Here is a 69,580-nt window from a genome sequence, read left to right on the forward strand (position 1 = left end):
CACCATTTTAGTTGGCATTTGAAGTTAGCCTATATATAGGCTGAATTTGTGTAGCCTACCTGCGCGCCAACTGCTTGCCAAGCGGCTGGCTGCGCTTTTTTGCATTAAATTGTCTGTATTTACAGGCAATTGGATACATTGATAACTGAGATATTGTTAAAAAAAAAACCCAAAAAAACACAAAGAGATTCTGTGGAAAATCTGCGCTCTTACCTCTGTGTCGGAGCCGAGTGTTTACCGATCCATCTCACCAACATGTGTGCGGAGAGGACGCGTCCCTCTGCTCTGGATCAGGAGACCACATGCTCAGCAGCAGCTCCGCTAGGGGCCACTGAGGAGACTCAGCAGGCAGCAGGCAGCAGGCAGGCAGGTAGGGGTCTCATGTCGGGTAAACAGAGGCATCCTCCTGCCGGGAGAACTGTAAGTGACTCAGGGAGGGAGGTGCCACATTTTACTATGAAGGTCATTTAGATGACACCACAATTAAAGCTCCAAACATCCGTTTTTTATGCTCTTTGTTTGTCTTTGACATAACACGGGGGCCAGCAGTATCCTATACAAAAAGGCCTTTAAATGAACACAGCATACAAACCTAATTTTAACCTAATTATAAACCATAGCAGACACATAACAGCCCTCAAACTTCAAGGTCAACCAAGAGGACACAAGTGCATGGTTTAATGTTTTTACTAGTTGGGACATCTGCACACTGACTGTGATGGGAAAAAAAAACATTAAACCACTCCAACCAACCACCCAACCCTGTTTAGCAGTCTGGCTATATAGACTGGCAGAGCTGACATATACAAAACCATCCAAGTGAAGACAATTGTATGGTTTGAATTCAGCACGCTTGAAAAGTCCCATTAGGGAATAGCACACTGAGTCACATCAAATGTAGATTAAGGCATGGGGAGCGTCTGTATGCAACATGTCATTTACTGTGACAATCTCATCTCAGAGCAATGCAAACACATAAATGGGACATGAGGAGAAGTGTTCACTTTTATGCTGATATTTGTGTGTGCACAGTGGGGGTGCGGATGATGGAGTTTATGCATGCAAGAGGGGTGATGTAGCTTAATTGATGCAATGCAAATAGAAAACAATGGGAAAAGCTTTGGATGTTCCCTTGATAGTGTGTAGCAGATCATAATCAGCTCATGATGAGTTCATTACCTCATTCCATTAAAATAACATCCATATCCCTCAATGAATTATAAAACAATAAATTGGGTGATTGGGTGCATATTCCATGAAAATGTGGATTGAATCTGAAATTTCTGGCAGTGTTTTTTTCTGCTCCTAATATTGTAGACAGAAAAACAAGACCAGAGACTGAACAGTAGACTGGAAGAACTGGACTACAGTCACTTTCTGATCCTCAACCTCCTGAATCTACACCCCCGCCCTCCCCCCAAAAAGAAAATCTCAAGAGACACTCAGCTTCTTCTCTATATATAGGACATAACAGCCAATTTGGCTAAAATCTCGCATAACACCTTTTTCGCTGCCACTTTCCTAGACAAGATGGCCAAAGTGGAACTAGTGCCGCCAGCCGAAGCCATCAGCGCCTCTCTTCTCTCGGTGTAATGGCTTGCTTCCGTCCCCGTCACTTCACCCCCTCCAGCTGTTGGCCCTTCCCTGTTCCCTCATTTTCCCTCTCTGGTCTTCTGAGGCAGAGGCAGGCTGCAGCTGACAGGACAGCGCAGGCCAGGGGACAATTAGGGAAGCGTGGGAGAGACAGCTGGACCTGGTGCCAATTACCCTGACCAGGAACCATACACACACACACACACACACACACACACAAGCCACCCTAATGGGCTCAAACTGTACAGCCATTCCCTTGGATGCTCTTAGATGTGTGCTTGTATGGTCAACTAAAAAGACTTACTGGACTTTCAGAGAAGGGAAAATAAAAGGTGATAATTCCATTTATTTATTTATTCATCTCTATGAAAAAAAAGCTAAGTGCATTACATAACATCACAACAACAGCAGCTACAGCGAAAGTGCATTCTGAGGAAAAACTTCTGTGGTGCTGGCTTCTATACATGGGAGGGGGTGTGTGTGTGTAACAGAGCAAGCATGTGACCACGAGAAGAGATCGTTACAGTGTCTCTCATGTCTCCGAACTGTACAGGAAGGGGTGACATGAACAGGTATGAATCACCTGTTCCAGTAACTGTGTGACATCAGCCTTGTGTCATTTGGCTGGTTCTGTCCCTACAACCCGACTACCGCCTTTATCTCAGAGCGGACAGCGTGTCGGAGTGTTTTTTCGTGTTTGCTCCAGTCCGGCGTCACTGGGAGGCCTTGCCCAGCAGAATGCTCTGCAGCTGCCTGATCCTGCTCTCCTGAGGCAGCGCCAGGCTCTTCTCCGCTCGCTCCTCCTCCTCCTCGTCCAGCAGCTGCTCGATGTAGCAGGAGGAGCCCAGGAGGATGTGGCCCGTGGCCTGCATGGAGAAGATGGTCCACCGCAGAGCCTCCCTGGAGACACACGACAGAGAGAGAGACAGAGAGATGGGTCACAGCAGATTCCTGTCTGTGGAGATGTGACTGGAGACGGCAGGATAAAGAGACACACAGCATACATACTGTATGAGTAAGCCACACATTACACATCATTTTATGAGTAACTGTCGTAGAGAAAACAAAATAGACAAGCATGAAAGATCATGCCAGCTAAGAACAAAATAATGACTGACGGGAAATATTCACAACGTCAGTCTTCTTCAACTTCGGTCATTTCTCATATCAACAGCATCTCATAAAACTGTTAAGATACGCCCCCATAAACCTCTTGCTCACGAGCTTCTACAGTGCAATGTGAGCAAAAACTGGAGCACGGGAACCGCACATTTGACCAGTCTGCAAAATGTAATCCCCTCTGACACACAAGCTCCGTGCTCAAGCTGAAAACCAGCAGATCTCAGCAGCAATGACATAACTCCTCCCAAAGTTTAGGAGTAAAAATCAACCTTTTGTTCTTCCATGGTCTGACCATTTCACCTCTGCCCACACAGACAGAAATAAGTATGCACGGTAAAACTTTAGTTTATACATTGTGTGCAAACAAAATGCTGCGTTAGGGGTTGCACACTGGATAATTGGCATCTATACATTATAAAGGTGGTTTGCATAGGCAACATGAACCGTCTCACAATCAACACAGAGACATTAATGGTTGCTGGGTGGTTGCCTTGCAAACGGAGATCTAATTGGTCGTTTATGGGTAGCAACCTCAACTAAAGTCTCTGTCGTCATAGAGAGATGCTTTGACATGGAGAAAAACAATAGATACATCAGCCTGTACGGCTCAACACGAGGGCAGAAAAGCACTGCAGGTTCTCACGTGCCATCCACTATGCTAAAATGTGGATTACACAGAGTTTTCAAATTTAGCTTTGCATATATATATATATATATATATATATATATATATATATATATATATATATATATATATATATATATATATATATATATATATATATATATATATATATATACACACACACACACACATGTGCACACATACACATGCGCAGGCAGGTTCTTTCACTCACTTTAGCATATTTTTGGCAGCGTAGCAGCGCAGGTCATAGGACATGGTGTAAGCACCATACAGGGTGGCTTTCACACTCAGGCAGCCAATGAAATCCTTGGGGTTGTTCTTGTAGAGGTCAAAAGTCAGCTTGGCCACGTCTTTCCTGTGCTGCGGCCTGCAGTCACTGAGCTGCACTGTGGAGGGGCTGCTCTGTAGGTGGGAGGAAGAGAAATACATAACTCAAGTCCAGTGGGATAGATACATGCAGTTTAACTGATCGTAGCCATCAAACTAAGCCAGATGGTGGCTAGACAGCTGCATCCACCTGCTGAGGGTTAAGTCATCCACCAACAGACACTTGCAATACAGACTAACTGACTGCCACTCCAGGGAATGACAAGGGGAGAGGAAAATGACAGTGAGGCAAGCTCGGTGTGAGGTTACCAGAGTAAACATTCAGGGTGGAAGCAAATCATTACACACATCAAATTGTTATGGAAATTAACTGCATTTGGATGAACGCCATTAAAATTTGAGCTTTGGGTCACATTAAAATTCAACCTCAGACTTTCCTTTTCTCTGAAATAATGAGGGAGAAACTAATCTATGGTGTTAGCACTGTGTTTTGCTTTTGCACAATAAGTCGGACACATTACCTTCCCATTCAGTTTGAATATTTGATGATTGAATTTCACTGAATAGCCATTGTATTATTATTCTTCCCAGACACCCAGCTAGCATCCATATTCATAGCTGCTGAATCACAGACGGCAAACACATTTTCCTGTCTCCACAGCAGAGAATCACTGGCTTGACAGATGAGAAACAAAGCCAGAGCCTTTCAACACAGCAATCACCACACTGCCATTCACTGCCACGCTGCAGATGCTGATGAACAGTGCCACCTAGTGGATTGAGGCACAAAGGGTCAAAGGCTATTTGGGTACAGCCTAGGAGGTTGCGTCCTACCGGAGATGGGGTCCACTTCTGTCCCTTCTCCAGGACCATGAGGACGGTGTTGTCAGGCAGCGTCTGGAAGAACTCCTCTGTGTCCACCCCCGTGCCGTCTTCGTCCAGCACCAGGGCGCTGACACAGGGCACATTAAAGGAGTCCATGACCTGCCAGAGCAGGGACGGAAAGGAGAGGAACATGAAGTGCGAATCTGTTCTCAGGTCAAGGGGACAGATGCACATTCCCCCTGAAGCAACCATTTTGCCATGTTCCTCTATATGCGTACCATAAGAGCATTGAGAGCAGTTTTTCAATGCTCAGCTATGAGAGACAAGAGCGTACACCGCCGTGTTATGAACTTTTATCAGGATGAGCTTGAAAAGCGCAAGAGCGTCACAGATGGTGCAGTAATAACTACTGAGTCACAGGTCAGTTTGTCCATGGTAATTTATTCCTCCATGCACACCAGGTTGTCTCCCTGCTTCCCTGAGCACTGCTGTGAGTCACTCTGCCTTTTGTGTTACCATTCTTTCATCCGTCTGAGTCACCTTCTATTTTTTTTTTGTGTTTTTCAAAATTACCAACGTCATAACTAACAAAGTTTAGATGCCATTTTAACAAAAGTTAGACCTGCAGGTGTTAACACCATTATCCACCTCTATACTAAGAATACGTTTGTCACTCAGGACAGGAAATGATGAAGATAATTAAGTCATTTTTCTCAGCTTCACTCCCGTCTTGCTCTTCTGCAGTTACTGCCCTTTAGTTTTGTCGTATTCTCGATCTTCTGTTGTTTATTCAAAAATCTTCCCCCCATCTCACCCTCAACCTTCCCACAATATATCCAACCTTCTCTTTCAACACTTATCCCATGCTTTCCTTCTCTCCTCCTCACCTTGTTAATCAGGTCTTGTAGCCTGTCGGCCATGATGCCCTTCTTCACGCTGCGGTCAGCACTTGTGACCCGGAAGGGCTTCGGCCGAGGAGTGCGACCCGACAGGAGCTGCTGGGTCATCGAAGCACTGGCTGACACGCTGGCTGACACACACCTGGGGAAAAAAAGAAAAGATAGACATTAGCGCATAGGTACACTTAACATCTTTCCAATCAACTTTTAAATGGTGCAAACATGCAATCTGATGGTATTCCCCTAATTGTGCATGCGATTTACAAACAAAATTCACAAAACAACATGATGTCTGGTCTGTCATGATCTCCCACCAACTCAGGGACCAGTGCTCTTACTTGGAGAGGGAAGTTGGAGTCAGGAGACTGAGGGACTTCATGGCATAATCCATCATGTGGCGAGTGTTCAGATCTGGGATTGAAAGTAGCAGCAGTTTACCAATTAAGTTTTTTACCACTGTACATCAGATCAGTGCTGTCACTTTACTAATGGGCTCACAGATGGAGCATGTCGTTTTGACTGAATATTTCTAGGCTAAGGCCAATAACTTTTACATGTAAAAAGTTATAACAATAAATGGAGGCAAATGATCTAAAGTACACGCTAGATTGTGACATTTACAAGCCATTTACAAGTATACATTTATCAAGGCAAACCACTTAAATACTAAAAGCCTCGTAACTAACTCATCAGATAGACAGATAATTCAACTTTTCTTCAATAAACTGCACACAACTCATGTCATGATAGACAGAAAGACACAAAAATCAACAAAACATTTTAAACTAACAGAAACCTGATACTTTACCAGATGTTGTCCTGACAGTGTTTAGATATAATCCTTATCGTGGTTGTCTTGTCCGCGGAGCACCGCTCCTAATTTTGTTTTGCTCACTATATCACAACGATAATGTGTTGTCTCTTCTCTAGACTACTTGTTCCCTCTGTTTCTTGCGCCACTTGGTAATTGACCTTTATGCTGCTGACTGTTGCACTAGTTGCAAGCAGTCAGCTTTATTGAGTAATTCTCTATGTACACTCCCACTGACCCTCCCCTGTGAAAGCCCTGGATTCTGATTGATTATATGTAGAAACATGAGCTACAATAACTGAGGATCATAAAATGAGAGACAGAGGTTTGTATTGATAAAGATGTCAAGATATGAAACATGAAGCTGGATTCATGGATCTACAGGAGAGCATAGTCATCAGATCAGAAATGGTCAGCTGAGTGTGTGTACGCACTAAAAACTCAACAAATAAGCAAGTCTGACCTCAAATACAGTAAACAGAGTAAACACAGACACACTGTGTACAGGTGATAATGGCCCAATTGTGGTTAACTTTCACCCCTTATAATGTGGACATGGCCACAAAGTTCAAGAAGAAGATGACAGTAGTATGATCACTGGGTGAAGTCTTGAAAATTTCCAGAATTAGGTCATAGTTCAAAGTCTCACACTCCTACACGTCATTCTATAGGATTCATCAGACAAGGAGTGGCCTGCTAACGTTATCACACCATGTTACACAACTAAAACTACGGTAGACCAAGATAGTGTGTGTACACTAGTCCATTAAAAGACCATGCAACATTAAAACCCAAGGAATCAAGTTTAGGTCCATTAGCCAAATGTCTGCTAAACTATAAAAGACAATAGAGATGAAATATAAAGTGTCCCTATTACTGAGTGGAACAATAAGGGCAGTCATCTAAACCTGCTATAATAAATAATAAGAGCATACAGGAAAGTACTGTGTAGAGTGCTTTTAACACTCCTACTTTCAAATTAAGCTTTCAATAACTTAATGCATTCAACTGCATGTGTAAACACCTCAGGTGTCTGTAGAAGTTGGAAATGTTTTTCTACGGATGAGCTACAGCTAAACATTTAATGCATTTTTTCTTGCTAGAATAAGTATAGACCATCTTCTTTCTGAGAAGATGGTCTATACTTATTCTAGGTCTATTTGGCCTCTATCTCACTCTAAACCTGATGGTAGACTACCTGGTGTGCACATACTTATCTGACCAAGACAATGCTGACTTTTGAAAAGTTAAGAACAATTAGGCCTAATATTGGCTGAAATTAAGACTTATTAGCCATGTTACAATGCTTGCAGATGTATCTTGCAGCTCTACTATATTCACTGATAAAGAACAAAGTAATATTCCCCAAGAAATCACAGGAAGGGCCGAAAGAATTTACAATGCGTCTCCTTGTTTTCGTTGAAAATGAAACTCTCTATTGCTGATTAAACTGTATGGCTGTCATAGACACTCATGTTCTCAAAATAGTTAATACAGAAAAGATGGCTGTATGTTTGTCCCACTACAAAAACAGGTCTTTTCTGTCTGTGCTATAACTATTATTGTTATGTACCTTGGGGATCCGGAGAGGCATGATGTGTCCTCATATCCACACACACACACACACCACTGCTCTGAGCCATACACTTTAACATTAGGAGACAGGCTAATACTGCCTCACTTTATAAGGACCTTTAATTTTAAAGGCCAGAGAATATGAACTGTAGTCACACTGTCCTCCTATCCCCTGGAGGTCCTCAGGCTCGGTGTGAGAGGTGGACTTGTTACTCTTACACAAGTCACAAATCACTGCCAATTATTTCGCCCAGTCTGTGATCCTGAAAGCTAATGCACAGCCCAGCAGTGCATCACTCACATTCAATAGCCTCCTGCAGAACAGTAACATTAGGCATGGAAATCAATAAAAAAAAAGAAATAATTGAATCTTGACACAAGGGGAAAACACACACACACACACTCTTTCTCGGTAGGCTATATTGTGAGTTTAGCTGTCCAGTAAAAGATAGAGGGCAAATGCAAAATTGGCAAACAAAAGCTTTCAATAAAGTCTAATTTCAGCCATAAACAGTAAAGCTGCATTTAAATCCAAACCACAGGGCTAAGGGAAACAAAGCAATCACATGGTTGTGTAAAATATGGAGACTTACTTTCCCCCTCTGTATTTCCCTGCTGTAGCTGCTGCCACCAGCGGACTGACCGCCCGCTGGACTCGGCGCTAATCAGCAGCACCTGGATTACACTGCACCCAATTAGCGCCTAGCCTGCGGTCTGAGCCATTTTGAAGACCAAAATGTGTTTTGTTTTCTTGGTTTATAGCTTTAAGTTCTCGTTTTCTTCTGATATGAACGCATAGGAGAGATATTGAGTCGATGGGTGTGTATTTTATCAAACTAGCTACTAGCTACAATAAGACTTCGGGCCAAAATGTTCAAGATAAAACCTTTATCGACACAATTTAACACATGGTAATGTTTTTTGAGTAGTAAAGTGGGCATAAAGAAGAGTCAAGGAGGAGTCATGTAATGAAAATATATTAAGGTGAAAAAATAAGGACATCGTGTGGACAAACAACGAACTGCTTCAGTTGGCAGCAGGCAGGCAGGCACGGCTCACTTCTTCTGTCGCTTGGAGTCTTAAATTAAAGTAGGCCTAGTCATTAATTGAGAACAAGAACAAATTAAGAATAGCCTGTTTCACAAAGTTGACTTGACACTTAGGACAAACTAGTCATAGTCAGGGTAGTGGAGGGTGAGGTAACCCACCTAACTCTGTTAAACCACTTTTTTTTTATTTGCGTTTGAGTTTCATGTTATCTTTTCTAGGGCTGACCTAAATAGGGCTATTAATTAGGAAAATGTCGCACGAGGCCTACATCTTATAGGCAGCAGCCTATCAAACGACTGTAAGTTATAGTCTTATAATAGAAAAAAACAACATACAATTGGTTTTAAGTAAGCTACTAGGCTATAGTTTGTTTCTTTGCCTTATGATGATCACCGACTGGAGGTCACAGTTTATCTGTCTGTTTATTTACCACTACATCATACGGCTCTACACTTTGTCCTGTTCACCCAGCTGCTCCACCACGGATGGGCGGGGGCGCAGCTCTGTCAAAAGTAGTCTTTGAAAATAAACCCATTGCCCTCAGGCCGAAGTGACTAATCTTTAGTCCATTTTTAGAAATAGCCGAAAAGCTACTTTCCCTGTTGGTGGTCCATAGCCCGTGATAACAGACCAGAGAAAAGCATCAGAGGCCTCTCTAACGAAAATTTAGTAGCTTATAATATTTCTATAGGGACTTGAAGTGTGTCTGTGGTGCTCAATAGTGACTTTGACCTTTTCATACTCAATGAGATTTTCATCTTCAGTGGTATTAACTTGCTATGCTACAGGATTTTCTGTTATGTAATTTTTTTTAACCTATAGCCTAGTTTTGCTGTGATGTTTGTCCTTCTAAAATGTAGGTTATCGTAGGATTCCAGTAGTTATTCTTTGTAAGGACTGCTGTAGCCTTGAATGGTTTAAACAAAGACGTCAAGGTAATGACAAATGCAAAATATAGAAACTCTCAGATGAGCAGTTTATTTCACTCTGTTGCTCCACATTTCACGCTCACTGCAGGAGCACAGATGAATCATAGACATTAGTCGAATCTACAGTAGGCTAATTCATATAATGTATCAGACTTAAAATAGCTATGACTTGTTTATCACATTGATCAAGTATTAAACAAAGGTCTGTGGAAAGGGGCTGTTCTCCTTTCAGAGGTCAATTTCCTCCCCGTGCCTTTGTGGTGTTATCACAGATAGATGCAGCTTGATTTGGCTTAGGCCCATTCATTTGTGCTTTATTGGTTGGTGATGCTTGTAATTAATAAAAGTGCCTGACGTCAATGCAGAATGAAATGAATCAGACTCAAGAGAACAAAAATGATTACCATATTGGATTTAATTAAATAACCTTCCTTTCAATTCAAGATAACACATACAAACACAACAAATAGATTTCAAATCTTGATCATGATTTTCATGTTTTCTGACCCATGGGTGCATCATTTTTGCTCACTGTTGCAGAGACAAAAGACCAGCTTCATCTGACATTGTTTTCAGTGACATTTTGTTGGCACAGTTTATGTTATATCCTTTCCAGTTCATTGTATTTCAAGAGACAGTCCATGGAGTGTTTTTGGTGGAGAATGAGGAAAGAAGTCATTTAATAGAAATATGAAAGTAAAACAACTAAACTCTACAGGACAGATACTGACTGTATTTTCCTGAACTAACATTGTTTCTAACCAGGTGTCAGTGCCACAATGTGTTAACTCCGCTGTGAGGTGAGACTTTCTCCACCGAGTCCCTGACGGTTCCCAGTGGCCCCGGTTCTTATTTCCTCTTGCCGATGCGTGCCATCAGTTCTGCATTGGCTGCTGCCTTGGTCCTCATGTCCTGGTTCTTGGCCAGGTCTATGAGGACGCTGAGGATGCTGGTGGGAACGTCGAGGGACAGGGCAAAGCGTGACCCCTGCTGGGCTCTCTTTGGGACCTGGGAGGCTGGGCGCGGGGCTCGTGCTTGTCGGAGCGTAGAGCGACGCTCAGGCCGAAACAATGAGTCCAACACACCGCTGCGGTTTAGGATGTCGATGGCCAGCATGTCCCGCTGCATGTCTTCGTCCAGTTTGGCAATGGCGAGGCTGCTCCTCTGGCCCTGGATACACCAAGGCAGCAGCAGGGCCAGGCATAAACACACACGCACACCTCTCATGGTCAGAACGCTGTCTGGAGGGAGAGAATAAGAAGACATCGGTCAACTGCTCAAAATCGAAAGCTTATGACACTGCAAGGCTTCTTTCAAGCCTTCAGTCATGGTATCCCACTAGGATTTTCTTCCTTGGAATATAAACATAGAAGACAAAACATTAGACCTGCTCTCTCCATGAAATAGGCTGAAGCTGTCATCCCTTACTGATTTCACATCTTAAATTCACTTCAGTCACAAAGGGGAGATGATAATGAAGGTGAGGAGAAGGGTTAAAGAGGGTGTTTAGTCCTCTTGACAATCGAGGAATGGATTGTGCAGAATTGTGCACAATAGAATGCAACTTAACAGTAGGAAGGAATTCCTAATTTCTTTTCCATAACTAATAAATCCTACAATTTCAGTGGTTCTAACATGCATTCTGAGATGGTCCATTCACTGGGCAGTACTGGTAGTTTTGAAATACTGCTTTTGATATCGAAGACAGAAAAGCATGTTGAAACACTAACAGATCAGTTAACATATCTTACAGCCCAGTTGATCCTGTTGCTATTGGACAATTTATGTCTCTCTGTAGGGGACCTAAAACATGAGCAAATCATGTTTTAGGTCCCCTACAGAGAAACATAAATTGTCCAATATTTTCTGAGGTGCAGAAAACCCTGGGTAAGCATGATGAAGTTTCATAATCATTGCCCAAGACTTACTCAATGCCACAACTGTGGACCGTTGGTAACTTGACAAAAAGGCACTTTTCCCCCCGTGTCCTGAAGCAGGGCGATGGCACTGATTTGTCGTCTGTGGCTCTCTGATATCCTCTGATGTCTTCTGTCCCCCAGCTTTTTTCTTCAGCTACTGGAAGAGCGACCAGTGTGGCACACAGTCGGATGTTCAACTGGACTTCTGTCTGCTCGTCCACGACTCCTCTTCATCCACATCCTTCTTCGCCGTCACGCTACCCCTTCCCTTCCCATCCACTCCCCTCTCTGTTTATCTTCTACATCTCTACATCCCTCATCCTCCCCTTGTTTCATCTAATTTCCTCTCCGCTCATTGCTATCTGTTTCTTTGTCTAAAAATAACGTGATGATAATTATAATAGTTTGTTATGAATCAGATGCCTCAGGCTGCATTCCCGCCACAACTGAAACCCTACCACCACCAGTAAAAATATAAATACGTTTCATGTTAGATAAAGATTGAGGATATATTTAGTAGCAAATACTCACTTTCTCATCATGCTATTGTGAGTTCATGTGCTGTCAATCACCAGTACAGACTGAGTGACCATAGTCTCGCCTTACCCTGAGCAACTTACAGTGAGTGAGCACTTGGGGATTGTCTTGCTCCAGGACACTTACACAGGACTTGTAATCAGGCTCTTGATGGACTCATTGGATGTTAAGAGAATTGCACCTGAGACCTGGTTACTCAACTGTTTCTCTAACCACCAGGCAACCCTGCTGTCCCAGGATCATCCACAAGCTTGCAAAGAAACCCTAGAACAACATCGAGGGATCTGCAGGCATCTCTCTCCTCAGCTGCTGTCACTGCTCATGACTGCATCAACAAAAAGACAAGGAAAAATGTGATGTTTCATGGCAGAGTAACAAGGTAGAAACCACTGCTCACTACGAGAAACATGAATGCGTGTCTAAAATTTGCCAAAAAGCACCAGGATGATTGTCAGGATTTCTGGAACAATGTTCTATAGACAGAGGAATCAAGAGCTGAACCTTTGGCCAACGTGGGCCACGTTATGTCTGGTGAAAAACCAAAAACCAAGCAGTCCACAGTAACAACCTCACACCACCAGGCTTCACTGCATCAAGACCTTGATGATTTACAGGAGAATATCAGGCCATGGGAGATGCAACAAGACGATTTGAAACACACATGCATGTAATACATCTTGCACCCAGTTTCTCCTAATCATGTAAGTTTCACTTAATCAGAATGGTTTAATGAAATTTAAAGTTTTAGTCAAATTCCAGACCCAACCCCATTGAGCTGTTGTGGCAGGACTGAAACAAGCAGCTCATGGTCGAAAGCCCCCAAATTTTACGGAGTTGAAGCAGTTCTGCATGGAAGAGCAGCCTGAAACTCCTCCACAGCGCCGTGAGAGAATGATCAAATACTACAGGAAGCATTTAGTTAAATGGAGTTATTGCTGCTAAATGTGGTTATTGAGCTAAAGGGGGTGATTACATTTATTTACACAGGGGCACTGGGTGATTCATAACTTTTCTTAAATTAAATTAAATTTGTTCTCTTGGGTTCGCATTTATCTAATGATAGATTTTGGTTGAAGATCTGATAATATTACTAAGCAGCTATGCAACAATGCAGACAATAAGCTAGGGGGAAATATTTTTTCACAGCACTGTACAGTGATGACGTTTCCCATTGTCAGTGACTAAAATTGGGAAACAAAGGCTGAATATCAAATTCAAATCAGCTTTATTGGCATGACAGGAAAGAGTCCTATGTTATCAAAGCAATACAGTGCTTCAATTGTAATAACATTGCAATATTAGAATACCAGTGGTGGCTACAGATTCCCAGGACAACTTTGTTAGATGCTGACTGGTAAAAAAAAAATTACTTTTTAGTATTCATAAAGTGGAATATGGCTTTAAAACAAGTCTGGGTACAGCCTCTCTTCATGATCTCCTGATTTCCATGATCAGGTTTCCAAAAGATGAATCCAACTATATACCATGATAACCAGCTTAGACAATATAGTGCATAAATAACACTCTTCAGATCTGCCTGTGAGGGATGTTGTGTGTCAGCTGGCAGCACTTTGTCACAACACCTTATGTGTCTCATATCCTCTCTGGCACCTTGAGCTGCTTGCAGGATTTCTCCATGACTGTATGGAAAAGTCAATTAAGATGTGTTAGTGAACTTTGAACTTTGAAAAGAACATATTGCATGAGTACACAAGTTTTTCTAAATACAGAATCCAGAAATGGAGGGGTAGGGGTGTTTGGAGGTTAGAGAGAGGAATGAGAGAGAGAAAGCCCTCTGGAGAAGAACAAAGAGGAAGAGACTGTCAACCCCAGGAGGAAGAGAGAACAGGACAAGGCCTACCTCGTTTCTTGAGTTCCCTCCAGTCCAGCCCATCAAGGAATAATCCTCATCTGACTAATGATAACCATATTACTTGTACGGCCTGAATCAGATAGCTGGGCCCTCAGGGCTCTGAGGATCGGGACGGTCTCAGTGACCCTCAGATAAACACACAACTGCAGGTCACACCAACGTCATCAGGCCTTGTTAGATCAGCACCCTCCATATGAACTGGGACAGCGGTAGATACTCACTACTGACTCTCAGTCTGAGCTAGAGCGTCAGCCTGAAACAGAACTGTCCCGGCCCGACCAGCAGCATCACTGCCACAGATACAGCAAGACGCAGGACGACACAGGAGTGATGATGTCACACGACTCATGATTCAACTTGTATATACTACAGCAGGTCCTGGTTTACAGCTGAGGTTGTGACGTCAGTTCTGGATATACACTTCCCTCATATATAACATACGCTAAATAAAATGTTTCAGAGAGCAGTGATCTCATCCTTTCTATAGATACTCTACTCAGTGAGTATTGACTTCATACCAATCATTCTACAGTTTAAATACACGTAGAAAACATATCAAAGAGTAATTGGTAGTAGTAAGGCAGTATAGGCTATAATAGAATCGGAAATTCAGGAATAAGATATTAGCACAGTGGTAAGATACAAATACCTGCAATTTATCAAAAAACAAATATTGTACCTCTAACATGAAAGTGAAATAAAACTGAAGACTGAACAGAGAAAAAGCAGAGTCCTTCTAGGAGAGAACGTAAAATGTGGGGACAACAGCTGTGCTCATGAATGTGAGGTCTGGACTTCAGTAGAGTCCATATTTGCCAGAAAGCGTACTGGTCATTGAACAACACTGAAATTCACTGCTGTGTGGAATTTTTAGCCCTGGCAAAAACAGTAGGTGGAATAATCTTTATTTTTATGTGGAGGAGGTGTGGTGTGAGGTGTGAGGTCGGTGTCTTTAGAAATACAGCAGCCTACAAAGTACAGGAACAGTATTTCCAGGCACAGTTCTTCTTCTCTTGGGGTTTTACTTATTTTCCAAATCCACAAGTATGTTTTGTTTTATTATTATTATATTGTTTTTTGTTTAGTGTGACTGCTTATGCATCAGCCTCAACGCCAGCAAAGTGTAGACAAACACTGGACTTACAGGATGAGGCTCAACAGCAATTGTATATTTCATTCTGTGTAATAGAGCAATTTTACTTAACTGGTTGTTGCTCTTTCGCATGTGCCTCAAAGTTAAGATTTTGAATCCTTTCCCAAAATGGATCAATAAGCAATATAAGCCACATGGTAGCTGGAAATTAAATTGCAAAACAGTGTTAAAAAACCCCAAAGTGACCTCACCATATGGATGTTACAGGGACTTTGAAATATCTTGTATACTTACAACGCAAACCTACTCACATCAGTAAATATGTCCCACACATTTTATACTGCACATATTCAAACAATAATGTAATACAACAGCTTCAATTTGCAATACACTACAGATCCACGGGAAACAAATGTTTTAGAGTATTTTATTTTTGTCGGAATGAGAGCTCCTATTATGTACAATAGAGGACAGAAACAACATGTTACAGCAATTTATAAATATACTTCTGCTCCACACTACTGGTTGTACCGGTCGTACAGTGTCCTGATTTAACGGCAGATGGATCATTTAATATTCAAAAGTCCCCCCCCCCCTCTCCAAGTCAGTACCAGGTAATGACATGGACCTGTCTAATACAATCAAGAGGTAATTATTGATAATTAATCACTGATAATTACAGTGAAACTCAACAACGTGCAGACAGGCTGCCCCCCTCCCCCTCATAACTAACTAACAGTGATTAGCGGGCGGGATAAGAGTGGGAGGCACGGAGGCGGGAGAGAAGAGGGGAGTAGAATGGATGGCTGCCTGCGCTGTTGAGCCGAGGTGTAGGCAATCCTCCGATCTTCACTCTTGTGGTGATGGAAGGAACGAGGGAGGGGAGGGGGGCGAGGAGGAAGATGAGGAGCAAATGTGGGACACACACACGGAGCAGCACAATGATGGATATCTTAGAACCTCAGCCAGTACATGGCACTGCGCATTCTGTTGTAGTCGGGCAGCTGCTCGACGGGGCCTGGTGGAGAGAGGCAGGAGGGAAAGGTTAGAGAGCAACACGGCCGTACAACGCCGACTCTCTGAGTCAAACCTTGTTTACGACAGGGCGAGAACCGCGGCAGAACTCACCGACGCCGGCCACAGCGGGACACTTGTCATAGATGTATTTGGAGCAGACGTCGCGCACCATCCTGGGGGTCACAGCCTGAATGGAGAGATGGGGAGGAGGGGATAGGTATGAATGCTAGAACCAAGAGGTGTGTGTGTGCATAAGTATATGCTGGCGACAGGTGAGAAGACTTCAAATACTGATTTTGAAAGGGCATTGCATCGCACACATAATGGATTTCACAGATATTTTTTTCCTCTCAGTTTAAATATGCTCACACTAGACATTTAGGCAAGGATGAGGTATCAGAGACTGTACACTATGACTCCCGAAATGTTACTGACGTCAGGACCGCTAATCTCGCAGGAACTTGCAGAATTTCAACGAGACACCAATCAAAACAAGAAGGCAGGTGGACAGCTCACTCCGCCTCACCTCACTGTAAACTCGGCTCTCATTGGTTATTAGCTGTCACCGCTCTTAGAATGAATCTATGATCCTCACACACCAGGCCTTGCTCAGGAGCCATGCAGATGTCGGGTTGTAAATATCAAACATGTTTGATGTTATTGGGGTGACTCAGATTGGTCTGCAAGTCCATTGGTGCAGTTAATATTTAATCTTTAAACCCCTCACACTACCACAGAATCTGTGCTAACCATCGGTCCCAACCAAGCCTCCAATCAGGATTTCCTCTCTGATTGACGGGATGAATCTGATAATCATCTGGTGTGTAGCTAGCCTGACTCAGAGGGGCAGAGCTTCAGACTGTCAACTCACATCGATCCGGGCGTCCCACTCTGCCAGAGGAATACGACGGCCATAGTTCAGGATGTGTCTGCCGATGTCGTCGCAAATCGGCGTTGTTCCTAAAACACAAAGAAACAGCTGTGTTGACTTGTGACTCACAGGTGTGTGTGTGTGTGTGTGAGAGAGAGAGAGAGTGAGTGAAAGAGTGAGTGAGTGAGAGAGAGAGTGAATACATGACAGATCCATTAAGTACCATTAAGCTGTCCCACCAGGCTGGCCTTCAGAGCATTCTTGCCTCTGGCTACATCACTCTCTGTCACTGTGGTGCACAGGTTCATCCTGCAGGTAGTACAAAGTGGAAGAAAGGACGTTAGGCTCATTTTATAATCAAAATATGGAACACCACATATGGATTAAAAACAAACAAACAAACTGGTGTATCAATGTCAAGTGTATGCGTCTCTCTCCTGCGGTCCCCACTGACCAGGCATTCTGAGACCAGTGCATCATGTCGTCGATGTGGAGCGCGTCAGTCACAAAGTAAATGCCCAGCAGACCGGTGTCGCTGTAGGAGGAGTGGAAGGCCTGGAAGCTGTGGCACAGGTTCTCCTCCACCGCCAGGCGGGCCAGACGACTGCTCAGATGCTGCACGCGTGCCACACACACAAAGACAGGAAAATAAGTGATATTCTTTCAATTGTTTGAGACAACATTTCCTGTGGTAAACCAGAAAATATGAAGAAACACTGTTCTACCCAGGGATGGTTTACATATTCAGCTGTTGGAGATGGAGGATTTACAAAGCACCAAGACTAAACTGTTCAAAAAGATGTTTCGGTAGCTGCATGTGCATCTCAGCTTTTGTTCCTCCCGACAGGTCCAGAGGCAGGGGTGAGGCCCCTGACCCAGGTTTTCAGAGAGGAGCATTATCTGCCCCTCGATAATGGCCACTCAAGGCATGTGCAGCCTCGAGTGGGCAAAGCTTAAAGGGGGTACAATGATGAGTCAATATGATGGATTCATTTTTGGAGGTATCCCATGGTATCCCAATTATAGTTCATCATAGTGTGTCAACTAAAAAACAGACAATGCTAGTGGAAACACGTTATTCCACTTTCCTGACCTTTCCACCACCGTAGGTGATGTCAAAGCTGCCGACAATGGAGTTGGCCACCATGAGAGGCACGATGTCTGGGCTGGCAGCGTTGGCACCCTCCACAGCGATGGCAACGTGCGCCAGAGGCAAATCATCGTCACGCATAGTAATCTGTGGAGAGGCAGGATAGGAACAGAGCAACAAGATGTGTTAATGATCTGATTACAGTGGCAGTGAAAATAATATCCTTACCTACACTGCATGCTCAATCTCAGGCCAGAATCACACTGTGTTGTATGTATTACTCTCCAGTGGAATTTCATTCATTTCAAATGAGAGTCTGTTACTGCTGCAAAACTCTGTTACAGATGCATTGCACTGCAACGTCAGGTTGCATGTGCTGGATTTCTTCTAATTATGCCTAGATAATGCATGTGTAAAATAATACCAATGTTGGTTGAAATCAATTCATCAGTGAATTAGAATTTTGTAGTACTATAATTGATAACTATATCTAATTTCTAGTTTCTATATCTAAAATGTAGTTTCATTTTAATATGTTTGTGCCATAGCCAACATTCAATATCTTTGAATTTGACCACTTTCATGCCATAAAATTACAAGTATTCAGTGTCTGGGAAAGCCTCCGAGACAGCATTCAGACTATGGGACACTAAAACTCTCCATTGAAAGCCACAAAAACAATACTACCACTACTAACAATAACAACATACTCCTGCAAACACCCCCAACACATCTCACCTCACTGCCTGTAAAACGGCAGGGAGACAACACAGGGACGGCATCACCCTCATACTCAAAAGACACTCCGCTGAAGTGAGTCTTGGCCAAACTGACCAGCTCCTCATGGTTCACACCTGTAGAGGAGGCAGATCAGACACTCATTACAGACACAGCAGACATCCACAGGCTACCACACTAAAGGCAATTCCTGACAGTGCTTGTTAGGAGGAACAGGACCTACCTCCAGCAGCAGCCAGCACCATGCGAGGAGCCTTGTAGTGGCTGTTGATGTAATCCACGAGGTCCTGACGGGTAAGAATCCTGGGAGAAAAGACATAAATATTACCATCACTCGCACGGGAAATGTTGAAGGATTTAAAATGTAAATGTGCTTATGTTAATGTGTTACAAATGTAAAATGGCCCACACACTGATAAACAGCAAGAGACGCAAAATGAGATGCGATTTATTTAAATGGTGAAATGTATAAACAACAGTGTGCTTTTGAAGAAAGCAATTCAGAGTTGTTCTGAATGTTTGCATGTATCTGAATTTCCTCCAACCTGGCATTGGTGGAGGGTCCAAGGACACTGTGCCCCAGAGGGGTGCCCTGGAAGGCTGTGGCATGCAGCAGGTCCAGGCAAACTTCCTGCAGGTTTCCCTCGACTTCCTCTAGCTCGCGCAGCACCACACCCCTCTGTTGCTCGATATCTGCCTCGCTCAGCGAGTTGCTCTGCACCACCTCTGACAGCAGCTCCACAGCTGGGGAAACGCAGAGGGAGATAGACTATTCACAACCAAGAAGGAGTGTACACACTCTGTGTGATTCTACAGCATCACAAATGAAACACTAATTTGCTAAAACAGACAACTTACAATACTTTCCAAAGAAGGTACACAGTATCATGAAGTAGCTGAAATGTCTTGCAACATTGCACGCTTGCTCGTAGCACTGTCCTCCATTATTGAGCAGTTGAAAATGTGTGGAGAAAGAAACGCGTTTTTGTTCCAAAACAGAGTACAGGCTGGACAGTGAGTCTTGAAAACCAGAAATCTTAGTACCTGGCAAAGTAATCCTTGACTCATTAGTATTCATCAACTACCCCATCAACCCCCCAGCAGATAAATTACGGTCATTTTGTGCTATGGGCCATTAAAAATCTTACTTATTGGCCCTTTAAGAAACATACTGATACTGGATAGATTTCCATGCTGGCTACAGTGGGTAACTAGTCATCTCACCTTTAGGCAGGTCTTTAGCCAGGGTCTTCATGTAGTATGCAGTGTGCTCCCGGGAGGTGTAGGCGCTCAGGTGAGCACCCATGGACTCCACCTGCTGCTCCAGGGCTGTCTGAGGGTGCTTCTTGGTCCCCTGGGGAGGGAGAGGAGAGGTGGAAATAGAGACAGAGAGCTGTGTAATGGAACTGTTTAGCCAAACAGGTAACAGAAGATTTGAAGAGTTGCTCTAGCAGATTTGAGGTCAAGATGCCTGATGCCGGGACATGATGCGTACCTTGAAAGCCATATGCTCCAGGAAGAAGCCCGCTCCGTTGTTCTTCTCACTCTCATAGCGGCTGCCAGCACCAATCCACAGTCCAACCTGAGACAGGGAAGACAGGAGGTATATGGGATTAGTTGATTTGCAACAGCCATCCATCACAACATTCAGTCAAGGTGAAAGGGTGAGTCTAGACTGGATGAAAGCGTAGCATTTTTGAATTCATAGGGCCCTACAGAGTCGAGAATCTTGTGTGAATATACTGTTTTAAAGGAATCCCCTAATTCTATGTTCTTACAGTGCATGTGGCGTGTCCGGTGTCCTCGGAGGCGATCCTCAAGCCGTTGTCCATGGCAGTGAGGCGTGTTTCAGGGGCTCCCACCAGGCTCTGGGCATAGCTCACTGAGGACTGTCCACGCCTCAGAGACAGCAGGATGGGCTAGAGGGGGCAGAGACCAGTTATTTCAAAACAACCCTAGAATCAGAACCACTTGCACATTTTCTTTTGCAAGCTAAGTATTTTCTATCTTCTCCTTTCAGAAGGCATTTAAATTAGTTCAAATGACTTTATGTGTGTCCCTAAAGGTTGTTGCATGCTTTTGAAGATTATTATTCTTGTGCAAAACCCACCTCACATGCAATGTTACCACCATATGCTTTCTCAAAGTCAGGGGGAAAAACTTAATAACCATAACAGATCGCCCAGCTACAACTGGCATACTCAGGAGGACACTTGAGACTGGAATGTCAGTATTTAACCATCAAGCTACCAGGCTTGGCACATCAACAGCCTCTAAACTAAGACTGGCAAAGGATATTGACACCACCACCGCCATCTTGATCAGTACACCTACAAGGGCTGACTAAGAACATAAAAATATACAGGTTAAATGTGACTTTGAGGGTTAAAAGGTGGCAGACGTTTTAGCTATGAAATTAAATAGCAATCATGACTCAGAATAATCCTGTTCACCTACAATACAAAGTTAGGGTAGCTGCCATGTGGAGCTTCCTTGTTCATTATCTCCGCCAAGGAGCTCGTTTTAGCCCCTAGTTAGTTCGTCTGTCTGTCAGCAGGATATCTCAAAAACGTATGAACGGATTTCTATTAAAAGTGGTGGATAGTTAGGCCTTGGGCCAAGAAACAACTCATTACATGTCAGTAGTGATGCGGATCTTTCCGCCCTTGATTATTATCGTTTTGTAACCATTACTATGAAACTAACCGAGATAGTTAGCTTCATAGTAATGGTTACAAACTAACCATCTCCGTTAGTTACTATGTGTTACTTAGTTACTTCCTTACTATGAAACTAACGGAGATATTAACCTGATTCAAATCTAAAGGTTATGTTTGCAGGGTCAAGAAGTCAATTAAAATGTGTGATGTCTTTTAGTTATAACAGCAAGTTGGAGAAATCAGCGTTTGCGGAGGTTTGCGTTATATTGTAAGTTTGAGTGTGCTAACGTCCAGTTTTATAACTGTATAACTAAGTTACTCGGCTACAACTTGACGTGGCAGTTCAAATGTCGTATAAAATAGCTGTGTCGCTATATGCAACTGTCATACTATGATTTGAGATGACAAGAAGTGAAAGAGATTCAAAACTTAAGTAACAAACCCACTGGACTGTCAGTGTCTGCATCTGTCTGGACACAAAGTCACCAAGCTAACGTTGCGTTAGCTAGGTAGCTTAGCTAGCTACGTGAAGAGGGTAAATGAGGACAACTGACAGACGCTATCGTGAATGACCTTGCAAATGACAAAGGCGATTAAAACAGCGAGAAATTGATCTGGATATTATGCGTAGAAGATGGATGTTACATATCAGGTGTTTGTGAGAAGACACAACGTCTTCCTTGCAGTTGACCTTGTATTCGCTACTAGCGTTAGCTAGCTAATGCTAACCGGTTAACAAACCACTTCCCGTTGCTGACAGTGGACAGGTTAGCCAGCTAGTGGCTAAAGTTAACGAATTAGCAAGCGGTCCATCTTCTTCGATGGACGCTTGTTTGCTACATCACGAGTAGTGCTGTTATCAACCGGGACATTTTATGTTACAAAAGGCTGAAATCTTTACGATAACTTACACTGCGGGATTTGGCGAGGGCTCGACCCACGGTACTCCCGACTCGGCACACAGACGCCGCCATTTTTTACAGGTTACTGTGACTCGCACGGCTTCTTCTGCTTCTTCTTCTTTTTCTGAGTTTCCGGCAGACTGGATGCCTTACAGCACATTGCTGCCTCCCACAGGTCGGGATTAGATTGCAGTTCGTAGTGATTCTATTTCCATAGGTGTAATCCTGTCGCGGCGATGAATTCAAGGACTGCTTTCACAATCCTTGACTGATTCTCGGTAGGATTCAGCAGGCTTTCCATTGAAACCGTCTTTGTACCCAGATGTGATACTGCATCATATAGCCTTTCTCTTTCTTCCATGTAACATTTGCATTCCATGAGTAAGTGTTTCACAGTTTGTTGTTTTCTGCAAGTTCCACACAGTCCATCTTCATGTTTGCCCATCTTTGCCAAGTCCCATGCCAGCCGACAGTGTCCCAGTCTCAGTCTAGTCATAAAAAGTGTGTGCCTTCTCTCACTCCCTAAATAACAATGTTCTTTCTTTACACTATTTTGTATAGCGAAGTAATGACGCCCCTTCTTTTCATTTTCCCACTCTTTCTGCAACACAGCTGTTATATTTCTCTTGATAATGGATCTGTACTCATATGTCCCAATGGGTACTCTCACATCTATGTCTCTCTTCAGTGCCTTTTTGGCTGCCATATCAGCTGCCTCATTCCCTTCTACCCCCACATGAGCTGGCACCCAAAGAAACCCCCCCGAATCTCCTGCCTGCTCAATCCTATATAACATAATCAACAGCTCCACCACAAGGTCTGACCGGACTCCCAGCTTGCATTCCCTAAGTGTCATCAGAACTGAAGCCGAATCTGAACATATGACTGCTCGCCTCTGCTTCACCTCCTCAATCCACTGCAATGCCTATATTATAGGCATTAATTCTGTTGTAAAGACTGAAACCCCCTCGGACAGTCGCTTGTATTTTATAATTTCCAAATCTGGAATGCAAAAGGCAAATCCTGATTTTCCAGTTTTGGGGTCTTGGGCCCCATCTGTATAAATTTGGAGATAATGTTCCCAGTTGTTCTTTAGCCTTTCCCACACTATGTCACCATAAGCAGTATTATCATGTTTTCTTATTGTTTCTAAGACGCTGAAGTCTATTTCTGGCGTGGGTAAAATCCACGGTGGTACAACTGGCCAGTGAATTATAGGAGCCACCCCTACCTCTCCCAACTCCAGCCGTTCCATCTCTTTATTCACTCGCGCGGCTGTTCTCGCGTGATGCTGATTTCAAGTGCTGTCGGAATTATCTTAGCTGCGAGATAAGCACACATGAACGCCCCCCTCCAACAAAGCCTGCAACAAAGTAGTAGATACCATGATGATACCCTAATTGCCAAAATAGAAAAAAAAAAAAAAAGTGTAAAAGTGATGTATACAACAACTATCCGCGAATATATTAATACATCCCGTCCCTGTTGGGGTTGTTTCTCCTCTTCATTCTGCCACTGCAGTACAAAGTTGTTCTGTGCCGCTTGATTTCTAACATAAAACAACATTCACCAAAAAGCCACATTTGTTTCATGATATGTTTGTTATTATTTACAACCAAAGCACTTGAATGTGTGACAAGTATTAGTGGTGGTACCTCAAAGGAAGGAATTTACTAGGTGCACATGAAACCAGTATGAGTGAGCAAAGATGACACAAGGTTATGCTTGCATCACAGCTGACCACTAAGTTACTAAACATTTCTTCAAGTTAGTTCTGACTGAAGGAGCATATGAATGGTTTGGCCAATCCCCCTTCTCTTGTTGCGTGTTTTGGTTTGCACTGCCATGGGTGTTGATACGTCTTTGATGAAAGCCCTGGTGTTGGGAGATGTTTCTGAACCTGTACCGTGGGTGTAGGACTGCTAGAGGGCTTCAGGGCTGTAACCACCAAGGGCAAAGATGGACCTTGGTGCCTCTCGGGGGAACAGGGTTGGACTTTCTCTGAGCAGAGCTTCAATACCTGGGGTCTCCTCCTCCAGAAAAACATGGAGTGGGACTGGGCATTAATGGGCATTTGGAAGGAGTTGATTACACCCGTAGGCAGCCTGAAAGTTTCAGTTGGGAGGGGCATGGGCTGCTCAGGAGGAAGAGAAGCAGGGAGCTGAATCCCACTGTTGGGGTAGTTGAGCTGACACACTACAGTCTTGAACGTCTTTGCAGGTGGAGGCTTTGTTTTTTCTGCTAAAGGCTCCTTGTCCTTGATGGGGGCACAGCGTCTCGGTGCTGGGGGGACAGGCCGAGCCTCAGGGGGGTTGGAGAGCCTTGGAGGAGGAGGTGGGCGCGGGCGTTTGATCCGGGAGCCCTCAACAAGTAGGTTGACTCCCACATACTGTGGCACTTCTACTGCTGCCTTGAAACCAGAGAAATAGAGAGCATAAATTAATGAATGTGTAAACGAAAGAATAGGAACAAGAAAAAAATGTGCGCTCTACAGTATAACACCCTGACAATAGGCCACTATAATATGCACTATAACCTGAACAGGAGAACAATCTCTTTTCTTCACCTGCTTATATATGAGCTGAAAGCCTCCTGTGTTTGCGGTCCGGTCTACTCTCCAGTCCAGGACAACCCGTAATGTGTCCTCCTGCACAGCGGTACAGAGGTGGGCTGTCACAACCGTAGAGGGGGCCATGGTGGGACTGGCATTAATCTCTATCAGCCATGGACGCAGATCATGGCCTAAAAATGTAATGACAAAATAGCTAACTAGTGATAAATATCCTTTTTTCATAGAAAATGTACATGGAAGAATACTATCTTTGCTGTCAATTTTAATTCAGTTGCTATATATGATTTGGTAGCACTTGAAAAAGCAGTTTTAAAATATTAGATACGTCCTACCTAACATGAAGTCAGCACCATAGAGCTCAAAGGTGTTTTTGCGTGATTCCATCAGATCCTGTGCAGTCTGCAGTGCGTGGATCACAGCCATTTTCATCCCCGGGACCACCACAGTCCCCCACTGAGCTGCCCGGCCCTGGCTGGACAGGAAGGCCCTGAACTGGTCACACGACCACATGTTGTCTGCTGGGACGCCTCGGTGGCGTAGCTGGGAGGGCCGCAGGTGCTTCTGGATGGAGTTATTACACAGGTGGACAGAGCTGGTAGGATGGGGCGAAGGGAAGCACAGGTTAGAAAGATAAATGAGTTGTTCCTAATAAAATCAGTTTAATTGCAAGTCAAGTGGACAGTGTGCGGGAGCTTTTTCCTGTCATGATAAATGAGAGGAAATTAATAAATGAGAGGAAATGGGAGAGGAATAATGGAGGACAACAGACAGAGGCATAAAGAGACAATGGGGAAGGGATGATAAGGGATAAAATCACAACAGCCTTTCATTATAGTTTTACTACTCTGTGTCCTCAAGCCACTTCCTAAACTTTCTTCTCTTTGGCTATGGTTACACATTTATCATTTGATCATGCCAAGACACATTTAGTGACAGGTCTGGACACACAAAAATCAGACTTTGATCTTCAGAACCAGATATGGCCGGGCTTGCGTTATGATTGGAATTCTGCCTAGTCCAAATGCAATCCAGCCCCTACAAGGAATGTAAAGACATGGAGAGGGGGAAAAGGTGCTTGCAGGAGTTATTACGTTTTTTTAAGTGTTTGATTTTTTTAGTGTTTGATTTATTTTTGAATATATTTTCTTTTGTTGCTTAGAATTTGTGTCAACATTGCTGGACATACAGCGATATGATTTCAGAAAATCCAATCTTTAGAATCAGATCTCAAAATCCTACTGAAATGACAAGTGTAACCATAGCCTATGTTGAACTCTTTCTGTCTCTCTCCCTCTCTCTCCTCTTTTTTCCTGGTCACCTTATGGTTTACCTGGTCTTACCTCTGCTTCTTTCTTTCTTTCCTTTTTTCCTCATCCCCTTATTAATTGCCCTGTCTTACCTGTCCAGTGTATCCAGCGAGAAAGGCTGCGTGGAGAAGCGCAGGTAGCACTTCATATAGAACCAGACGGTGAGAGGGTTCCAGCTGGTGACCAGGAACCACTGGCGCACGTCAAACTTGGTGCCGTAGATCAGCAGGGGGCGCTCCAGGTACTTCTGCACCACCCACTTGCTGTCCTTGATCAGGGCTGGGTCACTGTGTACCAGCCTGAGGATCTCACCCAGACGCTTGGCGCACATAATGCCTAGAAGTCATGTGGAAACAGGTTGGTCAGGACTTCGGCAGATACTACATGAACTGTCTGGTGGCGTCCGACCCGTCTCACCTCTGCCTCTGGACTTGGCTCCAGGTTTGATGATCCAGATGTTGTGTATACCATCTGTGTCCAGCTGTGGACTGACCTCCCGCAGCCTCTGCAGCATGGCCTGGCAGCGGTCCACAAAACGAACGCTGTCCTCGATCTCTGCTCCGTCACTGAGCGAGAGAGGAGAGAGAAGGAGTGACTCTGTGGTGAGTTACTGAAGAGCACTTTGGTTTCCCTCTTTCCCCCTCTCTCTCTCACTCTCCCACACACACTTACACCCAGTGTACTCACTGAACAACGAGGTAGTAATTGTTGATAAACTCTGCCCACTGCTCTTTCGTAAGTGTTGGCGGTGTCTTCAAGCTTATGTCTATGTCATTGTGCTCCAGACTATCCAGGAACTCCTGGCAAACTTTCAGCGCACTGTCAATAATTTTGGAAGGCACCAATGCTGCGGCTCGTCGCTTGCATCGTTTCCTCTGACCTAAGGGTGAAGAAACAAAATGGCAGCTCTTTCTATGTGGCTGTACTGAGTAACTATGCAGTTAATTAGGCGAGAGATGGTTTGAGACCAGACAAGTCTCACTCTGATCTGACTGATCCTTGCCACGGCTCTGTTCCTCTCCCTGAACACCCTGCTTCCTCTCCACAATGCACTGCAAAAGACTGGTGCAGGCTGTTCTCCTGTAGTCCTCTATGGAGAGAGACAGAGACAGAAATAGAGGTTAGTATTCTAAGCTTTCTGAATGAGTGAAGGCTGAAAAGGGCTGGAAATACAGCAGAAAAAGATATGCGATAAATGAAGTGACGTTTGACCAATGAAAGCGTGCTTCTCATCCTCTGCTCCTAGCCTGTAGCAGCGTGGGAAGAAAGTGTCTGGGTCAGCTGAATCGAACCAGCGCAGGTTCCTCAGGTTCACACACAACCCCACCTGATGGGCGGATTAAAGAGAGGTACCGATCATGGGTGGGACAAGGGACCACTGAGGAGACACTTTATGCTATAAGAAATGAATGATAATAGCATAATTGTACCTTGGTGGTGAAGCTGCCTGATTTCGCGAAATGATTGGTAATCTGTTCCTTTTGCAAGGTGCGTGTGTCGACGGTCTCTCTACGGTTTGTCCAATAGAAGTACGCCATTTCGTTCCGCACCAGGCGGGACTGTGGAATGAGAAGAGGGAATTGATGAGAGAGCTGAATCTGTGAAGAGAAGAAGCAATATCACCCCAAGTACAGCGCCCACAGACGTCTGCATCCGCAAAAATAGTTTTTACCATTAGGTCATACATTCCATCTTGATCGTCCTCTTTTTCGACATCGTCTGGGTTGTCTGAGGAGAATGAGTGATGGTAAGGAGCGGAGAGGCTAGACAGATCAAATATCCACACTCAACATAATGGGAAATGTGAATTCGAAAACAACCACACTTTCATCCAGCTCACAGTCATCGTCATCGCTGTCCTCGGCATCATTGGTGTCGGTTCCTTCGCAGTACTCATCTCCGCGACGCCGGTACACACGCTGGTTGGGGCGTGGCATGCGACGCTCAACCCAGCCTCTGGCCCTCAGTGCTGCCCTGACTACAGGGTAAGGGCCCTGGACAGAAAATATCTTATGCATCTGACAGAACAGACAAGAAGAGACAGAAATAACAGATGACTTCTTGGGACCATCGGAAATTTATTTGACTATCTAAATGATGTGCATTATGTGAGTTTGACTTGCAGATGGAAAAGCTTTTTGTAACTTTAATAAGTCATCATCTGAAAATAAAGACCTGTTTTTCTCCAGCATCCTTTTACAGCCTCAAATTACATGAATTACAAGGAATCTATAAAGTCCTTATGGATTCCTTGATGGATTACTCATGTTTAGCTGTCACATACTGTCGGTCCTAGCAGCAAACGCTCGGATATTAAATTCCAGTGTGAAACATATTTGAATCCAGTAAGTCTCTGCTTAATCAAAGCCAGGGGTGACAGTGCCACACCGCAATAATGAGATGGTTCTTTAAGTAACGTGGACAGAGACAGAGGCATTAAGCTCCTGAAGATCCTCACCTTCACAGCTTTGTCCACCAGGGCCTTGGCTGTCTTCAATCTCTCTGGGTTAAGAACAGGGAGGTTGAGGATGCTGCGGTGTACTTTGCCCTCAGTAGGTGTTGCTGACACATACACAAACACACACACACAAACACACACACACACGCGTACATGAAAATATAGGTCTAATGAGTGAATTATACTCAGTGGCCATTACGAGGCTTGAGAATTACTGCAGCTTTAGGTGTTAATGTTAGTGCAGTGTGTTGGGTATGGCTACTTGTTTGCAGGCTTTTCTCTGTGGCTTGGTTGCACCGCTGGCCCACAGCTGTGACCTGCTGATCCTTACTGGGGTCTCCCGTCTCTCCTGCAGGAACAGTAACATCAGGAGCAAGAACAACAATGAACCACGTGAATAAGTGTTAGCATCTTGGTTTGTCATCATTCAGTTGTTGGGCATGTTTGGACCCTTTGTGGGAGAGGTGACTGTACCCGGAGGCATTGTTTTAAGATTTTACACCAGACAACATGACATGGAAACATACCTACCAACATAAATTGAAGTGAGACACGGGGTAAATGTACAATAGAATTTATCTAGACAATAACGAGTTCAATGTAATGAATGCAGGAGTGTTGAGACATCTCCTCGAGTGATTTTCCTCTACAACATTGCCCAAAAAGGTGACATAGTGTATCACAGCCTTCAAGTGCTTGCTCCATTTGGACAACATTTGCAAAAGCATTGCTACAGTTTCTGCAGCAGACTTGATATTTGCAAATGTGCTTGATCGAGTATAAACAAAACACCACCTGCTGGATGATCAATAGAATGTATGAGTCATAACAGCACTTGGGTGTAATGTAATGAGTATTCAAGATATATTTAGCATGGTGTTCACAAAGCCATAGAGACTGTAACTGAAGCTTAAGGCTTGACATCTTCACCGCAGGACCAAAAAGGGCAAGGCCATGAAACTTTAATGCATGGCCTCTGAATTCAAACATTTGGCCACCTGGTGTTTTTGAGTGTGACCTCATGATTAATTCAACATTCTTGATCTATATTCTTGGCCCACTGTATGAACACGAAGTTCAAATCCTCTGGTGTGTAAGTCATATTAGTCATGCAGCATTAGCCTATACTGTTGTTTCAGATCAATGTTATTTGTCTTCTCAATCTTCTGCGTATCTTAATTTGGGGTACTGACTGTCTGTCAAAGTAACAGTTGTTTCTGTCAGTGTGTAACAACTGCCTATTCAGGGGGCAGGAAGATGGCTGGTTCAGTTCAGACAGGTATGGTGTTTGCTAGCTGCTCTCTGTCTCTCACCACTGTCTGGGCATGGTGTGGGACATCCGTCAGTAGCCCGGTCTCCCTCCTGGCCCAGCTGGACAGACTGTCTGGACCTGCTGGCCTCCATATTGACATTAGCTCTCAGTGGTCCGGGGCTCCGGCAGGTTGACTATCTCATGCTTCTTCAGGGCAATCTTTTCTTCCACGTTGTTGCTTGGTTTGATCAGGCAGTAACTGCTGTAGAGGACATTGACAAGTATTCAAATGGGCAACAATCATACAAAGTAAAAGTGTCTTAGACCACTTAATTATTCGTATAAAACTGTCACACCAGGGGCAATGTTACTTGCTCATAAAAAAGAAAACAATTCAACACATTTCAAATACAGTTCTTAAAACATTGTCTCATGCATTGTTGTCTACTGGTCTTGTAGAGCAGTCTATCTGTATGTGCAGTGGACTATAAAATGGGTCAAACTGCTGTGCAGGAGACAGCTTGGCTACACCTGTCAGGTTTGAAGCACCCCGGACAGGGCAGAGTTACACTCAGTCTTCCTTCAGATACTGTGGGACAATGGCTCAGATCTGGAGACATAACCTGACTCTAACAACAGGAATGTTGGCCAACTGTAGCAAGCAACATTGTGAGAAAAGTTCCTCCACCAAACACCTGTCACCTTTTCCCTCATACTATGTCACCTATATGTGAGCTTGGGCATTCATTCCAGATAGACAGGTTGCCTGAATCAGCCAGTCATTTCTGGTTGAATTCATCAGGTAGCATCACTTTGAGCTGTGAAGCCACGTAAATGCTCGCAACCAGTGCTCCCTCATTGAGACAATGTAGCTAGCTAGCTGGTAAAGTAACAAAACCAAACATTTTAAACTTTTACACAAAAATGTTAAATGTTGCACCACTCTAAACAAAGGTCTACAAAGCACTGTTTTGTTTTTGTTCCTCTTACCTGTTAAAATGCTCAGGTGTAACTTGGTGCCGGTTTCAACGGAGCTCTACCTGTTTACTGTCGCCCTGGCAACCGCTTTACGGGCTGATGCTGACACAAACCTGATTGTTTTAGATTTAACCTAACATGAAATGTTTTTTAAGTCTTAATTTACCAAGCCTAAACCCTTTCACACTGTCAGGCGTGGCTTGCTTTGACATGAGGAGTATTTTAAGAGACAGATACAATAATGGAAAATCACTATAATATTCCAACGATATTCCTATAGGGACTCTGATTTTGACCTGATTCACCTTATCGTACTTTATGGTAATTTTCATCTCCTGTATCACTATAATATTAATTTATTTTTGCTACGATATATGCACAACATGCCTCTAAATTTGGGCTATTGGATTCATTGAGGGCAAATAAAACTGTACAAAGAATAAATCAAAGTTTCAAAGAAAAATCGATTGTTATCAAAAGTCTTCAAGGATTGCTACAATGGGAATTTGTTAGATGCTAAGATAGCCTACATTTCAATACGCAAAATAGTGTGTTGTGCAGTAGTGATGATTTTTACATCTTGGCCATGCTGTACAGTCTCACCTTTATTGATGCACCAGTAGGTGGTGGTAAAACCCCGCTTACACAAACACTGCAGCCTGCAATGTGGTGAGTGCCAACATCCTTTTGTACGTGATTTTGTGTTATGCCTTATTATTAATCCGTAATAAAGTAGTAACTGGATTTTGCAACATTACAGTAGCCTACTTCTGTTATGGTGCTGTGCATTTCTAGAAGTACATTTTCGCTCGGGATGTCAACAAAATTTGGTCCAAATAAAACGTCTTTAACAAAGGATATGTGCAACAGTAGACCAGGGATTACTTTCCCTTAAGTTAATGTAAAATACTCTGAGTAAACCATGTCTCACACTTTTATTTTATATTTATTGCATTTGTCCCGTCGCGCTTTTTGATGGTACCCGGAAGTAGCAGCAGAGTAAACACACGCAGCAGCTCGAGCTCTGTACGTTTTCCTCCTCTGAGCTTTATGCTATCTTTGTGTCGGGCAAAGTGTTGGTGGGGGCATAATGCTGCCAGAGTTAATGCCAGCTTTTTTGTAGACTGAAAGGTGGACCTTTTTAAAAAAAAATTTAAATAGACGATATTTGACTAGACTTTTTTTTTTCTCTCTCTCGATATTTGACTACACGGCGCGCAGCTCTACGTCACTGTGTCACGTGCTCCCTCACTCAAACGGTTCAAGTCCAGACAAATCCTGTCCCGCACCGTAGAGACACACACACACCGCCCACACACACACCGAAGAAGTTAACACTGGAGAGCTAACTACACAACACAACAGCACAGCCAAAGGTGTTGGACAGGTAAGCAGAAACCATCTTTGTCAGCGGTTACATTATAACCAGAGAGAAAAATTAACCGACGCTAACATGCTAACCAAATTTAAACACATTGCATAAATATCGGCACTCGGCTTACAAAACATGTTGAACGTTTAAGGTAACTGAACAGTGAAGTTGTACACGATGTGTGGGAGAACTGCATGCACTCTGGCCCCGGGCGAGGTGAGCCGAGCCTCCCGCTACAGAGACCGAAGAGGGCGGCGACGGCGGCCCAGGTGGAGGGATGGAGATGCAGATAAATACCAACCTTCATACAACAAGAGTCCCCAGTCTATGAGTCCCGTCCTGCTGTCCCAGAGACATTTTGATGAGGTAATCTCTCTCTCTCTCTCTCTCTCTCTCTCTCTCTCTCTCTCTCTCTCTCTCTCTCTCTCTCTCTCTCTCTCACACACACACAAACTCTTTCCCCCATTTGATAAGATTTTTATCTCAGCGAACCCCATCTTAGAAGACTTTTGTTAGTTATGACTTGTAGATATTTGCATAGCTGTCTGTACTGTCTGTAGGTGTGGTGATAACAACAGTGGATACAGTAAAACCTATAATAAAGAAACAAATAGTCATCCTTATACATTGTCATTGGGTTGCCTTCTAAGGAGAGCAAGTGAAAATAAAATATTCTTTATTTTGCTGGGGACCCCCTGTAACCCTCTGAAGGCCCCCTGGTGGTCTCTGGACTCCACTTTGGGAACCACTGAGCTAAATGCCTAAAATTGAATGTAAATGTAAAAAACACCAGCAGAGGGCCTAAATGGGTTTGATAATGTAGCATGTGTGTGTCTTCAGAATGCCCCTGCGGACAAGTGTGTACTGGCTGCTATGCGTTGGGGCCTGGTACCCGCCTGGTTCAGGGAGAACGACCCAAGCAAGATGAAGTTCAACACCAGCAACTGCCGCAGTGAGAGTCTGTTGCAGAAGAAGTCTTACAAGGTGCGTACAGTTTCTTACAACACTGCTTCATCATGTTTTGTTTCTGTGTCTCTAATCACCTTGTATTCCCCCTAAAGGACCCCCTGCTAAAAGGACAGCGCTGTGTCATCCTGGCTGACGGCTTTTACGAGTGGAGGAGGCAGGAGAATGACAAGCAGCCTTTCTTCATCTACTTTCCACAGACTCAGAGACCCTGCGCTCCAGAGGAGGCCGTCCCTGACCTGAAAGCGGTTAGTGCTGGAATGTCTACAGCAATATAAGCACCATCGACATTGGCATTCATCATTTTTCATCAAAAACAAATGTAGAGAGAATGCAGCGCAGCCGGAAATTGCCATAGCTAAAAATTTCCTGTTTGGGAGAGGGGCCAAGGCCACAATGTGCACTGTGTCCACCAGTTTCTTTTGTGTAGAATTCAACGTTTATGCTGCATACAAATGCCTGCTTGTAACTTCAGTGCCAGAGTGGGGACTCTTAAGAGTCATGCATAATACATCAATGAAGTCCATCACCTGTATTTTCATAAACTGCTCATTTTCACTATTTCAATTAAACTGTATAAATTGTATTTATATGACCCTGCTCCTCCACTCTTTGCTGTGTTTTAACTAGGAAGACAAAGAGACAGATGAGTGGACTGGGTGGAAGTTGCTGACCATGGCTGGACTGTTTGACTGCTGGACACCCCCAGGTGGTGGAGAGCCCCTTTACACCTACAGTGTCATCACTGTGGATGCTTCCTCAAACCTGCAAGACATCCATCACAGGTAAGGTTTGTTGATGGGCAAACGTGCTGTGTTTTTTTAAAATTTGTGTCAGTATGAAGCCTCAGATCACTGTGGTTATGTTTCAGGATGCCAGCAATTCTGGAGGGAGAGGAAGAAGTGAGAGGATGGCTTAATTTTGGTGAGGTGAAGTCTTTAGATGCCCTGAAACTGCTCCAGTCTAAAAACACTTTGACCTTTCACCCCGTCTCTTCGATAGTCAACAACTCACGCAACAACTCCCCACAGTGCCTGCAGCCAGTGGATCTTCAGAGCAAGAAGGTATTGCATTTACTATGATACTTTATTCACTTTGGTTAGAAAATCAGCTACACACTGCCAGTTGTCTAGCAAGTAGAAAGGTTTCGGCTGACAAATCTGACCCTTGACCCCTAGGAGCCCAAGCCCACAGCCAGCAGTAAGAAGATGATGAGCTGGCTGAAGAGCAGCACCCCTTCGAAGAGGAAGGAGCCCGACGCCTGTGAGACTAAAGGAGAGCAAGAAAGCAAGCCAGAGACTCGTCCCAAGTCTGCAGGGCCTCTGCAGCAGTGGCTTCAGGGTGCCAATAAGAAACGTAGAACCAAGTGAAGATGTGGACTAGGACCAAAAACTCTGCATTATTGAGCATTTAGGCTTCATCTTTTGTATTCTGCTTTACTGTTAGCTTATGAATGAGGCTGAGAAGACAGGCATGAGCAAAAAGGCTGCATATTCTGGCTATGTTTCTTATGTTAGTGATTGCTAAATGTTTTATAAATTCAACAAAAATTTCCGGTTAGCTGGCAGCACTGGAACACAATTTCAGCTTCATACTTTCATTCTGAAGATGTCAATAAATGTCAGACAGAATAAACACAATATGCTTTATTCAAGATGTTTTATTACCCTTATTACTTGAAACGCAAAGACATTTGCAAACAATGTAGATGCTATGCATTTATCATATTAATAATATAATAATGATGAATGCCAATACTTCCCCCCACATTTTTTTTTCTTTTTCAAAGTTATGTATCCTATCTTGTCCTCTATGATGCAATTCAAAGTCTAAACATAATATACGAACAGACAGTTAAAGATCTGATCGGTTAAAATAAATGTCAAGCACTTAAATCGTTTGCCAACACCAGCAGTTGGCAGAGACAGATATGGAGATTGACAACACAGCTTTTGCCTTCCCCACAAGATGATTGAGAAGTTTGCAAATATACAAAGTCTTGCAATAGTTGACAGTAAAAAGAAAGGTACTAGCTAATAGTACTCAGTTATTATGAATGATGATATTTATATGTGAGAAAAAATTCTGTCCCCTCCGAAACTATCAGGTAGAACGTCATGCTGTCTTGATTTGGTTCATTCCCATGTCAAATTTTGTGCTAACAAAGAATAATTCATTACAAGACGAAACTTGACTCCCCCTATAGAGAAACAGCAAATAACCGGAGTTGGTTAGGGACAGCATTTACATCAAGGAGCAGAGTCTGAATTCACACAACGTCCTCTACTTTGAGCTATAATTGTGTTTATTGTGGCTCCACAATGAGATGTCTGAACAGGTCTTCAGTTGAACCTAGATGATAGCAAAGTGCAAAAAAACTTTTGAACATACCTGTCTGATGGACTTGTTATGGAACTTGATTTTCAGTTCTAAGCCAATTAAGAATCAGCAGGCAGCACATTAACATGATCCACACATGCGTTTTCACACCTATACAAATTACACATTCTGATCCTTCACAACTTCCTCCACCACGGGAGCTTAGAGAGCCAACTGCTAAGTCCCGACTCTGCCTTGAGGTGTCGGAGTTTATTTTTTAAGTGTGGATGAGGCGAGGTGATGCCATGGAAATGAGTCTTGAGTGTGAAACATTTTTTAAGCCACAAGACAGATGAGTAAAATGGGGGAGCAGTGTTTCCTCTATATTCATGCAGCAGTGGTGGACCATGAAAGTAAGAAAACAACCACCACTGCTAGAGAATTTTTTGATTTAAAAAATGCCATTAGTTTGTCTAACATTACTCATAAGCACAAACAAGTATAGGGATAATGCTTAGATTGACCACTTTTATCATATGTATCCAAATAAAAGCAGTTAGAACCAAAACTGGGTGCAAAACAGGGATACACATGGAACCGTAACCAAGATTAGCCCAAACCACCACTGCTATGAAAAAAGTACATAGGAAACACTGGGAAGTAATAAGCATCATAGAAGTAAATGCCATAATGTTTCCTCATGGTGTTCTTTGGGCTAGGAGACTCATATTTTTATAGAAAATGTGTGTTTTGTATACATAAGGAGGTGAGTGCAGCATGTTTGTGTGTGTAGTAGTATACTCCATGAGAGGGACGCTGCTTGTATCTACAAAGGCCAGTGATAATGTTGGGCATCAGGGATCACACAGTCGGGCAGGGGAAAGAGGGTATATAGACAAGGCAAGACAGGGTGGTGAGGGCAGTGACGACCCCCCGTACATCTTCAGAGTCCTCAGCAGCTGCAGGTCTCCGCTGACGGCTTGGCCCTCTCGTTCCTGTCCAGCTTTATCGGCTCAGGGAACTCGTTGTACAACTCCACTTCGGTCTCCTGGAAACAGCAAATATACAAGAGTGAGGGCTTCTCCCACCATCTAAAACTACCAGCATTCACAGAAACTGAGCGCTATATAAAAATGACAATTATCAACATGGCAAAATCCAGATGATGCTGCCCTTCTGTTACCTGTTTAAGAGCGTTACGTGCAATAGTCTGAAAGGCCTGCTCCACATTGATTGCCTCCTTGGCGCTGGTTTCGAAATATGGGATGTTGTTCTTGCTCTGACACCAAGCCTGTGCTCGCTTGGTTGTTACCTGAAACACAAAGGCGTTGGTGGTGAGATGTTATTCTTAGAAACATCAGACACATAAGAATGACAGTTTTATCCAAGCTATTTTTAAAAGGGTTCCATTAGTCTGTCTAGTTTTAACACCATCGTTATTACAGATTCGTAAGGCCTCATCAAAGATATTACCCACAACTGTGCACTTTGCAGAAAACCAGAAACATTCTGACATTTAAGTTTCTGTAACGGCACCCCAGGCATTTCGGTGTAAACCCGGTCACCTGGACCCACCTGTCTGTTCTCCAGGTCGATCTTGTTGCCCAGCACCACAAAGGGGAAGTTCTCCGGGTCTCGAGGGCTGGCCTGGATCAGGAACTCGTCCCTCCAGCTGTCTAGGGTCTTGAAGGTGTTGGGTGCCGTCACGTCGAACACCAGGACGCAGCAGTCTGCTCCACGGTAGAACGCTACACCTAAGGACTGGAACCTCTCCTGTCCTGCTGTGTCCCAGATCTGAGATACAGAACAGAAGGGAAGTAAGCATCAAGGAAGACACAGTGACCTGCTAGAGTTTATACAAGTCCTTCTAAAATGAGACTTCAATCACTGAAAAGAAAAAAATAGCCTTACTCATCCCCACAGGGCGGTTTTCATGTTAGGTGTTAAAATGAATAGAAATTGATTGTGGGTATGAAAGTAAGCATCTAAGGAATAAGCCATTGGAAAATCTTTGCTGTCAAAACTGACATTTTAGACAGTTTGATCTGTATTTTGAAATATTGGGAACTCAACATTACGTAACAATTTGTTTTCCTAACCGGACATATATATGTAACAGTTTGGAATCAACCCCTTAATGATGATAAAACTGCCAATGTGTTTGGACTGTTACCACATCAGAAAAGAGAAGAACGATGCAGTGTTACAGCAGTACACCATTAATCAGTTCTTCATTCTGTTCCACTTACCCTGTGATTGTTTTAGATAAGATAGCAGGAGTGTTTTACTGAGATATTTGCGTGTGTGACATTCCTGTGTGACATTCTTCTTTTGGTAATTATTTCCCCAGTACCTGCATTGTGACAAGTCTGTCATCCACCATGACTTCTTTCGTCAAGAAATCAGCGCCTATTGTGGCTTTGTACTGGTTACTGAACTTCTTATTCACATACTGGTTCATCAGCGAGGTCTTCCCAACTCTAGAAAAATTCACAAGACAAGATTCAGAACATATGAGAAGCAGAGACAGAGGGAGAAAAAGTTACCATCATGAACCAATTGGTGAAGTGCAAAAAATGGTCCTTTCTTGCTGTATTAGATGTTGGAAAATCAGTGTTTTCTTTAGAATCGACAATAAGGGATTGCTCCTTACTGTTCAAGCTGTCAAACCTCAACATAACACTCACCCAGAGTCTCCGAGGATGATGACTTTGAGTAGTACTTTCTTCCTAGACGTCATTGTGCCTCAACTGGAAAAAGAAAAAACACGCATCAGAACGGAAAATAAAAAACCTGAACGGCCCAACATTGGAATTGCTCAAACAAGATAGATATAGTCTAACCCTAGAGATGATAAGGTTTCAATCCCTATGGTATTGGCCTACAGATTTTGCAGCGTGTGTGTCTGTGTGTTGAAATACAATCTAATGAAATAGACTAGTTCTGGGAATGCAACTAAGTGAAGTGTGTCCTACACTGAAGTGTGTTTAATTGCACAAACAACAAAGCAGCGTACAGTAGTGCATCATGTTGACTTCCCCTCCAACATGTTCCAATATTTAGCCTAAATCGCTGGTAAGAGAAATCCTAATCCTGGCCTACCCAAGAAAAATAGTACATGTAGGATCCAAACTGTTCCATCTTAATAATCATCTATACACACACACACACACACACACACACACATAGATTTTCAATAAAAATGTAGGTCCACCATCCCTTTTGTTAAATTTGGACAAAATGCGTACTCAACATAGGCCTAGGCAATTCCTCATTTCCCCCCTCCCCAAATATTAGGCCTGTATCTCTCACTGCCATGGACTGGCCTACATTTTCTTAACAAAACACCAAAAGCCTTGATAAACATCTCTGAGTTCACCCCGGCCCCCACCCACCCCCCAACACTCCCATTCTGTCTTCCTAAGAATTCATGCAGAAATGTCCTTTTATATCGCTGGTGATAAGCTCTGCAACCATAATTTAGATTCTCTGTTAATGGGTGATCTGGATCATCAGAAGTATAGACTATTGATGAACTAAAATCAAAGGCAGACCATACATTCTCATCTCTGCACCAGCCCAAGACATCACCAAGTATTTCTGACTTTGGCTGAGTGAGCATAGCAATAGCAAACCACCACATACTGCTGTAATGACCAAAGTCCACCTCTACCTCTGATGTGCTCTCATCTGTCATTCTATTCAGAGGAGATCTTTGGAGAGAGCATTGTTGAAGAAATTGTTGTAGGTTTCAACTCAACATCACCTATTAGTACTGCATAATACTAGTAGTTATGTCAAACATTCAATTTAATAGGCTAGCCTGAACAAAACCCATGGCTTGAATCTGTCAATACTCATATGGAGCAAGACTAGCATACAACTATTGGTGCGGCTCTCATAATCTGCAACCCATGACACTGTGTCAGGGACTGATCACATGGTTTTAAGACACAGGGCTAACGGAACCATGACTTGGCAAGCATGATTTAGCATAGCTAATATTGTTGCTGGAATAAACATACATAGAAATCATAGTGATGGATGAAACTGTAAACCTATCTGCTTGTAATATTGCCACTTCACTAACTGTAGCAAAGGTTTATATCACCATCTTTGCCTAATGACCACAAATACAGACATCACAAGCTCGGGAAGGGTTAGCTAGATGAACTAACCACATTATATTTTGACATCAATTTAACGACACATTGTAAGACAACCTCAATTCCCACGCAACCAAAAGCTAGGTAGGCAAATGTAGGAAAACAATGTGACATGGTTTGAAAAATTCTACCATTAGCGTTACTGAATACATCGTTTCATCCAAACAATTTACGCTAGACGTATCCCGTATCCACTACTAGCATGACAGTGACAGTTCTTTATTAAAGCTAACGTTTAGTTAGCTAGGCAACGTTTAGACAAATGTTAAGTTTAAGGCCAGCTACATTGTTAACATGTAGCGAAACCAATACTGAAGTCACCACAAACCAACCTGGGCGAGGATCCTCCGGTCAGAAAAATGTCAAAAGTGGATTTTCCCTGTGACTTGGTTGTAAACGTTAGCTAACGCGCAGGCTAGCTAGCTAACAAGCTAAGTTAAATGTCTGCCTAAGAAAACAACACGTTTATAACGTTAGCAACTAAATATTTTTTGCTAGCTAGCCTCGCAGCTAACTTTAATGATCAAAATCAACACGGCCACTGCCGAGGTATGACTCTCTTCGTTTAACAGCAGCGATTTTTCTACAATACTGCCTTTCGCCTTGTTCCGCTGAAGCTACCGTTCCGTTGACGCTAGCTTTTTTTTGTCAAGCTAAACTGCTAACAGCTAGCCGAGCTCTTCACTTCCTCCAAAACAAGCTCTGTCGGTGGGGGCTGACGTCACCGCAGGACACGCCCTGCTAAAAAAAAGTAGAAAAATATAATGTTTTTCCTTCTAACATTAGAACACAAATTAAGTAAGAGCATCTTGATTCGAATAGCTAGTGTTTTTACATTATTTTGTTTTTTAGTTTTTCTTTTTCTTTCCCCTTCATATTCTTTCACAAATTCTGGCAGACTGGACCACACAAACATATTATGGCAATGGAAACTCAAGGAATAGTCTGTAATGTATATCATCTACTGAATAGACTATATGCAGAAATGGTCCATACAGCTGACACTCCAACGATGCAGTACTGCTAACGGAGGTCAAATGGGGTCCACTGACACAGGGCCCTTAGAAATTCCAAATCACTAAAAATTACTAAAAAAAACAAACAAAAAAACTACAATTACTGATATTGTCTGACTTTAGAAATGGAAATAAACAAGACCAGGCCTTCTCTGCCACACACACTACAACAATTAGGCTACTGAAAATGTTTTCTACAGCTGTAAAAGAATTGAGTAACAAAGGCCATTCACTGCCTGGGCTCCTTGCATGGTCTGATGTTGTGCCATCATAGGCAGGTGTAAACATGCATTCTTGATATCTCTAATGTTTCCCCCTGAAAACTATTTGTCAGCGTTGATATGCCTGTTTAGCCAGAGAGCTAAAACCTGCATTGACACAGAACACCAAGAATATCACATGAGAATAAAAAATCGAACATAGTCACGACAGGGAACTAAAGGCAAAGATTGAGTAAAGGTGTAGAAAAACAAAAGAAACTGACTTAGAAACTATCTTAGCATTAGTTAGGCTACATGCTTCATATGCTTGGATAACATCATGACTTCTGAATGATGATATTAATTGATTGGGCATACAGAGCAACAAAATCTATTTATTTTTTTAAATTAAATTAAATTAAATATAATTAAATTGCAACTTAAATGTAATGATCATTGGAAATAAGTTCAATAACAGTGTGTTGATGTGTAATAATAAAGTAGTTGTGTGGGTCAGACTGACTGTTTTTCTTTCAAAAACAAGAAAAAAAACCCCGTAGTATTTAAAAAAAGTTAAAATGGATTTTTTTTTTAAAGTATTTAAAAGTATTTTAATAACTGGTTGTACATATTAGATGAGAAGATTTGATGAGGTGTTTGAGTTCTGATTGTTTTGAATAGCATAACATTACATAGGCTATTTTATTTAGAATTCTGTGCTATTTTCTTAATGCTTTCCTTGGAGTTGGTTGGTTGATTTTCTTCCAACTCCTCAAGCTTTTATGATAAAGATGTAAAGTATTACTTTGATATATCAAACATTGGTCTAGCTGAGGAGTTGTTTACAGTGATTGTAATTGTGGAGGTAGTCCATAAAGATTTTGTGGGATGGGGGCCAGCTTATTTCATAATGTTGTGTTTATAAGTCACTCTGGATAAATGCCTAATTGGTCTACAGAAGTTTTTGTACATTGGCAAGGTGGTAGAGTGGTTATTTATTTATTTTATTTTATAGCTACCGTATTTAAGGTACAGTAAAAATAGAGACTTTAGCAGATCTTGTGGGATCTAGATGTAGATGGATGCACACCAAGCATAACAAATGCCCCCTATGCTGTAGGCCTACTACTTTCATTAATGTTGGTAGTTAATATTCACCAAAGGTTTCTCAGATCAGTCTTGCTGGAATTATATAAAGGCCTATTTTCTCTCAGTTATTCTGAACGGCACAGGTCAGCTTTCACAGGCTTCCTGATGCAGAATGCTTAGTTTTTTTTGTAGTACCATGCTACCGTAAGTTTTCATAGCGCGCGCCGTGACGTCATCACGTCAGACTGAATGAAGCGTCATCCTTTCTGGTGTAGAGCGGCGCGGCGGCCTTTCTTTGCTGCTCTACATTTCCCCCAAGCTTTAATTCCGCTCTTAACCCGGTATTTCAGTCCTTTATGTCTTTAACCACGACTCGAAAGATGCCACTTCTTGGCGTTTCCGCTTGCCTTCTGTTTCTCGCTGCTCTGAGCTCCGAGGTGTCAGCCAACGGTCTGGTCAACGAGGAGGTGAAGAGAACAGTGGACCTGAGCACCCATCTGGCCAAGATCACTGCGGAGATCCTGCTGTCCAACCAGGGTGACTCTGCCGTACAGAGCTTCACTTTAGCGATAGAGCCTGACTTGGCCCCGCACCTCGCATACGTCGGAGCCTCGGTAAGCCATCAGTGAATGAAACAAGCCAAGACTTCTGCTTGTTACGAACCCGCTAGCTTTAGCATGTTAGCTAGTTTGCAATGCATGTATGCAAAATCTTGCAGCTGTCAAATTTCGCGTAGCTCTCTTTGGAATTAAAACAACCCACGATACTGTCCTGTTTCATAGTGTGCCACTGCATACATTTTCCATGTATAACCTGAATGCATTAACTCACAGCTATGACCCAACTAAGTTATGTGATTCAATGAGCTCTCTGCAAGCTTGGGAGTAAACCAGGCTAGCCAACGTTAGCAACATGTCACCGTTTATACTGCTCGGTGTATGGGATCTGCACTGGTGGATTTGCTGTGAGCATAATTTTACTGAACAGATTAAACCAGACATGATATAGTCATGTTGAATTGTCATGGGTTTGGGTAAACGGGATGTTCACTTCCGCAGCGCTGCACGTTCTGTCAGTGGCTGAATGACACGTATGCGCTGGGCAACTTACTTCCGTGTATGGGTGCGCAGGCCTGCCCCCTTCCACTATGAATGAAACGATTACAGTACAATCTAATGGATATATGAATGTTAATTGCTTTGTTTTCAGTCAGAATAATAATATACATTCCTCTCATGCATGTCCTACACCGTTTACATGTACTGGATTGGGCTTGATGCTAACGCAATCTCGTTTCCCCAGGTGAAGGGTGATGAAGAGGAGGATGGCACTCTTGAACTCAAGCAGACAACAATTCAGGGACAAAGGTAAGAAATTAATCATGTGTTTTTTAGTCATCTATCCATGTTCTCAGGCAGAGTAAACAACCAAACTGATGGAATTGTGTAGCATCATCTTTCTGTTGATGCTATACCAGAGGCAAATAGTTTGTAAAGGAGAGCCTCCGAAACCAGTAGAACTCCTAACTGTTAACATACTCAACAACATACTGATAACATACATACTGTTTTTCTTAGTTCCTGAAAAGTTGATATTCTAGAGATGCAAGGTTTTCACCCTACAACAGCGACATGCATTTAAATTGTGTCTTATCCATGCTGCTCTCAGTCACGTCTCATGTATTCTCCTGCAGTGGGGTGTTTTACAAGGTGCAGCTGCCCTCCAGTCTGGCAGGGGGTGCTAAGCTGAGAGTGAAGGTGGAGACTGTACTGAGCCACGTCCTGAAGCCCTTCCCCACACACATCACCCAGGCTGAGCGCCAGCTGGTTGTCTTTCAGGGAAACCACTACCTGTATTCCCCTTACCCCACCCGCAGCCAGACCACCCGTGTCCGCCTGGCCTCCAAGACTGTGGAGAGCTACACCAAGCTGGGCAACCCCAGCAAGAGCGATGAGGCCATCGAGTACGGACCCTTCCGTGACGTCGCCCCGTTCAGTGAGGTGTGTCACGGACCGGATTTGACAAGCATCAGATGAAGCTGTATGAAAAAAAGGTTGCTAAATCATTCTGTGTTGTGTATGGTCTCTACTCTTTAGGATACATTGAAGATCCATTATGAAAACAACACCCCCTTCCTCACCATCAGTAGCATCACCCGCACCATTGAGGTCTCTCACTGGGGCAACATTGCTGTGGAGGAGACCATCGACCTGAGGCACACAGGAGCCTTCCTGAAAGGGCCGTTCTCACGTTACGATTACCAGCGGCAGTCTGACAGCGGCATCTCCTCTGTCAAATCCTTCAAGGTGTGTTGGTTTATGCAAAACATTAGTGTCCGAATCATTGGTTTCAGTGTTTCAGTAAAGATGATAATGACTTCTCTTTCTCCTCGACAGACTATCCTTCCTGCCTCTGCCCAAGACGTCTACTACCGGGATGAGATCGGCAACATCTCCACCTCCCATCTGCAGATTCTTGAGGATTCGGTGGAGGTGGAGGTCAGGCCTCGCTTCCCCCTGTTCGGAGGCTGGAAGACCCACTACATCATTGGCTACAACCTGCCCAGCTACGAGTACCTCTACACCCTGGGTGAGTTGATCGCTCATTACCACAACGTAGAGGAAAATTTCCCTCCATATAAAGAGAACTGTTAACAAACAAATGAGTGTATCTTGTGCACTTGAATTAATGAAAATGAGGGCATGAGGTCTATCTTGTGCACACACAATACCATCCTGTGCTTTTGATACAGTAAATCGTTGCTTTGAAATATCCATTTTGTTCCGCTGCAGCTACTCCCTAATTGCTATGTCACCCCACTGCCCCCAGTCTCGGGAGTGATGCTAATGTATCGCATTGTTTTATCTCCTAGGTGACCAGTATGCACTGAAGATGAGGCTGGTTGACCATGTGTATGACGACCAGGTCATTGATTCTCTCACTGTGAAACTCATCCTGCCAGAGGGGGCCAGGTCAGTGTTTAAGTATCCATGTAAGCCTGGGTGGGCATTTTTTACAGTAGCTGAAGTTGATGCTGATTGGTCCCAATTTTCCCTATCTCATCCTATCAGAAACATTCATGTGGATACACCTTACCCAATTGACCGCATGCCAGACCAGCTGCACTATACGTACCTGGACACCTTCGGCCGCCCGGTGCTGGTTGCCACCAAGAACAACCTGGTGGAGCAGCACATTCAGGACGTTGTGGTAAGCTGAGGGGTAGAAAGGGGCAGCAATTAATTTGTTGGGCAGCTAGATGTTTGGACTTAAGGCTAGCAGGTTGACAAAGACCACTTTGCTAAAGTCAGTTGTCATAACTTGAATCTTAATTGCTTCAGTGGATTGGGACACTAGCTATGTTATATGAGTGTTATTAACAACATTTCCAGACATTTTGAAGCCAGAGAAACTGGAATTAAGAGCTATAGTTAGAATTTTTACAGCTACTACAAATCTTATGAATTTGTATGAATTTATTAATTTTCTTTGAGGTATTTTCAAGGTTCTGAAAGTGCTTTTATGCATTATGTGCTTAAAAGTACTTCTGTCAAAATCTGAATTTGGCAGTGTGGTTGAAATAAATTCTCTACTGCAATACAAAACAACGAACCTACGTAGTTTCGTTTATAGTATCAATGCAGTTGAATGTCAGTCTTTTCACTGCACATCGAGCTTTCTGTTGCTCCGTCTTTATTCTGTCTTGTTGCTGGCTCCCTTGTGTTTAGCTGAACTGTTGTAATTGTTCATACCTCATGGTGTTGAGTGGGTGCTTTTTTGCAGCTGTCCTCTTTGCTAATATTTTTGGCCAGAAAAATAAGTTTTTCTCAGACTTTTGTAAAAGATCTCAATCTCTGAGCTTGCAATTGTGTCACCATAAATGAGCAATAGTTGCTCAAACATTTGTGCTGTCTGTGCTAAATTCAGCTTCAAGCCTGTGTGGTAAAATAAATGTTGTGATAAAGTGGTTTGCCGGTTTGTTAATGGAAACCACCATGTTAATCTAGCTGTAGCATAAGAGGATGCAGTAACCATAGCATAGCTTAAAATTCTTAAGTACATGCCCAGAGATACACACGGATGCCTCCATTGGCCTAGGAGCCTTGAATCCTGCTACAACCTTTCTTCCTGTGTCTCCACGCTACTTTCCCATTGTCTAAACAGAGAACAAAATACTAAACAGTACTGCACCCTACTAACCCCCCCCCCCCCCTTTTTATGAAAAAAGAAAATCAGGTCGACCATGCTGATACTTTTTAATTGACATGAGATTTAAGAATATCACCAATTCAGTCACATAATCAATGTGATGGCATTTTTACAGACTACAAAGCATTTTCAGTTTTTGCTCTCGGATACATTTGTGGTTTACTTGGCCTCAGCAGCATGACAAATGTGGTGGCTTGTTTTTGATTATATAAATTCATGCATGGCTATTTTCTACCTTTTAATGAGTGCACTGTACTATCTTGATTCATTCCCCACAGTACTGTATTAGTATGACGCCAAGTATTACAGTTTTTATGATGTTCATTATCAATATTTTTACTCTTCTTGCATCATGGCACAAGTATTGAAATACTGTATCAGAGCTTTCTGGCTATTCCCACTCTTATGTATTACGAGGGCACTGAGGATTATAATATAATATAGAAATTAAGTTTAGACATTACAGTTCAGTTGGAATAAACTATGAAATAGTTGCCTGCCTGCCTCAAAACGCTGTCTTCATGATGCAATTCATCTCCCAGTTAAAGGAAAAAATCCACTTCTCTTGCAATCAAACAGATGTTTTTGGAAAGACCTGAACGTTTTTTGCCCTATGACGGGCTGGAAAACTCTGACAACCCCACTTGGCATGCCTGAACTTGTATGCAAACCCTAAATAATAAACATCTGTTTCTTGCTTTGTGCTTACCAGGTTCATTATACCTTCAATAAGATCCTGATGCTGCAGGAGCCTCTGTTGGTTGTAGGGGCCTTCTACATCCTCTTCTTCACCGTCATAATCTACGTACGCCTGGATTTCGCCATCACTAAGGTATGCCAGTGCTCATGTATTTCTGTGCATGGCATGCAGCTGGGCTCCTGTAAGCAGAAACCTGGCTTGTGTTGGCCTCCGTTTATCCTCCCTGCCCTCTTCATCTCTCCCTCCTTTGGGTTACCAAAGCTATTCTACATCTTTCTCTCTTTATTCAGTTCTTGTCACTTAACTCCTTCCTTGTTTGTTTCCACTACTCCCTTCTCTGATCAGGACCCGGCGGCCGAGGTGCGTATGAAGGTGGCCTCCATCACGGAGCAGGTGCTGACTCTGGTCAACAAGCGCCTGGGTCTGTACCGCCACATGGACGAGGTGGTCAACCGCTACAAGCAGTCCCGCGACACCGGGGCGCTCAACAGCGGCCGGAAGACGCTGGAGGCCGACCACCGCGCTCTCACCAACGACATCAGCTCCCTGCAGGCCCGCCTCAAGGCTGAAGGCTCCGACTTGGCCGATAAGGTGAGTGGAGTGTGTCTGACAGCGTAGATTGAGATGGTCTGAGTTATCTGAACTGGATGTGATGGTGTACGCTATGCTAGCTGGCGGCTAGGTGGATCGGAGTAAGGATGTACTTTCAGTGGATCACAAACCAATGTTTGCTGTCCATGCATATAACATAGAAAAATGACTGAAAGTGGAAAACTTACCCCACAAAGTTCATGTCATTCTTATGATCTCTGACTGTTCAGTGAGTATTTCTGAGCATGAGCAATTCTCTCCCAAAATAAGAACCAAGACTAACCTGTTGTATCATCAAGAGACACATCAAGAGTTTCATCAACAGTGAAATGTTGGCTGGGTTTGTGGACTCATAGGAAATGTGTTTGAGCACTGGCAACAAAATGAGCTTCATTTCATAGTGGTGGCCACAGTTGTGAATCAGAGAATGTGCTCATATCACCAGAATATCACCCCGGGTATTATCACTATTTCCATTATCACTAAGTCAGTCTTCCATTCTTTATCAGTGGAACAGCTGTGGAAATGTTGCTAGATGAAATCAGACAATTCCCCATTGGAGCTTTCGGAGAAGCTTGTTTCATCACTAAATCACTAAATTTCCCAACATCATCGGAATAAGACGTGAACTGTGTTCCAGGGTGGATTTTACCGGAGGTATATTAGAGGTTGACTCCCCTCTGTATGTCCCCAGGTAGGAGAGGTGCAGAAGCTCGATGGCCAGGTGAAGGAGCTGGTGTGCCGCTCCTGCCAGGAGGCGGAGCGCCTGGTGGCGGGTAAGGTGAAGAAGGAGGCCTACATCGAGAGCGAGAAGACGTTGGCCGGCAAGAGACAGGAGCTTGTCAGCCGCATCGACAGTCTGCTGGACGCCCTGTAAACATGTCCTGCCACACGAGCATACACACATACATGCACTCAGACACACACACGTTGCCCCTGCTGCATAGATGTACAACTGATGGTTAATATGTATGAAAATTACAAAAAAAATGTGACACACAAACGCTCACAATGTTTTTTTCCATCCTGGAACCCAGACATGAACAATTAACTTCTCATCTGATGGTAGCTATAGGTTTATCCCAACACTTGTGCCTTCGTGCCTAGTGAGAAACATGAGGTCATTTCGTGCTCGGCTCTACAGCAGCTACATGGTGGCAGTTTTTTTTTTTTGAGTGTGTTCAGCTGCACTTGTTTTAGACTTTGTCACACTCGCCGAGAGTTGACGCTAGGGTTGGGCGGTATCCAATTTTTGACACCGTTAAACCTTCCCCAAATTTTCCCGCGGTATACGGTATTACCATCTGATTAAAAATCACATTGTATGGCTTGGAGGGAGCCGCCAATTCCAAATGATGAATTTATGTAGTCGCTGCTATACCGTTTCCCGCCACAACGTGGCTGCAGTGCACTTCAACTGTGATTTTCACACGACAAAAATGTGATACATTTTCCAGTTTTATTCTCTGAACAACATCAGAAACGGAATAGCAAACGTTGCATATTTAGAGACTGCCCAAAGTTATCTTTTTTTTCGGGGGTGCAGGTTGGGCATCTCTCTCCTCTTCTTCTGCCAGAAATTTTTTTATGACGGTAATGAAACGGACACCGTTGCTATTTTCAAATACCCCGGGATACCGTATTACCGTATTACCGCCCAACCGTAGTTGACGCATCATTTTCATGTTAAAATCTGGACTTTTTTTTTTTTTTTTTTGTATTTTTTCACCCTTTGAATGATTGTTGAAGGTTAAAGGAATTGTTTTGTAATGAATATTTGAGTTGATACATCACAGGTTGTCCCAAGTGTTTTCGGTCTCATGTCTTTACTCACATATGCTTTATAGGTTCTAAGGCTGTCATCTCTTGCTCCTAAGTATGATGGCGATTTTTTTTTTTCTTCTAATCGAATCTAATCCAATCTTGTCATCTTCCTTGCACTTACAACCTTTTTGTCACTTGCCATTTGCCCCTGACTAAAGCTTATGTGTGAACAAAGTTGAAGCTCTGATTCTCTGTCAGCCCAAATCCATTGGGTGATTGTCCTCCTGTTTATTTTTGCAGTCCCTCTGTAATATTTGCCAGAATTTGTATGATTTTTTTGTTTTGTAAGTGGTCCGTTTTCTCCATGAGATTAGTGAATACATGAGATTAGGTGGTATGCGAGAAAAGACATGGGCAATGGAACACGAGTAATGTTTGTAAGTGGGAAATGAAATGGAAAACTACCAAATTTGAAATAAAAAAAAGTTTGAGAAACAGTTTCATCAGTTAGCATGGTTATTCTGATTAGAAGACAATTGTATAAAGATGAATTTTATAACATTTAGTGGTTTTTTTTTTTTGGTTTCTTGGCTGATGAAAAACCTTGGAGATGCCTCAGCAATAGCAATAGCCTTGGTTCATCAAAAGAGGGCGCACTTGTGTCAAGAACCACCAACCAGCTTTATAAGAGTAGGATTTATCTTTTTTTCCACTGTCTCCAGCGGTACTACACTGCATTTTGCCTCAGACAAAACATCATGGTCAATCTGTCCAGTTATCAATCAAAGCAAACTAAGTCATTCGAAAATCCCAAAACAAAAATAGTCCAAATGTACAGCATGATTTCAGGCCCTCTTAACACACTTCAGAGGGAATTTCCAGCACATTGTTACATTCCTGCCCAGCAGGCTTTGGTGCAGAGAAACCCCACCTAGCAACCTCTCCTCAACAATCAGCAGAGTGGCCGTCCCGCCTCGACCACAGTCAGAGCCCAGGATAAACAGGAGATGACACAGGGGTCAGTCTGAGGTCGCCGCTTTCCCTCTGAGGTCGTCAGAGGTCGCGGCAGGTCATTTCCTGCTCCATAATAACAGGCCCCATTCCCCTCGCAATGATAACGTTAACACATTGTATGCGCCATACAATAATCATTCTGAAAATACACAACGGGGGAAAGCAAAGACAATGTCTGTTAGCGCTGATGCTCGGTGCTGGTGAAAGGCCACACAATGGCGTTTTTGTTTGTGTGTTTGTACTTGAGTGGAGATTTGGAGCAGTGAGAGCTTGGAGAGCCGCAGAGTCTCACTCTCACAGCGCGGCCCAGCAGGCAGGCCGCTGCTGCTAGCACACGTCCACCTCACCGCTCCTGGCTGTGCCAAACAAACCGCTGAGCTCATGTCTGCCCGCCACGACGCAACCATGCCATCAAGTCACTGCATGAGGTTGTGTGTTGGAGTGACACAGGGTTCCCAGGGGCCTTGAAAACCTTTGAAGGTTTGTGTGAAAAAGAAAATCAGGCCTTAAAAGTTTTTGAAATGTGTATCTGGCCTTAAAAATACATGATTTTTTAATTATAATATAACACCAAAATTCATCAATCAGCTCTCTGGACCTCTCTGTCCCAGGATCAACACTTCACATCCTGAGCAAAGCCCTGTGATGGAGATTTGCTTTGATATAGCAGCAGTTTTACCAATATTTCACCGTGATCTCTTGAAGATCATGAGCAAAAACTGAGGCCTCTATGATGTGTAATATTGACCAATGGCATGTTTTAGCCCAAAACCTTGAATTTCACCCATCATCATGTATCATACTACTTGCCTCACAAGGCCGCATGTCTAGGGAACCTCACGTTTGGCTTTGCCTCACTATGAAGGCCTATCCACGCCTGACCCTAAAGCCTTATGCCATCATAGTTCACTGATGCATTTGGCCTCCCATATGGCTGTTATATCATTGTGAAGGCATTGTCTTGGTGTGGTATCGGTGCTTGGTTGATTGGTGGATTTCCTTTTCAGCTCCAGCTTCAGCTTCAGCTCTGTCCTCTGCCCCAGGATGTGATTACTGGTCGCAAAAGAACTGAGGTTAATCTGTTGGCCTAAGCCGAGCAAAATACTGTTTAAACCGGAATTCATGTGCAGCACTGTATCCTGATGTGGCAAACACTGAGAGCTGAGACATGCCGTTGTGTATGTGTGTGTGGTGTGTGTGTGTGAGAGGGGGGGATAGGGTTGGATTGGTTGGGGGCACCGTGTGGTTGAGTTGTGACGGTCCCCTTCGGGCATGAAGCTGATTATTATCTTCCTTTCCTGAAATATAGTAGTGTTACAGTCAGAGTGTGCTCTTTCTTTATCTGCCAGAAATAATGAATATGCAAAAAAATGTGAAGTAAAAGCAGGTATCAGTTGAAGGGGTAATCCACAAGAGCTGGGCCTTGTGACGTGGTGGTGATTGATTACATTGAGGGCTCACCTGCAGCGCTCTCCCTCTTAATCTCTCTCGCTCTGAAGTACACACACACGCGCGCGCACACACACACACACACAAAGAGAGAGACAGAAGTCACCAGTCAGGGAACAATATCCTGCTCAGAAGACCCTTCACAGTACACACTCATAAATCACTGAGACAGAGCCACCACCCTCACTGTCACCATGTTATTATGCACACACACACACACACACTTTCACACACACACACACACACAAACCCCTGTTCCCCTAGACATATATTCATTCAATTCATTCATCCCTGCTACCCAACCATAAAAGGATGTCAACGAAAAGAAGAAACAGGGGGAAAAATCTACACTCAAAACTCGCCTTGAAACACACTTCACCTGCATAATACCCTCTGGCTCTGCTTAAAACACACTGAGTCCATCTTTACAACAGTAGCTCTGTGTCCCGCTCTGCCACGGCCCTCTGTACCGGCCATTCCACAGTGACAGGGCGCGGGGATGAGGGGATGAGAGGCTCCGAGGGGAGAGGTGAGGGACGGATGAAAGCCCGGCGGCTCGGGTCCCGGGGCCCTGCGTCCTGTGCAGGTGGCAGGTGTGATCTGGCCGGCCGCAGAAGCGTGAGGGCGAGGAAGAGGAGGACAATGAGCGCGTCTGTGGCCCTCCTCGCAGCTGCAGGAGGCGGGGAGGAGCGGGACTGACAGACAGACAGAGAGACAGACAAGACAGACAGGAGGAAGGGAAGGAAGGCCGCGGCACAGAGAGATGGAGATGGGACTTCAAACGGAGGATTGGGCCCCGGGTGCGGAGAGACGCATTCTTGTCTGGCGTGGAAGAGGAGGAGGAGGAGGAGGAGGGGGGAGACAGAGGGATGGCAGGAAAAGATGGACGGCAGAGAAAGCAAAGAGCGTGAAAAATCTTCAAGCGTATTCCTCGTGTGCGTGTGTTTACATTGGGCTGCTCGCGCTCTGCCTGCATCCGCGTGCGTTTGTGCATATTGATGTCGACCTCCCTCTCTGTATGGATTTGTATCGATGAGACAGTAATCCTCTTGCCTTGCTCTCCTTGTGTGCAACTGTCCACAGCTCCCACTAAGACCCACTGATCTCTGCCACATGGCGCTCCATCAAAGCACTGATGGTCATGCCTCTCAGGGCGAGTTTTGCCAAAAAACGCGCCCCCGTGGCTCATGTATGTCTCTCAGGATGCAGGATGAGCGGCAGATGAAGGTCTGAACGCTACTCTAGACTTCGTATCATCGAGGATCACATGAAGGCCAGCGAGACAAAGCTGCTCTCCGTTAAAAGCACTCTTGTCTGTCACCCCTGCACGCACACACACACACACACACACACACACACACACACACACACACACACACACACACACACACACACACACACATTTCCTACTCTCTCTATCGGACCTGATTGGAGTGACAGGGGCACTTCCCATTGGCTGTGAGAGTGGCCCTCTCCTTCCCAGGGCAGCCAATTTCCCCTACTCCAGAGCTGATAGGAAACTTTGATTGTCCACTGAGCTCAGGAGAGACAAAGAGATTTTTCCTCTTGCACTTCACATATCGCTAAATCACATCTCTACCTACAATCTCTCTCTCTCTGCCTCCCCATCGCTCTGTCTCTCTCTCTCATTCTCTCCCTCTCCATCTCTCTCTCTCTCTCTCCCTCTTGAATTTCCTTGCCTTATTTCCAACATTAACTCTTTGCTTTCTGCTGTGGGCCGTGGAGTCCGAGTCCATTAAAAAATGGCACCGACTGCTTTGATGGGCAGGAAGTATCACTTGTGGTGACATCTGCATCCTGTGACACCATCCTACCCTGCGTACTGCACATGGTCCTCTCTCTCTCTCTCGACTCACCACTGTCCTCTTCGCAGCATTCCTCCATTTGAAGGGTGTAAGCATGAGTAGGTGCAACCCGAAGTATCGGCATATAAAGCCTCATATATATTGGGTGTGAAGCGCGCTGACAAAAGAGGGCAACAGATAGAAAGGGCGAGACCTCTAAACGGAGGCCAGCAGGAAACATCTCCCTCTCTCTCTCTCTCTCTCTCTCCACCCAACGCTCGCCCTTCCAGAGAACACACTTCCTGCCAGAGCTCCACTGACTTCCTGTCCAGCCACCGGGAATCCCAGCCGGAACATTCCAGCTGTTCTCTCTCTCTCTCTCTCTCTCTCTCTCTCTGTGTCTCTCTTGCTTACTTCAGAGATGTGTGCACATATCTGGACGTTTGTATGCACACACACACACACACACACACACACACACACACACGCACGCACACACACACAGAGGGGACCAACAGGGCTGTATTGTGGTGCTACTACACCATCTCGTCGCCAGGTGTCGCTACATAACAGTACATGTCCTCCTGTGTGGCTTCACTGCAGAAGTAAACCTCTCCAATCCTCAGTCTGTGGAGCTTCTCTATCCGCTCAGAAGGCCCTCATTTATATTACTGCTCTTTTTAAGCAGGAAAAAAAAACGTCCAGTGTCATTAGTCTAATGGCATTAATTGCGAGGACACATGCATGTTTATGAATGCGTCTTCACGCGGGGGCTCTGCAGGGTGGAAAAAGCAGGTTTGGTGACTTTGTGTATGACCTTTTCGGAAAGAGAGCTAATCCCGAGCTATAATAGACTCCGGTGCCGATATGGAAAACTGCTGCACCGTTATCTTGGTTGTCTAGGAGACCATCAGAGCACCGGGGCCGGTGGAGATGCCACGGTATTAAAAGGGGAGTGTATGTGTGTGTGTGTGTGTGTGTGTGTGTGTATTGGAAAATGTGTTGGTTTTTTTTGTCATAAGTGTCACTCATAAATACTACATTATGACCCGTGCTCGATTATGGAGGTAGAACCATTTTTTCTACCACGTTTGGCCTTCAAATTTTTTTTTCCCCCAGCATGGTCAAATTATAAACTCAATTTTGAAGACACAGGAAAAGGTCAGTCGTGAGAGAAGTGGATGTGGGGCCCGCGCACGGCTCGTTATTCGTTCATTTAAACTGCACTCACCAGAAATCAATTATAAAATTTAGCACTGTGTCCCAAATTATAGCCGGCATATGGCCCAAATGCCATAGCAATTAATTTAAATCATAACAAAGTAGGCCTAATATGTGTGGCCTAAATGTTGATTCTGGAGAGAAGCAGGCGGGCCAGACAACGAAATCAGAGAAACCTAACATTACATTTGCATAAGCAGCTTAAGCCTGTATTTGTGAAACTGAAGAGAATGAGAAACACGGTTCGATGTGTTTATTAAGAGAATCATTTTCACTATTACAATCACAGCTGCAAATCACTATAAGACGTTCTGGCTTATCATGTTATCTAAATTTTCTGCCAATATCTTATGCGCAGATAAGCGTTAAAATCATGTTTAAAAAATGAAGCCTAATCAAGTGTAAGTTTTGATAAGTTTCAGTGAGTCTGTGACAGCACGGGCTTATTTGGTTAAAACTAAAAAATGAGTTTATATCATATTCCACATGTCAAAACTACCAAAAGGTAGCTTTAAGAAATAAAAGAGACGAAAAGGCGGCCCCTCCTATAGAGCACTAGAGGGGATTAATCAGACAGATACGCATCATATCACAGTGATGTATGTTTAATATAGCGTGTATTGATATGTAAAGTGTGTGTACCAATGGCCTGGCCAATAAACTCCCTCTAACGCCAAATAGAGCCTATATTGGCTCCACCACGGTAGCGCGTAAAACGTGTAAATATTTCTCATTCCCTGCGCCTATCTGTCTCTATCAACCTGCGGGATCTCCCCCCCACAAATGATGCATTAGATGCATTGAATGTATTTGTTGTGCAAGTTTGAAAAGGCGGCGATAATCTGGGAGTGAGAGATAAGGAACACCAATTTATTCAGCAGCACTTTGGACCCCGCTTCCAGCCTCGGTCGGTGCTGACACCCCTAGCAGTTTGCTGATAACGATTAGGCCATTTATTATCTTCACAGAGAACAAAGATTGCGTGGTGCCGATGAAATATTACCCCTGGTAATAATCAGAAGGAGAAGGGCCCTGGCATCTAATGCAGTGTGCATATAATATCGTCCCTGACGAGAAGCATGCAGAAACACAGACGGAGTCTCGTGCAGAACATGCAGAAAATTGATAAGAAAAGAGCAAGAAGCCCACATAAGAAAATGTAAGATTAAAACATTATTATATCATTGTTGGGATTCTTATATATTATTAAAGATGATCGGCCAACTGTTTACAATTATGTAATAATAATAACAATAACAATAAAAATAACAATAAAAATAACAATAAAAATAACAATAACAATAACAACAACAACAATAATAATAATAATATGTTAGTTTGTGTTCTATCAACTAATATTACATGGATAATAATTAGCCTATTCCCTTGTTTTTTCCTCAAAGCGTAAAACTGCTGATGGAATATTTCATTTGTATCAAACTTTTGGGGATTCTTGCTTTTTTTCTCATTTCTTTGCCACCATCAAAACACATCTGCTTTTATTCTGGTGGTTCAGCTCTGCTAGAGCTGTTGTCAGATTGCTATCTGTAGTCTACTTTGTCTGCAAGACAGATCACAAGACCCTGTGCTCATACCTTTGTAGTTCTAAACTAATTAGATTCTAATTAATTCCTTCATTTTAATGTACATAATTATGTACGTAATTATTCGCATGTACCTGTCTGCATATAAGATTATTGGGTTTGGGCTGCGTATGGTAATTGCAAAAGTGGCCTCATACAAGTAGCAAAGTAAAATAATAGGCCTAATAATGATCACAAGTCAAAATCACGAACTTAATATGAAAATGCTAGCTGTTGTTTTGAGAAGAACAAATAATCCCTTGGACTACCTATTTTATCTCACGGTTCAACAGCCTATAAACCGACTAAACGCCTGCAGTGTCAAAATGCTATCCGTGTCATATATTGGTGGACTATTTTGGTTTCCTTTCTGGATGTTTTGTTTTTCTTATAAAACAGTCCATTTGATCAAGAAGAGAACTGAATGAGAGATTTTTCTTTTTAAATCTCCTTTTTAATCTCAAAAACGGTCTAGGCTACTTGTACGCTTAAGTCAATGAGTCAAATATTTCGGGGTGCCATAAAGCGCTTATAGATGATTCGTTATGTGGGCCCATTTTGAACAAACATAATGGCTTTATTTCTTATTGACGTTCATTTTATGTGAAATATCGATATTTTGAGCCCTTGTATTCTTGCTCTGGTGATTTTGAAACATTGAAATGAATGCAATTAATTCAGTCAGAGTTCACATTTCTTTTCTTTTCTTTTCTTTCTCCTATAGCTTTTCTTTCTGCGCTTTTTGTGTGCGTGTGCACTCTAGGGAGCACGAGCCCCGGGATGCAGCGGTCCTCGCGCCCCTTGCACCTGCCTGGCTCCAGCGCCGCGCACGAGCCCAGGTCGCGTGCAGGAGATTTTAGGAGCTTTGCATGTTTTAAAAAAGTTGTTGTTGATGTGTGGGATAAAGTTAAAAAAAAAAAAAAAAAAAAAAACCTTGGACAAAAAAAGAAGAGGAGGAGGGTCAATAAAGGGAACCGTATTTTTCTTCTTTAACACATTTAACAAAGTGGGCGGGGGGTGCAATTCATGAATCAAAACCGCTGTAGGCCAATTAGGACCCGGGCTATCCGTCTTTTCCAAATTTGAGTGAGAACAAAAAAAGAGAGAGAAAGTATGAAAAGCAAATACGCTATCAGAAACAAAGTGTAAGCTATTTATGTATAGGCTACTTAATGAAAGACCTTTACAAACAGCACTAAACGTAGGCTACCGTCGCTGATTTATCCGCTGGTTCAAATCGAAGTTTTTCTTTACAAGTTAAACTTAGTAGCCTAGTCTATAGCTTACTCCAAAATTGAAACTGCTCATAATGGTTGAATGTATCATCGCGTACAGCATTGGTTCCCAAAGTGGGTCAAGGGGCCTCCAGGGACCCTTGAGGGGGCTCCAGGGGGTCCCCAGAAAAATGAGTAATAGTTTCACTGTTATTTCCCTCCCTAGAGGTTAGCGCAATGACAGAATGTATAAAGATGGGTATTTTCATTAACTGTCCCTAGACAGTTATGTAATTCTATATTAAATCAAAACTAACAACAAAAATCCTGTCAGATGGGGTTCCTTAGGGCAAATCGCATCAAACAGGGCTCCTATGGGGGTCTTTGACATATGAAGGTTGGAAAGCCCTGGCGCACAGGCAAGTTCAACCCTACTGAACACCTCTAACCAAGGAACAGGTAGCCTATGTTGCTGTGGTTGTGTATAGCCTGCCAGTCCATGCCCAGTAAACGGGACCCGGAAGACAGGCTGCTGGCTGACGTGCCATTACGTTGCTGTGTGGCTGCAGCCTCTCATATGGCTGGAGAAGTTTTCCCTCATATTCAGAGGGTTAGGATAAAGGAGAGAGCAAGGAGGGACAGAGGGAAGACATACACCGCTCTTTGCCGGCTGAAATCTGTTCAGTGCTCTTTCATATAGCAATGACTAGACTACGCGTTGTTTAATTTTGTCTCGACAGCATCTTAAAAAAATAAATCAGTGATCGGTGTGGACACCTTTCCGCATCCATCGTTTTGCATTTGGAGACGTGCGGAAGCTGCGCATTGAAGGGACAGCAGGCTGAACCAGATGGACTCACTTTCTGTATTTTGTCTCAGAACGCGCAGCTTTTACAGTGGCCACTTTGCCCAAACGTCAGACTTATAGTCGGTAAGTCAATATTGGTTATTATATCTGGTTTTAAATCTACTCCAGGAACTATGCCACTAATTATATGAAATGTTTTTTGCATTTTTCACGGAAAATGAGAAAAATAGAGCTAAGCTTAAAGCTAAGTCTATCCATATCCAAGAGTCTATAGGTTTCCAATTATGGTTATTATCATTATTATATTAAAAAACAATATTTTCTGCAACATGATATTTAATCTTTCCATGAATGTGTGGGAATTACATAATGTTTGTTGGTTTTACGTTGGCAATTTATTACAGCTATTATTTACCTTGATATTCATTCTTATATCCAGACAACCATTTGGATTTTAACCTGCAGAATCTCTGATAACAAAGCCAGCTCCAATAAACGGCACAAAATGGATTTAATTGAGTAGACTAACATCAATTCTATCCAGCGCAACGCGACGTGGTATTATTGCTATTTTTGTCATTAGTATAAATTAATTTTATTTACTTGTAGACTATTGTAAAAAGTTAATTCTTCTCAAAGGCAGCGTAGTCTGTTAGGCTGCTTTTCTTTTTTATCATTTAGGACCGATGAGTAGCCAATATAATTTTATTCTTTTTCTAAATTGGAAAACACTCTATTAAATAATGCGCCCAAATGAAGCTAAAATGAATAATTAGTGCATAGACGTTATTGTAATAATAATATTGCATCTACAAGGCAGGTATCTGAAATTCCATTGAATTCACACCGAGCATGTAAATAAAGTCAGTGTTATCGGCTACAATTTGAATGTAGCCTAGTCTATGTTGCCGTGGACAAGGTGCTCTTTCCTGGAAAAAGCCTCGATCACGGAATGGATTACTGTATCATCAGCATGACATTAGTGTCGACAAAGTATTCAATTGTCACGCTTTAAAATGCATAATGACTTCAGCAATCCTCTTTCATCAGCAGAAAGAGCAATCACATCACTACAATGGTGGAGTAGAGGCAGAGGTGGGATGGGGTCTCCAGCATGCAGGAACTGAAAATACAGCTGAAGAAGTGATACCAGCTCCCTTTTTTTAACCAATCTCTCTTTTACCAGTTTACCAGTCAGCCAGATGCCTTGTGGCCTGTGTGTGCATGCATTAAACACCACTAAGTGATTGTGTGAAGCTGTGTGTGTGTGTGCGTGTGTGTGTGTGTTTGTGAGAGAGAGAGAGAGAGAGAGAGAGAGAGAGAGAGAGAGAGAGAGAGAGAGAGAGGGTTCTTCAAGGGTTCTTAGGTTAGGGTAGTGTGTCCATAGGGACCTCAAAGAAGTCTCTGATTTATTAAAATATAAAATAGACTGGAAAATCAGAATAAGATCCACTAAAGATCTTAAACAGTTCTTTTAATGCTGCTGATGTGGAGCATTTGATACATTATTAAAGTGTTCTTTACAGCATCATAAAGGCTCTATGTAGAACCATTTGTGCATGGTGCTATAGAGAACCTTTCCAAAATGGCTCTTTACAGCACCAAAAAGGATGTTTATGCAATAGCACAAGCCTAAAAAACCATCACATAACCCTTTTTGATAGGACTGTAGGTGCATGTGTCTGTGTCCTCTCCTATTCAGTAGAAATGACATTATTCCAAGCTGATAATTTAACCAGGAGTGAATGCTCTGGTCCTCATAGCTGCATCCAGGTCGCTCTCCCGTCCCTCATGGTCTTGTGCCTGGGTGCTTGTGTCTGTAAAGCCCCCCAGTGCCCCAGCTCCATCTAATTAGCCGTGAGTAAAGGGGACAATAATGCTTCAGCTGGTTTGTGTCATTCTCTTCTCTCTGGCTCTGCTTATCTTCACAAGCCCCACTGTGGCTCTTCGCTCTTCACACTCCCCCCACCACACACATACACACACATTCACAGACACAGGCACACACACACACACACACACACATGCACACACCTCCACTCTGGATAATGATGGATGACCGTGCCCAATGGGAACAAACAGGTAGATAAAGCCAATCCCATTTAATAACAGCATGGATCGGAATGATAATCTTGTTGTTCATTAGCCGCCGTGGCTGCACTGCGATACAGTCACTGCACACAATTCTCACCCAGTGCAAAGAGGTGTTGTGAGAGGGCTAGTGTTCCCCGCTCCAGGATAGCATCCCCGTGTGAAACAGCACTGCTATGTCCTTGAGAAAGACGGAAGGGAAAAGCAAAGGACCCCCCCCCCCCCACACACACAACCCCACCCTCTCCACTAACACCCCCCCCCCCCCCCGTCACCCTCTTCCTCCTCCTCACTCCCATCCTACCCATCTTTTGTTCCAGCACAGATACAAATGGGATTAATGAAGGTATAAATTACAGAGGGCTAAATCCTGCTGAGTAATCCATTTGGCAAACATGCAAACAACAATGGGCATGCTGCAGCAGCTAGCTTACAGAGCCTGACCCGCTACTGTCCAAGGCCCAGTGGTTAGCACAGCCAGAGCGCAGCACAGGCACACGCAGGCTGACTGCTGTAAGCTACTGACGTGTTGCAGTGTACACAAGAATGTCCTTTCACTTCGTTTTTTCTTTTGCCAGAGGTTTTATCCTCAAGATCAAGAGCAGCACTTATTATCCATAGTGGTGGGTTTTCTGTTAAAGGCTATATCCAGCTTGTGTGAAGATGCAGCTCAAATGGAAGGATTGTTTGCTGCCTGCATTAAGGTTCATGCATGTGTTTATTATTGGTATTCTGCAGCGTAGACTACATAGCATTGGTTGTTTCTCTTCAGAATAAAAATCATGTGTTACTGTCGATTGATCGAAAGCGCATTTGAAATGACAATAAATACACCAATTGTTAGCCTTTTATTAAAGTAAGCGTGTCCTCACTCCACCTGCCATTTGTGGTGCTGCTCCTCAGTGGAATGTCAGTTATTCAGGTGGCCGGCCCTGTGCTGCCCCACATGCACTAATTTGTTGATTTTAGGAGTTGACAAGCTCAAAGGGCTGAGCTCATCAACTCACTGCCCCTGGCAACATGCCAATGATTTAATGACTGGTGACTGACACACACACACACACACACACACACACACACACACACACAGCAGGTAGTGTAGCATCAGATCAGACCAGGAAGGCATATTGTGCAAATGTCTCCCTGTAATGACCTGCATCATGGACAGTGTTTCATCATGAGTTATGAAACGTCTTTTCATCTTTTAACTGGAGAATTTTTTTGGAAGTATCACAAGCTTCACGCGCTGACCCCCCCAACCCCCTCACCCCCCGTGATTCTGTGACGTCGGGGCTCCGGCGTCAGAGTGGCGGCCAGTCTAGGCTCCGAGCTCCCTCCAATTATTCCCTGTCAATCACACGCACACACACGCTCATGCACACACGCACGCACATATACACACACATAGACGCACGTTACGCACAGATTTTTACGCACTAATCATTTTATGCACGCACCGTTGCTAATTCTGCTGTAAGTATAGAATAGAATAGAGAAACATTCATTTTTGTTCCTATATATATATGTTCCTTCAATTAAACGCCATGCACCATAATGGCCTGTTTTCTCGTCTGCTAAACACAAGGGGAAAATATAAGCTAATATCATCAGTCATCACTTATAAAATAAACAATATTACTGAAGACTTTAGAAACGAGGTTCCAGTCTACAGACCTAAACCTGGAGCCGCGGAGGCCCGGTTAGCGACACTGTGTCTGTGGTGGGTTTTGTGACTGAGGGCGTTGCTAATGGCCACCAATTGGTTTTCATATAGGTGAGGCTTTACGCCCATCCCTGGTCCCAACAAGTGAGAAAGGGGCGCCATTAGTATGCAAACTGTGTTTGATCGCTCTATCCCTGAGACAAAACCACTGTTTTCACAAGAGGAATGCCCTGCTACTAATTAAAGACAATTAGGCGCTCAAAACAATGGGGCCAATTTCGGGGTCATAAATCGACTCCTCCTCTGTTGGTTTTAGAGGTGCTGAAAACACTGTTTATTTACATAACAGCAGTATGTGAAAACCAACACTTACAATTATTGTTACTGTTATGATTGTAATGCGAACTCACTGCATAAGATTGATAAAAAAAAAAAAAAAACAAAAAAAAAACAAACGTTTTGCAAGTGGATGCAAAATTCACACATCAGTCCAAAGCCTTAAAATGAGGCAGTGCCTCTTTAACCCGGGCAGCAGATACAATTTATGTCTGTTATGTTCTCAAGAATCATTTGCAGATGGGCTCCAAACAGGTAAAGGCGCATTACCAGATTCAAAGTTATTCTTATTCATTCAAAGTCATTATAATATGAAGACATATATTGTGAAGATTGAATTTCCCTCCATGTTAGATGTCTGTCTTTAGGTTTAACTGCCAGTAAAAAAGAGGACATTATCAGGAGCCGGTTGCACATTCAGTGTGAGCTTCATGAGAGAGAAAGACCCCCCGAGAAATTACACTGCTGATTGATAAGTCTTTTAGTTTTTCGGTGCAGGGAAATTACTGTTTGGAATGGAAATTGAAAGAAAGACAGCAGAGATGTAGCGAGCCAATTGTGGCAGGGCTGATCTGTGATTGGCTGTCAGGAGGTCACAGTCAGCCCAAGGCCCCGCCCCGCCCGGCTTGATATGGGAATTTACTGGCGCCAGTCGCATCAGTCTACAGCCACATCTCATTAATGAGCCTGAGTACCGCACGGATCAGGAGGTTTACACATCCAAGTTGTATTTGCCGTCAGCTGATCGACATTTCAACAGGTACCCAGAGGAAATATATATTCTTCTACGGACTGCGCAGTCGGAACGCATTGGTACGATCGAGACAGCAGTGAAATGCACACTTTTATTTTCAACGTTTAATTCTTAGGACACCCAAACGCTGGGCTAAGTTTATTTCAAGATTGTCAGCAACTATGATTAAATGAAAATCTCAAGGATGCTTCGTCGTTGCATGGAAGAAGAGCTGGAGCTGCCAGTGTTTTTGCATTGATTGTAACATTTTGTTTTCGTGTCATTACAGGTATCAGTGAGAAAGGAGCAGACCAGGTGATTTAAGGATTCTATTTCTGAAGCAAATAAACGCATACGAGACCTTCACAGCCCAGGAACTATAAAGATTTGTGAGGGGGATCTAACTTCCACTTGGAGGTAAACAAACCCTACATAGCCTAACACACAGACGCATTCAGAAGAAAGCAGGCGGCCAGCTTAGCCATGGAGGTCGCAGCGGCCGATCAGTCTCGGTGGATGGCGCATCACCACGCCGTGCTGAACGGCCAGCACCCGGACTCTCACCACCACAGCCTGAGCCACAACTACATGGAGCCCATGGCGCCCTTATTGCCCCAGGACGAAGTTGACATGTTTCTGAACCACTTGGACTCTCAAGGGAACCCCTACTACACCAACTCCCGGGCCAGGGTCACCTACAGTCAAGCACATGGTAAGATGCGCACAACTTTAATGTGACACTTTATTTTGCTGAAGTTCCCCTTATTATGATGACAGATGACAATTACATGTATTATTAAATTAAATAATATTTGTATTTTTTCTGAAACCCTTTAACAAATGGAAACGTTTGCAGAGGTGTGCTTGTTTCTCTGTGTGTGTGTGTGTGTGTGTGTGTGTGTGTGTGTGTGTGTGTTGGGGTATTAATTTTATATAGGCCTACTGTTGATAGAAAGACACAAGACATGACTACAAAACATTTGACACTTAACGATGCATGGATTATGTAGTGAATTGCTATCAAAATGAGCCTTTCTTGGCATTTCTGGTTCACAATCATAAAAGGAATTTCTAGCAAATGACAGCGAGAGGAAAGGGAAGTATGTCATTTAACCCCTCTCTGTTGGGGCAGGGGTTTCTGGAGAGGGAGAGAGAGGCACTTCCCGGATATAAAATAAAAACTGCAAATTTACTAATAACAATCTGTAGTCCGAGAGCTGCAGTCGATGAAAAGATAGCCCAGGCGAGTAGGAGCTACTTTTATAGTCTACTTTTCTGCAGCCTGTAGGCCTTGGTCTCTTACTAGTTTATAATCTCATAGCTCTATCTTATATACGTATAGGCGAAATATGTTACTCTTTTTTTTTTAAAAGACAAATGTTTTGATTGAAGGCTAATTAACCGAAGGCTAATTAACCGTTGTTCCGAAAACTGTGATTTTTAATAAATTAGCAGCATTTTATCAACATCTGGAACTGAGAACACTAAATGTCGGACTTGAGTAGTTTGGAGTACTCAACAGGTGAGATGTAGATTTTTCTGTTATGCTTAGTCGACTGATGGCAACATGTTGTAGCCTATTTGTGCGTAATGCACGTAAAAGTTAAATAAATGTATACATTTGATTGTTTTGATTTTCAGCTCGCCTCACTGGGAACCAAGTTTGCCGACCACACCTCATCCACAGCCCCGGTATTCCCTGGCTGGACCCCGGCAAAGCAGCCCTGTCTGCTGCCCACCACCATAACGCATGGGCGGTCAGCCACTTCAGCAAACCCGGCCTGCACCCCGCCGGCTCCGGCTACCCCTGCAGCAGCAGCTCCGGCACGGCCCCGTCTCTCACCCCGGCGTCCCACTCCAGCCCGCACCTCTACAGTTTCCCCCCGACCCCTCCGAAAGACGTGTCTCCGGACCCCGGCCCTACCTCCCCGACCTCCACCTCGACGAGAATGGACGAGAAGGAGTCGATCAAGTACCAGGTGCCGCTGACGGACGGCATGAAAATGGAGAGCTGTAGTCCGCTCCGCAGCAGCCTGATGAACAGCCAGACCTCGGCCACGCACCACCCCATCCCGACCTACCCCACATATCCCCTGCATACACCCCACGAATACAGCGGCAGTCTCTTCCACCCCGGGAGCCTGCTGGGCGGATCATCCTCCAGCTTTACGCCCAAATGTAAAAGCAAAGCCAGGTCGTGCTCAGGTGAGTTTCACGTCTCTTCAAGTTTTAATCTAAGAAATCCACACGTCCTTCAATATTCTACCATTTATTTTGAGACGTTTAACTTGCAGATACAACTTCTGGGGCCTAAATAAATTGTGGTACTTTATTCGTGGGCGTCGGTTGGGTGTGGTAAGGCGTTACACGCGCCATAGTTTACCCCAAATAAGTCCAAATTTGATCTTGTAGTTTTTGTTTTGATAAGGGGGAGTCAAATTGTAAATTGAGTAAATTCATTTGGAAGCCATATCTAAAAAAATTAAATAAAAAAAAACCCTACACCAATGGAGCATTCAGGACCAATGCTCCTTCTAGCTGCGTGTGTTTGGTGTCCTACAAGTCTAATAATTTATCACATTGACAAAATATGAATATCTTGTCAGTTAGCTGTAATTGTTCCACTTGTCCCCAACATCTTAGTCGATATAAGCGGCTTTTTGGTGGCAAATTATTTTAGATGCGGGGACTTTGCCACATTTTAGAATTTAGGGAATTCACGCCATTGTCTTTATTAAAGATCGACTTCACACTCCTGTCCCGCAGTAGCCTAATTCCTAATGCTGATGTCATATCTTGAAACCACGACTTGTTGCTCTAGTGGGTCACTTGAAAAAGGGTGATAATTTCCATATCAGGCTCCTCTGCCCCGCGGCTCTCCTCTCCTCTCCAAACCTGTCCCAGCGACCATTATCGTTGTCCCATTGCACTCCTCGCCACTTGTAAGCACCATCCACTTAAAAGGGGTCACTTAGGGAGGAATTTAACATGAAACTAATCAGACTAATCAGGGTCAACTATTTACTAACGTAAACGTCCCGGGCCATCTTGAGCATGATTAAACGTTTTTGGAGTAGGGGAGAAATGACTTAAAAGGAAGGAAAGTGAAACGACGAATGAGAGATTAAGCCTACTTAAACTAATGAATTATGAATAGATATCTTTATGTTCTGTTCGCCTGAAAGAAAAAAATTCAACGAAAATAGCTTGACCAGTTTTTGACCGATCAAACACTCCTGACACAAAGGAAAAGTTGCAACATTTTTTTTGTTTCTTTTATATTGGCTTATTCAAAAGTGCTTGTGGACTTATTCTAACTGGACACCGTAAGAGTGTATGTATAGTCTCAACTGGGTTCCCTTTGTGCCTCGGCTTGTTTTCTTTTAAATGTGGCCTTTATTGCGCTTAAAAATGCAGGAGTCACGACGCTCTGGCTCCTGCCATATCCTGTATACCTCCAAGTGAACAAATCACGACCTCCACCCCGCCCACTGCTCTCCCCAGTACTAACAAAGCACAGGCGACAGAGTCCTGCTGTTTGTGTTTTTAAGCATGGCCTTGGCCTGCTGCACTGACATGGTGTGGAGGCGACCAGGTCCACAGTAGATCTGCTTCTCCTGTCACATGACAGGGTATTTAATAACACTGCTAATGTGTATCATTTTTTGGTTTATAGACCAATGCACATTTTGGTTTATAATGGTGAAGAATGCAGATAATTGGTTTAATTTTACTCAAAACTCTAAAGCCACTGGAATAGTTTAGAAAGAAACTCCGCCTATGTGAGGGCTCTGTGGATAAACACCTGATTGAATATGGTCAGAGTAAAGTGGAATATTTAGACTGACATTAGTGTGCAGACATTTGGAAAACAACTCAGTCCGGTAATGGGACTGCAATTTCCCTGCATTGTGGTACTAAGCTTTTCCAACTCATGGCTGTATTTTGAATGAACCGACAGCTGTAGGAACAGAAAGATGAGCACTAGTAGACTGTTTACAAGGCGCTCCAAATGGAGCCGTGTAATTATCAGTATTTGTTCACCGCTGTCCCAATGCTTTTTAATACACCTATAGGGAATGCGCTTTCTGACTGATAATGTGAGTGAATGCGAGCTATTGTAGCAGAGAAATGTTACACTGTGACATTTAAAAGAAGCTGGCCGGGCTTTGCCTGAATCAGTAGCACAAACATATCAGCCACGACATTAAAAAAGGCTCTTATCTATCAAAGTCGATGTCCAGTGCCAGTAATGGTGATTGATTGTTGTATAAAATGCCACAATGACATTTTAGCTGTCAGCACATACCTTACAGCAGTGTGGTTTCCTGTTGAACTAATCTCAAAGCAGAACTCTGCTCACCTATACTATTATGTAAAAGTAATATACCCCCCAGCTACCCCACTTAAACTCCCCTCTCCTTTACCTTTCATCTTCCCGTTTTTCTCATTTCAACATTAAAACATTGCGCAATACATCAGTCACTGCTGATGCATATTTTAGGTGTTAATGACCTTGCGTTGATGTGGTTGCAGGACTTGCGAAACATTGAGAGGGAGAGAAGGGAGGTCAAAAGCACCGAGACAAACACTTCAAAAGGGCCGCTGCCTTTGCTCAAGCCGGATTCCATTGTAGAGCAAGGGTGGGACTGTGGGTGTCGCTGACATTATAATAGGAATAATGAGATGATGCTCTAGGGAGAGAGGGATACTTGAATTAAATGAATTGGTCGGTTTAGCAACAGGCTGTTTGAACTCAGTCAAACCTGCTTGGAAGAGGAGAGCGTGTGGGAAAGCCTACTGGTTTTTTCAGTATTACTGGGTGAACAGGCCTGAACCCCAGTGTTCACGGCAAGTCTGTTTGTCAGGATTTGGTCACTGTTGTTTAAGGAGAAAACAAACCTAATCAAAACAATGATGATGATTTGAACGCAGTTTCAATATTATTAAGTGCAGCCATACAGGAGCAACTGGCACGCTACCTTTTCATCAGAGACTGCAACAATGTCCGGCACATTTAATACCACCACCACACACTTATGTTTCCTCTCATGGGTGCCCACTGAGCTGATGAATAATGTAGTCCTAATTTGATGGCGTGTCTCATTCTTCTCGTTGGACACCTCTGGACATGTTCTGGCTGTCTCTGGCCTCCCCACTCTGGATCAGTTTACATAGAGGTGTCTGTGTCCATGACGGTCCAACCTGCAACCAAGCAGCACAAAGGACAGGCATGTAGACTGGGTACACCTGCACTCTGATATGGACATTGTCACCGCGCATCCTCGTGAGAGAAGCTTTGACTTCATATTACAGGGTTAGCCCAGGCCGGCCAGTTCATCCAGCATCACGGTTGCCTGATTTAGCTGGACAGCTGCTATACGTCTGTGTGTAAGTCATGTTGCTGCTGACGGACGGTGAATTTTTTAATTATATAAATTTCCCGTTGTCTTCCCCTCCACTTGAACTATACGCAGAGGGCCGTGAATGTGTCAACTGCGGAGCCACCTCCACCCCCCTGTGGCGACGGGATGGTACGGGCCACTACCTGTGCAACGCCTGCGGACTGTACCACAAGATGAACGGCCAGAACCGACCACTTATCAAGCCCAAACGCAGACTGGTGAGTCCCTATTCTCCCTCCACGGCTTCAGGTTGAGAGAAGGCACCCAAATATGAGCACAAAGCAGATGCCGGCAGCACAATTCCAGGAAAGTTATATTTTCCCTATGATCTTCCTGGAATTGTTTGTCCCTCTCACCCCCCGATGATCCCCCTGCACGGCCTGTTACAATACTGCTACTATTGCCATTGTTCCTGCTATCATTATTGCTGGTACTTCTGATACTGTTACTGATACCAATGCCCATGCTGCTTTAGTTAACACCATGCTTGAGTAAATGAAAAGCAGCATGGATACACAACACTCTGATCCATGATGTACCTCTGCACCAGAGCTGCACAGCCACCTCTGTCACTAACACTATGGAAGCTGCAGATATTTCCCTGCGGCGTAATTGATTTATTTCATGACTTTCAAAGCATTATTAATTAGAAAAAACATCTATTGTGTTCCTGATTGGTGCGCTAACTGATTTGGGAAAGATTTGACTGACTATTTATTGATTTATTATGAATGCTCTCAAACAGGGGCGTGTGATTTTTTTTTTCTTTCCATGGTGCCTTTATTTCTAATGGCTGATACATTTTGGAGTCCAACTCCTGAA

General features: G+C 43.5%; 7 protein-coding genes across 10 annotated transcripts in view; 3 read left to right on the forward strand and 4 right to left on the reverse strand.

Annotated features, from left to right (window-relative positions):
* Window positions 1-2,014: 2,014 nt before the first annotated feature.
* Window positions 2,015-6,343, reverse strand: cidec (cell death inducing DFFA like effector c). Its single transcript, XM_071911956.2, has 6 exons — window positions 6,221-6,343; window positions 5,751-5,823; window positions 5,401-5,554; window positions 4,523-4,672; window positions 3,573-3,763; window positions 2,015-2,493 (listed from the first exon to the last, which is right to left on the reverse strand). Exons 2-6 carry the CDS (start codon window positions 5,804-5,806, stop codon window positions 2,307-2,309), a joined length of 738 nt encoding a protein of 245 aa, XP_071768057.2. The 5' UTR covers window positions 5,807-5,823; window positions 6,221-6,343; the 3' UTR covers window positions 2,015-2,306.
* A 9,269-nt stretch (window positions 6,344-15,612) lies between these two features.
* Window positions 15,613-22,565, reverse strand: uqcrc1 (ubiquinol-cytochrome c reductase core protein 1). The gene is made up of 13 exons (XM_071894668.2): window positions 22,487-22,565; window positions 20,694-20,834; window positions 20,411-20,497; window positions 20,140-20,269; window positions 19,461-19,659; window positions 19,139-19,218; window positions 18,916-19,031; window positions 18,181-18,324; window positions 17,542-17,702; window positions 17,311-17,396; window positions 17,088-17,176; window positions 16,328-16,403; window positions 15,613-16,217 (listed from the first exon to the last, which is right to left on the reverse strand). The coding sequence occupies exons 1-13, from the start codon at window positions 22,547-22,549 to the stop codon at window positions 16,153-16,155; spliced, it is 1,437 nt and encodes a 478-aa protein (XP_071750769.1). The 5' UTR covers window positions 22,550-22,565; the 3' UTR covers window positions 15,613-16,152.
* Window positions 22,566-24,399: 1,834 nt separating this feature from the next.
* Window positions 24,400-30,218, reverse strand: LOC139908077 (tubulin monoglycylase TTLL3-like). The gene is made up of 15 exons (XM_071894660.2): window positions 30,128-30,218; window positions 29,077-29,163; window positions 28,815-28,918; window positions 28,212-28,374; window positions 28,029-28,084; window positions 27,787-27,915; window positions 27,569-27,683; window positions 27,339-27,446; window positions 27,044-27,236; window positions 26,774-26,922; window positions 26,449-26,692; window positions 25,382-25,641; window positions 25,044-25,219; window positions 24,650-24,887; window positions 24,400-24,533 (listed from the first exon to the last, which is right to left on the reverse strand). Exons 1-15 carry the CDS (start codon window positions 30,216-30,218, stop codon window positions 24,400-24,402), a joined length of 2,247 nt encoding a protein of 748 aa, XP_071750761.2.
* A 2,090-nt stretch (window positions 30,219-32,308) lies between these two features.
* Window positions 32,309-35,033, forward strand: hmces (5-hydroxymethylcytosine binding, ES cell specific). The gene is made up of 7 exons (XM_071894664.2): window positions 32,309-32,431; window positions 32,568-32,782; window positions 33,257-33,400; window positions 33,478-33,630; window positions 34,013-34,167; window positions 34,254-34,446; window positions 34,561-35,033. Exons 2-7 carry the CDS (start codon window positions 32,594-32,596, stop codon window positions 34,750-34,752), a joined length of 1,026 nt encoding a protein of 341 aa, XP_071750765.1. The 5' UTR covers window positions 32,309-32,431; window positions 32,568-32,593; the 3' UTR covers window positions 34,753-35,033.
* Window positions 35,028-40,531, reverse strand: rab7a (RAB7a, member RAS oncogene family). The gene is made up of 6 exons (XM_071894665.2): window positions 40,200-40,531; window positions 38,389-38,451; window positions 38,055-38,181; window positions 37,277-37,495; window positions 36,885-37,013; window positions 35,028-36,749 (listed from the first exon to the last, which is right to left on the reverse strand). Exons 2-6 carry the CDS (start codon window positions 38,439-38,441, stop codon window positions 36,654-36,656), a joined length of 624 nt encoding a protein of 207 aa, XP_071750766.1. The 5' UTR covers window positions 38,442-38,451; window positions 40,200-40,531; the 3' UTR covers window positions 35,028-36,653.
* A 1,899-nt stretch (window positions 40,532-42,430) lies between these two features.
* Window positions 42,431-49,933, forward strand: rpn1 (ribophorin I). Its single transcript, XM_071894669.2, has 10 exons — window positions 42,431-42,786; window positions 43,475-43,539; window positions 43,866-44,172; window positions 44,269-44,478; window positions 44,569-44,761; window positions 45,045-45,144; window positions 45,244-45,382; window positions 47,094-47,213; window positions 47,427-47,672; window positions 48,367-49,933. Exons 1-10 carry the CDS (start codon window positions 42,529-42,531, stop codon window positions 48,547-48,549), a joined length of 1,821 nt encoding a protein of 606 aa, XP_071750770.1. The 5' UTR covers window positions 42,431-42,528; the 3' UTR covers window positions 48,550-49,933.
* An 8,401-nt stretch (window positions 49,934-58,334) lies between these two features.
* The window catches only part of gata2a (GATA binding protein 2a), a 15,142-nt gene continuing 3,896 nt past the window's right edge, over window positions 58,335-69,580 (forward strand). Inside the window, exons 1-4 of one of the 4 annotated variants that reach the window (XM_078283401.1) lie at window positions 58,335-58,653; window positions 63,643-64,065; window positions 64,995-65,557; window positions 68,818-68,976. In XM_078283401.1, the coding sequence (XP_078139527.1) occupies window positions 63,837-64,065; window positions 64,995-65,557; window positions 68,818-68,976 (951 nt within the window). In that variant the 5' untranslated portion in view covers window positions 58,335-58,653; window positions 63,643-63,836. Of the gene's footprint in view, window positions 58,654-63,286; window positions 63,434-63,642; window positions 64,066-64,994; window positions 65,559-68,817; window positions 68,977-69,580 lie in introns of those variants that run through there. The other 3 variants (XM_078283402.1, XM_071894661.1, XM_078283400.1) reach the window with 3 other exon arrangements.

Source organism: Centroberyx gerrardi, chromosome 5 (assembly GCF_048128805.1).
Source record: "Centroberyx gerrardi isolate f3 chromosome 5, fCenGer3.hap1.cur.20231027, whole genome shotgun sequence".
Lineage (NCBI taxonomy): Eukaryota > Metazoa > Chordata > Actinopteri > Beryciformes > Berycidae > Centroberyx > Centroberyx gerrardi.

What these genes read in the sequence shown, in the direction of transcription:
- cidec (XM_071911956.2), bottom strand. Translation starts at nt 5,806, where the DNA reads ATGATGGATTATGCCATGAAGTCCCTCAGTCTCCTGACTCCAACTTCC. An exon ending in TACAAGACCTGATTAACAAG is followed by an intron (nt 4,673 to 5,400) that starts GTGAGGAGGAGA and finishes CTGCTCTGGCAG; the next exon opens with GTCATGGACTCCTTTAATGT. An exon ending in GCTGCCAAAAATATGCTAAA is followed by an intron (nt 2,494 to 3,572) that starts GTGAGTGAAAGA and finishes GTGTGTCTCCAG; the next exon opens with GGAGGCTCTGCGGTGGACCA.
- uqcrc1 (XM_071894668.2), bottom strand. Translation starts at nt 22,549, where the DNA reads ATGGCGGCGTCTGTGTGCCGAGTCGGGAGTACCGTGGGTCGAGCCCTC. An exon ending in CCGGACACGCCACATGCACT is followed by an intron (nt 20,498 to 20,693) that starts GTAAGAACATAG and finishes TCCCTGTCTCAG; the next exon opens with GTTGGACTGTGGATTGGTGC. An exon ending in GGTGCTGGCTGCTGCTGGAG is followed by an intron (nt 19,032 to 19,138) that starts GTAGGTCCTGTT and finishes CCTCCTCTACAG; the next exon opens with GTGTGAACCATGAGGAGCTG.
- LOC139908077 (XM_071894660.2), bottom strand. Translation starts at nt 30,218, where the DNA reads ATGGAGGCCAGCAGGTCCAGACAGTCTGTCCAGCTGGGCCAGGAGGGA. An exon ending in TGGTGGACAAAGCTGTGAAG is followed by an intron (nt 28,375 to 28,814) that starts GTGAGGATCTTC and finishes CTGTTCTGTCAG; the next exon opens with ATGCATAAGATATTTTCTGT. An exon ending in TCAGCTCAACTACCCCAACA is followed by an intron (nt 24,534 to 24,649) that starts GTGGGATTCAGC and finishes ATTAATGCCCAG; the next exon opens with TCCCACTCCATGTTTTTCTG.
- hmces (XM_071894664.2), top strand. Translation starts at nt 32,594, where the DNA reads ATGTGTGGGAGAACTGCATGCACTCTGGCCCCGGGCGAGGTGAGCCGA. An exon ending in CCCAGAGACATTTTGATGAG is followed by an intron (nt 32,783 to 33,256) that starts GTAATCTCTCTC and finishes GTGTGTCTTCAG; the next exon opens with AATGCCCCTGCGGACAAGTG. An exon ending in TGGATCTTCAGAGCAAGAAG is followed by an intron (nt 34,447 to 34,560) that starts GTATTGCATTTA and finishes CTTGACCCCTAG; the next exon opens with GAGCCCAAGCCCACAGCCAG.
- rab7a (XM_071894665.2), bottom strand. Translation starts at nt 38,441, where the DNA reads ATGACGTCTAGGAAGAAAGTACTACTCAAAGTCATCATCCTCGGAGAC. An exon ending in ATCATCCTCGGAGACTCTGG is followed by an intron (nt 38,182 to 38,388) that starts GTGAGTGTTATG and finishes GAATTTTTCTAG; the next exon opens with AGTTGGGAAGACCTCGCTGA. An exon ending in CACGTAACGCTCTTAAACAG is followed by an intron (nt 36,750 to 36,884) that starts GTAACAGAAGGG and finishes TGCTGTTTCCAG; the next exon opens with GAGACCGAAGTGGAGTTGTA.
- rpn1 (XM_071894669.2), top strand. Translation starts at nt 42,529, where the DNA reads ATGTCTTTAACCACGACTCGAAAGATGCCACTTCTTGGCGTTTCCGCT. An exon ending in TCGCATACGTCGGAGCCTCG is followed by an intron (nt 42,787 to 43,474) that starts GTAAGCCATCAG and finishes TCGTTTCCCCAG; the next exon opens with GTGAAGGGTGATGAAGAGGA. An exon ending in TGGATTTCGCCATCACTAAG is followed by an intron (nt 47,214 to 47,426) that starts GTATGCCAGTGC and finishes TTCTCTGATCAG; the next exon opens with GACCCGGCGGCCGAGGTGCG.